We start from the raw sequence: 72089 nt of genomic DNA, 5'->3' as shown, positions 1-72089 counted from the left end.
AACCTGCTACCTTGCTAAAGGAACCTACAGATCTGCACACCCAAAGAATGTGATTAGAGGTACAAATGAGGAGACACAAGTCAATGGTTGATAATCAAATGTCAAAGTCAACTGTCAAAATTCAACATGTTGACCGGAGCAATTGACCAAAGTCAAATAGTTCGACCGGGTCAATTAAGTAAGACTATAATTATAATTTAACAGGTAAATTATAATTAAAAGATTAATTATGGAATTAATATTGACATATAGAAATATTGGATTGGACTTTTAAATATAATTTAAAAGGAAATGGACAAAATAGCCCAAAAGGCTATTGGGCCCAAGGGATAAGTGGCATAAGATGACATGGCCCATGGACCAAATGGAGTCCCAAATACCCACCCAATTGACTTTTGTGTCGTCCTATATAAGCTAAGTGTTGGAGAAAACCTAGTTAGGATTTTTAGTTTCCTACTTTGGTTGATGAGTGATCATCTATGTATCTCATCTTCCATAAACTAAAAATTGGTCCAATCAAGTAGACTAACATCCATGCTTCTTGATTGCCTTCTCTTCATCTCTAAGAGCATTTGGTGTGGTAAGGTAGATGACTCCAATCTTGGAGCCTTAAGGTGAAGGAGTCAAAATCAAGAGAAACAAATAGGCATTTCCAACAAAGGTGTTCATTCTTGAGAAATCAAGAAAATGTCATCAAGAGTAAAGATCTATTCCCTTTTTCTTTTTTCTATTTGTGTTCAAAGAGACTAGGCTAAGATACTTGGTTTAAAATGAAAAAGGTTTAGCTCAACTAGTATAAACAAAATGAATCCACCATTTAGAATGTTTTTGTTGTATAAGTTGTGGCCAAAGTTCATTTCTTAAGCATTAAATGCATGTTTCCTTCAGGTCAGACTTTGGCCCATTATTCTTTGGGCTACCCACTTCGGCCCATGAGCCACATGCCAAATGGTGATCCCTAGATAAGATAAAGACCTTTGCTTTGGTAAATATAAAGAAATTGTTTCAATGTTAATTTAGTTCTAAGTAAATAATATTTTAAAAGAAGTTATAAGTAAAATTAGACAATTTTTTGGTGGGAAAATGAAGTAGTTTCTTTATTTATTATTTTCAAGAATTATTTTTTATACAAGCGATATTAAGAAGGGAATAACCTAAGACCGGAGATGCAGGAATAAATGCTCTTACCTTTTTCAATAACTTTTTAAAGTCCTAACAAAATAGAAATTAACTAATACTTGTTTTCTCTTTTTTGGTAGAAACAAACTGATACTTTTTGCTTAACAATATTTGAAAGTCAGGTCAGTCCACATTTTTCACAAAAATAGCTACCGTTTGTTGGCCTGACTTGTGGATATTGACTTACTTTCCTTACACACCAAGAATTCCTATTATAATTGTAATTGATTTACTTTAATTCCTGATTTCCTACTATAAATAGATTTAGGAATTTATTATTTACTTGCCCATTCAGGTTTCGTTGTATTATAAATATGACCTCCTACAAGGAGAAGAATACACAGAAAATTCCCACAAACAAATATTCTCTCATAATTTTCATATTTTAGCATGGTATCAGAGCGGCGATCTTGGAATTGCTGACTCTAGTTTCAAAACCCCGCCGCCGCTATGAGGGTTGATGATTTTTTCAACCCTCATGGAGGTAGCACCAGCGACTCCTTCTCTCATTCTCAACCAACCATCGTTGAGTTGAGTGTCCAGATGGCTCCGCCCTTACAGATGCAGACTTTGACCCCGAACCCGATCCAGAATCAGGATCCTCTTTTAACGACCCCGACCCCGACCCCGACTATGACGACGACGACCCCGACCCCGACTCCGAAGACGACCCTGACCCGCACTCCGATGATGACCCCAACCCCGAATTTGTCTATGATTCAGACCCCGATCCAGAATCAGGATCCTCTTTTGACGACCCCGACCCCGACTATGACGACGACGACCCTGACCCCGACTCCGAAGATGACCCCGACCCCCACTCCGATGATGACCCCAACCTGGAATTTGTCTATGATTCAGACCCCGATCCCGATTTTGACTCCGACTCCGGCCCCGACTTAGGCTCAGATTCCGATCCAAATTCCTACTCAACCTGTATCCTATGCTTCTTCCGTTGCACAGATTATGACCTCTAGACGAACGACCCCGACACATGGACCAAATTGCGCATATTGTGGTGATCCGAGACACACTTGTGAAACTTGTTTTACATCGCATGGCTACCCTGATTGGTGGGCTACTCTTATAGATCGAGGACAATGCAATATGACCCGTAATGGTCCTGGTTATGGATTCCATACTTCCGATAAGATTGATTCCAAGAGCTGGATAATTGATTCTGGTGCAACTGATCATATGACGTTTGATCCTGATGATTTTCTGAATACTACACAACCTCGACGAACCTATATTGCAAATGCCAATGGTGTTACTTATCCTGTGACAGGGGCTGGCACTGTTGCACTCTCATCCTCTCTCACACTGTCTAATACTTTACTTGTTCCATCTTTATCCACTAAATTGTTGTCAGTTAGTCAGCTTACTGAACAATTGAATTGTTGTGTACTCATTTACCCGAGTTTTTGTTTGCTTCAGGATATTCACACTAAGGAGATTCTTGGTCGTGGTACTAAGAGAAGGGGGCTATATTATGTCGATGACTTCAGTCCCGGCGTGGCTAACAGTGTGACACATCCCTTTGATAGCAAACGAAAGCAAATCTGGTTGTGGCATCGTCGATTGGGACATCCGTCTTTTAGTTATATGAAGCATCTTATACCAGATTTATTCTCAAGTTTCAAAGACTCCGACTTCACATGTGATACTTGTATTTTGGCCAAGAGTCACCGTGTGCCCTACCCGTTGAGTACGAACAAGTGTACTACTCCGTTTACATTAATTCACTCGGATGTCTGGGGACCTTCGCCTATCACTGCTCCTTCTGGTGTTCGATGGTTTGTCACATTCATCGATGATTGTACACGAATGACATGGCTTTATTTGCTGAAGAATAAAAACGAAGTGTTTTCCCGTTTTCAGTCCTTCCACAAACAGATGAAAACTCAATTTAATGCTCAAATTCAGATTCTTCGCTCAGACAATGGTGGAGAATTTGTCAATCATGACTTTCAGACTTACTTCCAACAACATGTAATTATCCATGAGACGACTTGTCCTCAGACACCGCAACAAAATGGTGTTGCTGAACGAAAGAATCGACATCTTCTTGAAACCACCCGAGCACTTCTGATTGGCGCTCATGTTCCTCGCCATCACTGGGATGATGCTATTGTCACTGCAGTTCACCTGATCAACCGCATGCCTTCTGGTGTATTGACCTTTAAAACTCCTTTACAGGTGCTTGCGCAACACAGACCTCTGCCCTCTGTTTTGGTACTCACACCCCGAATCTTTGGATGTGTGGCTTTCGTTCATCTCCACAAAAATCAACGTAGCAAACTTGATCCCTGTGTGCTTCGTTGTGTTTTTGTGGGTTATGCCACTCATCAGAAAGGTTACCGCTGTTATCACCCTCCTACCCAACGAACCTATGTCACTTTGGATGTGACTTTTCTGGAATCTGAGCTGTTCTTCCATGACCCATCATCCAATTCTGCGCTTCAGGGGGAGATACAAAGTGAAGAACAGAATTGGAGCAACTTGGAAAACAAAGAAATTCTCCTATGTACAGAAATGATTGATCATCCCGAGTCTGGAGCACGAGATTACTCTCTGTTGAAAAGTGACCAATCGCCCATTCATAGCGATCAATTGCCTGACCCACCTGATCCATGCGAAGATATTTCTGATCCGAGTCCCACACCTACAGACAATACAGAACAACAAGATGAAGACCCCCCTTCTAACTCAACAGTACCAACAGACCAATCTCCTGAGAATATTCTTGAGGTAACTACTCCTACTAGACTTGTGCATTTAGATGATAAAACTATTGGATATCAATTACCTTTCAGGCAAAATCGTGGGAAGCCACCAAACCGTTATTCACCGGATATTGGCAAGACATCCAAGTATCCAATTGCAAATCATGTATCCACTGAGAAGCTGTCTGAACCACTCAAGGCTTTTGTGCATCAGTTGTCTGCTATCCATATTCCAACCAAGGTCTCTGAAGCATTGAAAGATCCTAAGTGGGTCCAAGCTATAAAAGAGGAGATGAAAGCTCTTGAGAAAAATCAGACTTGGACATTGGAGACTATACCACGAGGAAAAAAGACTATCGGATGTAGATGGGTGTTTACTATAAAACACAATGCAGATAGATCTATCGAGCGATACAAGGCAAGACTTGTGGCAAAAGGGTACACACAGACCTATGGTATAGACTATGAAGAAACTTTTGCACCAGTTGCAAAGTTAAACACCGTCAGAGTCTTATTGTCCCTTGCAGCTAATTTGGATTGGCCACTACACCAGTTTGATGTAATGAATGCTTTTCTACATGGCGAACTCACGGAGAAGGTGTACATGGACATTCCTCCTGGATATAATACTACTCAGACTGGAACAGTTTGCAGGTTACGAAAAGCATTGTATGGATTGAAACAGTCACCACGTGCATGATTTGGACGGTTCACCATGGCAATGAAGAACAATGGTTTCAAACAGTGCAACTCAGATCATACTCTGTTCTTGAAACATAAAAAAGGGAAGGTAACAGCATTAATAATCTATGTTGATGATATGATTATTACTGGGAATGATAAACAGGAAATATCACAGCTACAAGACTATCTGGCTACGGAGTTTGAGATGAAGGATCTAGGTGGACTCAAGTATTTCTTGGGAATTGAGGTGGCTCGATCGCAGCAAGGCATATTTCTCTCTCAAAGGAAATATGTCTTAGACTTGTTGACAGACACAGGAATGCTAGATTGTAAACCTGCGGACACTCCTATTGTTCAGAATCATCATCTTGGAGAATATCCGGATCAAATTCCAACTAATAAAGAAAGATACCAAAGGTTAGTGGGAAGATTGATCTATTTGTCACATACTCGACCAGACATTGCTTATGCGGTGAGCGTTGTCAGTCAATTTATGCACTCTCCAAGTGAAGACCACATGAATGCAGTTCTTCGGATACTTAGATATTTGAAGTCTGCACCTGGAAAAGGACTTATGTTCTCAAAGCATGGTCATCTAAATATTGATGGTTATTCAGATGCAGATTGGGCAGGTAATGTAACAGATAGAAAATCCACATCGGGTTACTTCACATTCGTGGGAGGTAATTTGGTGACATGGAGGAGCAAGAAACAGAATGTAGTAGCTTTATCCAGTGCAGAAGCCGAGTTCAGAGGCATGACTAAAGGGATTTGTGAACTTTTTTGGTTAAGAAAGTTGCTTATTGAACTCGGGTATAAACCTACATCCACAATGAATCTTTTTTGTGACAACAAGGCTGCTATAGCCATTGCATAGAATCCGGTTCAGCATGATCGTACTAAACATGTTGAGGTGGATCGACACTTCATCAAACAGAAGCTTGAGGCTAAAGTGTTTCAGTTTCCTTTTGTGAAATCCGAGGATCAATTGGCGGATATTTTGACAAAGACAATTTCCAGTAAAGCATTCCACAATTCACTAGATCAGTTGGGCATTGGCGACATCTATGCACCAACGTGAGGGGGAGTGTTGGCGTGACTTGTGGATATTGACTTACTTTCCTTACACACCAAGAATTCCTATTATAATTGTAATTGATTTACTTTAATTCCTGATTTCCTACTATAAATGGATTTAGGAATTTATTATTTACTTGCCCATTCAGGTTTCGTTGTATTATAAATATGACCTCCTACAAGGAGAAGAATACACAGAAAATTCCCACAAACAAATATTCTCTCATAATTTTCATATTTTAGCACCGTTCTGGGTTTTCTCACAAATAAAGCTACCATTTTAGTGGTCGAATTTCAGGATTTTGTTAACAAAAAGTGAGAATAAAAAAAAACTAAATAACATTAAAGAAGTGTACAGGTGTCCAGGTTGTACGTGGAATCCAATCTGTCCACGTCATTAAGCTTTTAAGAAGTCATTAGGGACAAAGAGCTAGTTGTAAAAAAATAATTTACACATTTTCAATTACCTGGGAAATCTGGAATTCTTTATTTTCCAACATATTTAAAGAATTTTAGTTTTTTCTTTTCTTACTATTTTATAAATCTCCAAGCATTGCTGGAGTGAAACTGCTTGAATTTGGCTGGACTAGTTAAAAATTGTATCTTAAAATTGTGAAAATCTAAAAAATATAAGTCAAAATTTGCCAATTGAATTTGTATTGAATTACAATTTAACCACCTTAGAACCTAAAAGGTGTTGGTGTGCTCCTTAATTGGATTTTGTTTTACTTCAGTTTGTTTATTTGTGTTTTGTTCCTATGGTTTGTTTGTCTCGGTGCTCTTTTGGTTTTGCCCATTTCATGATGAACAAGTCTTACACTGTACAAAGGACTATGTTTACATAGAAGGCCTTCTTTGACAGAACATGAGAGACGTTGGTGTGCTCTTTCGATGAGGTTTTCTTAGTTTCTGTTTAGTTGGTGGGGTAGATTTGTTTTAGAGGTATATGTATGTGATTCTAATTTTGTCTGGACTCTTTTGTTAGTCTGTTGCATGTGTAGTACTCTTTCCTAACTTGAGATTTCCTGAGAAGGTTTTAATCAAGGAACTATTAACATGCAGGTTCTTTTGTAATGTTCTTTGGATATTAATGGAATTGATCTTCTTCTCAAAGAAAAAGAAAACCACCTTAGTTTGTAACACTAGTCAAGTATGGAGGGAGACAAGGGCGAAACCTGGAATTTTTCAACGGATGTGTTAGCTAAAGTTATTAGTTTAAAATCTACTGACCATTTTTTTTTATATACAATTTATATAATTTTTTCTAGAAATAAAAGTGTACATTAAATCATATAAACCACGTTAGTTGTAAACACAAGAAAAAATAAAATAAAATTATAGTCATATAAACCATATTAGTCGTAAACACAAGAAAAAAGAAAAAGAAATTATAGTCGTATTATTCACGAAAGGGTGAATTTCATTTGGAAAAATATTTTTATTTTTCTAAGACAAATTAATGAAAAAGATTAAAATTGGAGAGTTAGAGCTACAGTCTTTACCGTTACTATGCGTATTGGTGTTGCAACAATCTTTGACACCAAATACAAACGCGGAAGACCTCTGACTATACCTATTGGTGTTAGTAAGGTATCGAATTGTGTATTTATTTTTTTAGGTTAAAATGTTGGGCTCTATAGGTGTATTTTTTTTCTTCCCCAAACCTTCACAATGCTACAACCCACCACTATGCAGTTCCCCAGTGGAGGGAGGATTGCAAAGGGTTTGTACCTCAATAGTCAAAAGAAATTACTCATGCATCTAAGATCTTGTGTTTGAACATCCCTACCTTAGTAAAAAAAAATATGGGGAGAGGATTTAATTTTTTATACAAGCGATATACTCTACATTACAAGGAGGGGAATTCGAACTTTAGGCCGGGCCCACTGCCCTGTCCAACTCGCGTTACCCAAGTCAGCAAGATTTATTATTATGATATGAAACTTATGTGTGAAATGACCAAAATGGAAATGAGAACTACGCAAAATGATGGCACAACATACAACCCAACAGATCATACAACACATGAAAATTAGCCACCAAATTAAAATGCATTTAGGCCCCGTTTGGTTAGTAGAAAATATTCAAAGGGAAATAATTTTTCATGTCTTTTTTCAAATGGATGAGAAATGGAAGACTCATTTCTCATGTTTGGTAATGATGGAAAAGTAACCAGAAATTACCACTTTATTTCCTTTCCCACGTTTGGTTTGCGTAGGAATGTAAACCGAAGTTTGGTTAATTTTCCAATTATATCCATATTAAATCAAATAAAAAAGAACGCATTTACTGCTATATTGTAATTCTAAATTGTTAATGGGAAAAAAATGGTCATGCAAAATGTATATTTAATGATGGTATATTTTCCCATGAAACCAAAAGCATTTAGTGTTTCATTCCCCCACCCCCAAATAATTTGATTTTTCATTCCCAAGTCTCATTTCCCCATGAACCAAACACACTCATATCCCACTTTCTTCCTATCCAAAAGGAACATAAAATAAAAAAACAATAAAAATTAAATAAAATGATCTAGTCACTTTAACAAGGTTATATGTTGTTTCTAGAAGATTAGAATGACCCTATAGTTAAGAATCAAATTAATTAGTAATTACTAAATTAATAAATATATAGGATACGACAGATATAGCTCATACCTGGTCATGAGTGGCGTCAGAGTTGTGAATATTAGTGGTCTCCCCAGCACTCCAAGATGGAGGAGGAGGAGCTACTTGATCATAACCAATGAAGTTGTCGTGCCGCTCTACAGAACCATCATCCATCATCTTTTTGCACCACCAATGAAAATATGATCTCAAATATTTCAAATAACAGACTTGAAGACCCACTTATTTTTGCTGCATAATAAGAGAAGAGAAGAAGATAACAGAGACAGAGAGAGAAAGGAAAGCCACCCTGTAAACAAGAGCAGTTTTGAATTTGAATGAAATAAAATGGGCAAATTGAGCTTTTTAAAAGAAAGAAATTCCCTTTAATGGAATATATGTAATTCCAAAGCTTGCTCTCCCATTTTCTTTTTGGTATGAAGAAGTGTGAAGTTATTTTTTTCAAACAACTTGTTCTTTCGCTTGCATTTGTATTTGCTCCATCGGTGCCCAATTATTGGTGTCTACGTGCGCGGCAATATATTATGGACATATAAGGACAAGGAAAAGTCACAATTATAACGCATGCACCAAACTTGGCAGTTTTTTTTTTCATGATTTTTCTATTTTTTTAATTATTTCTATATAATTAACGGAACATTACCACATTACTATTAATTATAGTTACCAAAGTTTAGTCAAGTGATATCTCTCTTTTCGAGTCTCTTATCAGTGTTGAAAAAGATCTCAAATTTATGTCTATGTTTTCACGTTGATTTAAAACAAAAAGAAAAAGTTATAGGCTTCATTTCAATTTGTCAACTGAACAAAAAGATGAAATTTCTCAATCAAAATTTTATTGCAATTTGGCTCCTATGACTAACTTCATTAGTTTCTTCGTCCAAAGGTTTTGCATGTGCTTCACAGATAATCATTCAAAAAGAGTGTGTATCACTATTTCGAAAGTCAAATATACACGTCAAAAGGGTCACATGCTATATCATCTGCCGCTTTTTGGACAAAAATATGTCAAAGTAATAGACTATAGGTGGCACATTGCAACACAATTCTATTTGAGATGGCAAATTAACATAATTGTCAATATTATTATTTTTAAATTGTAATACTAACTAACAAATAGTCTAGTAATATTTCACTTCCCGAGGTCCCAACCTTATAACTAAACTTTAGTAAGGGGAGTGATTTTCACACTTTCATTTAGACTCCCTTCTACTTACTAATGTTTAAAAAAAAAAAAAAAAAAAAAAAATCTTTGGGTAACTTGGCCTACCAATTTTACAATTTAAGATTCACTTCTATCTTAGATAAAAACAAACTAAAAGATACAAACCCTACCCCGAAGCATGGTGGAGCACCAACTAGACAACCAACGAATCCTCATAAGAAGCATTTGTAGATTATTGGCTCAAACAAGTCAAAAGTGGAAAACATTTTCGGCTGATTGACTTTGCAAATGGGAATGCATTAATTATGGGCAGCTTTATGAGAAAGTTTAATGTATTTTATCAATATGTGTTAACTTCAAACAGATACAGCAGCTTTATACATACAGAGCATGTCTATTCTAAGTAAATACATACTAATTATTTGCTAACTATATTCGAATCTTACAATCTCTCAATCTCAGATTATTGACTGATTGCCAATTATATTCAGATCCTACAATCTCTCAATCTCAGATCATTGACTGATTTTCTTTCCTTTAATACTCCCCCTCAAGTTGGAAGGTGGATATTGATGACACCCAACTTGCCAAGAAGTGAACAGAATGCAGGTGCCCTCAATGGCTTGGTAAACAAGTCTGCTATCTGCTCTCCAGTTTGCACATATACAGTCTTGATCTCACCTCTTTCTATTCTTTCACGAACAGTGTGACAATCAAGCTAAATGTGTTTGGTTCGTTCGTGATACACGGAATTTGCTGCAATATATAGGGCAACTTGATTATCACAAAACAACTTTGCAGGTTCAGCATGAGTAACACGCAGATCATGCAATAGATATCTTAACCAAGTGAGTTCACATGTAGCTGCAGCCATTGAACGATATTCAGCTTCAGCAGATGATCTCGCAATTGTAACTTGCTTCTTGCTTTTCCAGGACAATAGTGCGTTACCAAGAAAGATGCAATATCCTGTGACTGACCGGCGTGTCATTGGGCAACGAGCCCAATCAGCATCGCAATAACCAATTAGGTTCAACTTGTTCTATGTAGAGAATAACAGCCCTTGCCCTGGAGCTCCTTTAAGGTAGTGAAGTAGACGATTTACAGCATCAAGATGTTGACGTTTAGGCTCTTGCATAAACTGACTGAGTGTATTGACTGCATAAGTAATTTCTGGCCTTGTAATTGTGAGATAGATTAGCTTTCCAACTAAGCGTCGATACCTAGTAGGATCTTTGAGCAGTTCACCTGTAGAAGATAATGTGATATCAGGATCTATGGAACCTTGGCTGGTTTAGCTCCAAGTAGTCCAGCTTCTTCCAAAATGTCAAGAGTATACTTGCGTTGACATATAGAAATTCCCGTTTTTTGACTGTGCCACCTCAACACCAATGAAATATTTCAAGGGTCCGAGATCTTTGATTCAGAATTGGCTGCCAAGGAAATGCTTCAATTTACAGATTACCTCCTCATCATTCCCTATGATGATCATGTCATCTACATAGAGCAATATAATAGTTAGGGAACTTCCATGTACCTGTGTGAACAGAGAGTAATCTGCCCTAGATTGCTTGAAACCCATGCCACATATAGTAGATGAAAACTTGCGAAACCAGCTCCGTGGAGCTTGTTTCAGTCCATATAAGGACTTGTGAAGTTGACATACAACCTGCTGCTCCCCCTGTCGACGTGAACCAGGCGGAGGTAACGTGTAAACCTCCTCGTGAAGGTCGCCATGGAGAAACGTGTTCTGAATGTCCATTTGATGAAGAGACCATTGGCGAGCAGCCGCAACCGTGAGTAAGCAGCAGACAGTGATCAACTTCGCAACCGGAGCAAATGTGTCAGTGAAGTCAATACCTTCACGTTGGTTGAACCCCTGGGCAACAAAGCGGGCCTTGTAACGATCAACGGAGCCATCAGAGTGGTATTTAATCCGAAAAATCCACTTGGAACCAATGGGACGATGACCGGGAGGCAGAGGAACCAGCGACCAGGTGTGGTTGTCTTCAAGAGCTTGCAGCTCAGAATTCATTGCAGCAACCCATTGAGGGTCATGACAGGCCTGTTCATATGAAGAAGGCTCTACCAATCGGGATATATTACACACATAATTTCGATAAGCAGGAGAGAGACCAGAGTAAGATACATATCGATGAAGGGGATACCTGGTTCTAGACGTGGAGGAAGAAGCGACTCCAGGCGTGAGCAAGGCGGTGTGATGAGCTTCATAGTCCCGAAGATAGGAAGGAGGACGTGGGACACGCGCAGACCGGCGAGGTAAGGAGGATGAGTCAAGCGGAGGAGGATGAGGCTGTGAAAGTTCAAGGAAGGACGACGGCTGGGCAATTGAAGGAGAGGTGAGGCCGGGGATTGGAGAACCAGAGCCGCCATCGAGAGAAGTGAGAGGCGGCGTGGAGATTGGGGAATTAGGGTCTGGAAGGGCATCGGGTTGGGAGTTTGGCTGATCAGAGTGGGCCGGGTCTAGGGAAGGTAAGCGTGGTGAAGGTAAGCTTGGAGACACCGGGCCTGGCAGAAAAAAAAAGTCTGAAGTGGTAGGAGGAGTAGGCAGAATGGGTTGGTCCGTGGGAGGGTTAGGAGAAGAGGGAGAAAAAGGAAATGAATATTCATGAAAAATGACATCCCGAGACACAAAAAATTTCTTTGTTTCAAGATTAAAGATGCAATAGCCTTTCTGACTAAGAAGGTACCCAAGAAAAAGACAACGACGAGCCCGAGTGTCAAATTTGTGAGTGGGGTTAAGGTGAGTGGCATAGCAAAGGCACCCGAAAACCCGTAGGTGAGAATAAGATGGTGATTTCCCATGTAATCGCTCATAAAGGGTTTTATGAGAGAGTAAGGGGGTGGGGAGTCGATTTATGAGGTAACATGCTGTTTGAAGACTAGCTCCCCAAAATTGCAAGGACAAGTTAGCTTGGAACCGAAGTGCGCGACCAATGTTTAAGAGATGACGATGTTTGCATTCAACGACCCCATTTTGTTGAGGAGTATATGTGCAAGAATGTTGAAAATTAGTACCATGTTCAAGAAAAAATGGACGCATCGATAGGAATTCACTACCATTGTCAGAATGAAGAGTTTTAATGGAGCGATTAAATTGAGTGGTGACCCAAGAAAAAAATGATTTCAAAATGGTTTGAGTATCAGATTTAAAATTCATAAGATGAACCCAAGTGAAACGAGTGAAATCATCAACAATTGTCAAAAAAATAACGTGCCCCAAAATGTGTACGGGTATTATGAGGGTCCCAAATGTCACAATGAATAAGATCAAAAGGTGCAACTGTTTTAATTGTACTAGAAGTAAATGGTAATCTGGTTTGTTTAGCCAAACGGCAAACATAACAAATGTGCTCAGAATGAAACATTATTTCAGGAATGGTCTTGGATAAAAAATGTAAGGGGCAGATGACGGATGTTCGAGTCGTTGATGCCAAAGTGTGGAGGAACGACGAACATGAGTAGCAAGGTGAGGATTTTGGGTAGGTGTGAGGTAGTAAAGCTCATCAAAATGCTTGCCTAGGCCAATCCTCTTCTTCATATCCACGTCCTGCACAACACAAAAATTTGGAAAGAAAATTACAATACATCGAAGAGCTCGCGTTAATTTACTAACAGATAACAAGGTGACACGAAATTTTGGAACATATAGAACTCCATCAAGAGACAAGTCGGGTGATAGATTCATAGATCCAATGTTACATATTGCTGCCTGTTCTCTGTTGGGCAAACTAACAAATTCATGATGTGTGGCAGTTTGATTATGTGCAGGAGCCGAATGAGAAATGTGATCGGTGGCCCCGCTATCCACAATCCAATATAGCGTGGAGTGTGGATCATGTTGTGTAATATTACAAGTGGGTGTAATGATACCTGTTGCATGTGCTAGAGGCTGACTGTTACCCTTCTTATTACGAAGCATAGCCATAAGTTCGTTGTACTCCTCAGTGGTGAAGGTTGGGCCATCAACGGGGGTTGTCTTGGTGATAGCAGTAGGTTGGACTGGTGAATGAATGACTTCAATGTTGTGAGCTGTTAGACCGGAACGCTGGTTTCTGGGCTTAACATTTTTGCCATGCCATTTATGGCCCACAGGGAAACCAATAATAAAGTAGCATCGTTCTTTCAAAAGACCATCTCCATCACAATATGAGCACTTTAGGGATTTGCGAGATTGTGACCAACCTGTGGAGGGAGTGGCGGCCACCGAAGAACGACCGGTTTGCATCACATGTGGAGTAACCAGATTGTCATGCCTGCTGGTAAGTTCTAGCTGGCGCTCTTGTTGGAGAACCAGACCGTGAACTTTGCGTGTGTCAGGTAAGGGATTCATCATGAGAATTGATCCTTGAACCGTAGAGTAGGTGTCGCTCAAACCCATCAAAAATTGCATCAACCTTTCTTTCTCTTCTCTTACAGCAAGATTTTTTAGTCCTTCACAGTCACAGATAAAGGGCTCTTGGTATGAAGCCAACTCATCCCAAAGAGCTTTCAACTTTGTGTAATAGATGGAGATAGTTTGCGGTCCTTGTCTGCACTCGACAATTTCTTGTCGAATCTGATAAATTATGGCGTCATTGCTCTGTGAAAAACAATCTTGAAGATCTGTCCAAACAGCCGCTGCTGTTTTAGCATAAAGGACACTGCTGGCGATGTCCGGATGGAGAGAGTGCAAGATCCATGACAAGACCATGTCATTGCAGCGCTGCCAGATTGAGAATTTCGGGTCATTGGATGAAGGGGCCTTGACTGATCCATCAACCAATCCAAGCTTGTTCTTGGCGCTAAGGTTGAGATGCATAGATCTGCTCCATTGGCCATAATTGTGACCTTCGAGTTTGATGTTAACAAGGGAAAGTCCTGGTGTGTCGGAGTTGTGCAAAGTCAGAGGATCGGAAGAGATAGGAGCCGTCTCTGTAGATTTTGATTCACTCATGATGTTGTGTTTCAATGGTGTTTGCAGTACGTTTGTGGTTGTAGCGGAAGATGTTTGGGCAGAGTCACCAAGATAGGTGCTCTGATACCATGAGAAAGTTTAATGTATTCTATCAATATGTGTTAACTTCAAACAGATACAGCAACTTTATACATACAGAGCATGTCTATTCTAAGTAAATACATACTAATTATTTGCTAACTATATTCGGATCCTACAATCTCTCAATCTCAGATTATTGACTGATTACCAATTATATTCAGATCCTACAATCTCTCAATCTCAGATCATTGACTGATTTTCTTTCCTTTAACAGCTTTAGGCTCTGCCTATATTTTGAGCCGTTGGCTTCATTAATTGGCAAAGATGAGATAGCTGCATGTGGAAGACAAAAGGCATCCATTCATGGCTGACCTTTTGACTTGATTGGAGGCCTTTGGCAGTTGGCTTCTTTGAAGAGCCACTCTTTTTGGCTTTAAAAGGAGCAGCAGCCCAACATTCGATAGGAGAGCAGAGAGAAGTTAGCAGCATAGAAAGTGAGAGAGGAAAAATAATAGTTGGGCAGCAAAACAATTTTGTGGCTGTCGTTGGTTATTTTTCCTTTTCTCCAAATTGTACTCAATTTGTAATCCCTTTATATTCTTAAGTGTGTGAGCTTGGGTACATTTGGAGTTTGGGTTTCTGAGTGTTAAACACTATTGTATCCTCTCATTTGATTATAGTGGATTACTCCGTCGTCTCCAAACTAAACGTAGGCATTGCCGAACCAGTATAAATCTTGGTGTTCTTGTTGGTGTTGTTTTGTTCTTTTTTATCTCTTGCCAATTGTTGTTTTATTTTCACTCACAGTTGGTTGACACTTCTGCACAACAAGTGGTATTGGTGACAACAAGAGTTGGATATGGTTCTGGAGGATATACCCGAAGATATTGATGACAACCAGCGAACCCGAATTAATCTTCATGCTTGTGCTGCTATTCAATCATTCCTTCACAAGGAGTTGAAATACCCATATACGAAGGAAACTTCTGCTAAGGAGTTATGAACGAAATTGGAGAAGTATATGACCAAGAGCGCAGAAAATCGGCTCTTCTTGAAGAAACAACTCTTCCGATTTCAGTATCGTCCAGGTATTTCTATGCACGAACACCTCAATGATTATAATAAAATACTTCCTGATTTAGCAAACCTTGATGTGAAAATTCATGATGAGGATAAGGCACTATGTTTGTTAAATTCATTGCCTGATGATTATGATCATTTGACAACTACCATGTTGGATGGAAAATCCGAGGTGAAACTTGATGAGGTGTCTGCGGCATTGGTGAATCCTGATTGTAGTAAGAAGGAACAGAATACTCACAATTCACAAACCGAGGAACTAGTTGCAAGGGGTCGAATAGAGGAAAGAAAATCTGGGAAGCAGGGAAAATCTCATTCAAAATCGCGAGGGAAGTTTCCGGCTAAAGACGAATGTGCCTGTTGTCAACAAAAGGGTCATTGGAAGAAAGACTACCCTAAATTGAAGAATAAAGAGAAAGAGAAAGCGGGTTCTGAAGCAAATGTTGCAAAATCTGGAGATGATGATTTCGAGTTTGCTTTAGCTAGTTCATCTGCTGATGGTCACTCCAAGGAGTGGATTTTGGATTCAGAGTGCACCTATCACATGTGTCCCATTCGGGAATGGTTTTCTAGCTTCTAGGAGCTGGATGGTGGAGTTGTTTTGATGGGCAATAATAATGCCTTCAAAACACAATGGATAGGCAAAATCTATTTGAAGATGCATGATGGAACAGTGAGAGAATTGAGTGATGTTCGGTATGTCTCGGATATGAAGAAGAATCTTATCTCATTGGGCGCTTTGGAATCCAAGGGTCTCAAGATCACCATGAAGGGTGGAGTTCTTAAAGTTGTGTATGGGGCACTGGTGATGATGAAAGGTACAAGACAAAATCATTTGTATTTCTTGCTGGGGAGTACAGTTATTGGTGGAGCAGCTATCACCGAAGTTGCTGACACATATAGTACAGACACTACGAGGATATGGCATATGCGTCTTGGGCATGCTGGTGAAAAGGGGTTGCAAGGATTGGTGAAGTACGGCTTATTGAAAGGTGAGAAGGCATGCAAATTGGAATTCTGTGAACACTGTGTGCTGGGTAAGCAAACTAGAGTGAAATTTGGTACCGTTATTCAACATACTAAAGGTATTCTAGATTATGTTCACACTAATGTTTGGGGACATTCCAAGAATGCATAGGGAGGTAGCCATTATTTTGTCTCCTTTGTTAATGACTTATCTAGAAGAGTATGGGTGTACACCATGAAACGTAAAGATGAAGTTTTGAAGATATGCCTGAAGTGGAAAAAGATGACTGAAATGCAAAGCGGTCAAAAGATCAAGACTCTCATATCAGACAATAGTGGTGAATATAAGTTTGATCCTTTCTTTAAAGTTTTTCAAGATGAGGGTATTATGAGGCACTTCACGGTTAGGGAGATATCGCAACAGAATGGGGTGGCGGAGTGCATGAACCGTATGTTGTTTAATGTTGGTTTAGGCAAGGCGTTTTGGGCTGAGGTGATTACTTATGCAAGCCATCTCATTAATTGGTTGCTGGCTGCTGCGAATGAAGGCGAAACGCCCATGGAGGTATGGTCTGGTAAACATCGTACTGATTACAAGTATTTACACATATTTGGTTGTCCTGCTTACTATTATGTCAGGGAAAACATGTTGGATCCAAGAACAAAGAAAGCTCTATTTATGGGCTTTAGCATTGGCGTGAAGGGATACCGACTAGTGTCCAGATGAGAAGAAATTTGTTGTAAGCAGAGATGTGACTTTTGATGAGGCTGCTATGGTTAATCAGAACAAGCATGAAGCTGAAGCGACCAAGACTATGATGGAGTTACTGAAAACTCTAGTTGTTCCAATAAGGTCTGATGTTACATACACTAGTCCTACAGTTGATTCTGATGATGATGAGGAGGAGGATGATGAAGATGAGGCACCTACCCAAGAGCCTTCACAACAACAAGATTCTATTGCAACCAGAAAATCAAGAAGGGTAATTCAAAAGCCTGCTCGATTTATTGATATTGTGGCATATGCACTTCCCGTTATTGAAGATGATATTCCATCCGCCTACAAAGAAGCTGTCAGAAGTTCAGAGAACGTGGAGTGGAAGAAATCTATGGATGTGGAGATGAAATCTCTTCATAAAAATGAGACTTGGAAGTTGGTTTTGTTGCCGAAGGTGAAGAAAGCAATTGGTTGCAAATGGGTTTATGCCAAGAAGATGGAATCTTTGGGAAAAGACAATGTAAGATTCAAAGCCAGATTGGTAGCTAAGGGCTATGCTCAGAAGGAAGGCATTGACTACAATGAGGTATTTTCTCTTGTAGTAAAACATTCTTCTATTCGTATTTAGTTGGCTTTGGTTGTGCAGTTTGACCTTGAGTTGGCTCTTCTTGTTGTCAAGACTGCATTCTTACATGGTGATTTTGAGGAAGAAATTTATATGTCTCAGCCGTAAGGTTTTAGGGTTGCTGGCAAGGAAAATTGGGTTTGCAAATTGCGAAAATCATTGTATGGCTTGAAGCAGTCTCCAAGACAATGGTACAAGCGATTTGATCGATTTATGATCAGGAAAAAGTACACAAGAAGTCATTATGACCATTGTGTATACTTTCACAAGCTACAAGATGGAACCTTCATTTATCTTCTTTTATATGTTGATAATATGCTTATAGCATGTAAGAGCGAAGTGGAGATTGAAAGGTTGAAGACTCAATTGAGTAATGAATTTAAGATGAAGGATTTGGGAGAAGCTCGGAAGATACTAGGTATGGAAATTGAAAGAGATAGAGCGAAGGGCAAGATTAGTCTGTGTCAGAAGCAGTATTTGAAGAAGGTACTACAATGTTTCAGGATGAATGAAAATTCAAAATCGGTTAGTACACCTCTTGTCCCTCATTTCAAACTTAGTACTTCTATGTCTCCTAAAACTGATGAAGAGAGTCATTACATGGCTCAAATTTCATATGCAAGTGTTGTTGGTAGTTTGATGTATGCTATGGTGTGTACAAGGCCTGCTATTTCACAAGTTGTTAGTATTGTCAGTAGATATATGCATAATCCAGGAAAAGGGCATTGGCAAACTGTGAAATGGATTCTACAGTATATTATGGGTACTGTGGATGTTGGTTTATTATTTCAGCAGGATAAAGTTGCTGGTCAATGCCACAGTCAAAGTGCTATTTATTGCTAGATATTCTTCTTCAGAAAATTGGGACGGCCAACAATCTGGCAGATATGCTAACAAAGCCAGTTTTGTTGGTCAAGTTTAAGCACTACTTAGACTTGATTGGCATTTGTAAAATTTGTTGATTACCTGGTGGGGGTTTGGGAGACGACTAATGGGAGTTATACTTCGAGGGTTTGAGCCAAGGTGGAGATTGTTAATTATTCGCTCAAACAAGTCAAAAGTGAAAAACACTTTCGGCTAATTGACTTTGCAAATGGGAATGCATTAATTATGGGCAGCTTTAGGCTTTGCCTACATTTTGAGTTGTTGGCTTCATTAATTGGCAGAGATGGGATAGCTGCATATGGGAGACAAAAGGCATTCATTCATGGTTGACCTTTTGACTTGATTGGAGGCCTTTGACTATTGGGTTCTTTGAAGAGCCACTATTTTTGGTTTTAAAAGGAGAAGCAGCCCAACATTCGATAGGAGATAAGAGAGAAGTTGGCAGTAGAGAAAGTGAGAGAGGAAAAATAATAGTTGGGTAGCAAAATAATTTGTGGCTGTCATTGGTTATTTTTCCCTTTCTCTAAATTGTACTCAATTTGTAATCCCTTTGTATTCTTGAGTGTGTGAGCTTGGGTATATTTGGGGTTTGGGTTTCTGAGTGTTAAATACTATTGTATCGTCTCATTTGATTATAGTGGATTACTCCATCGTCTCCAAACATGATGTAGGCATTGCCAAACCAATATAAATCTTAGTGTTCTTGTTGGTGTTGTTTTGTTCTTTTTTTTATCTCTCTTGCTAGTTGTTGTTTTATTTTCACTCACAGTTGGTTGGCGCTAGGGGTGGGCACTCAAACCGGCGAACCGGAAATCCAAACCGAACCACACCGAACCAAACCGGAAAAAAACCGAGTTGACCAAAAAGTCAAAAACCGGTCAAAAACCGAACCGGACCGGTTTGGACTGGTTCCGGATCCGGTTCCATGTCTTCAAAAATCGAACCGGGCCGAACCGAACCGGTGAAACTAAAAAAATGTATAATTTCAATATATATTTATATTTAATGCTATATTTTTAATTTCACTAAAAAAAACCTAATATTTATCCAAGTTCAATGTCAAAATATCTCTCTTTTCTCACTTTAATATTTATTTTTTATATGAAATTGAATAATTTGTTAATTTTCAAGTAAAAAAAATAATATTTCAGTTGAGAATTGTATTAAAAAAATAATTTAAAAAAATAATTTTTATAATCCGGTTCAAAACCGAACCGAAACCGGAACCGGACCGAAACCGGTTCAAACCGAACCGGACAATTTTTGAAATTTTTTTTATTAAAACCGAACCGAACCAAACCGGATGAATAGTATCGGATCGGTTCTAATTTGAGGCAAAAACCGGTCCAAACCGAACCGTGCCCACCCCTAGTTGGCGCTTCTGCACAACAATATTGTCATGTTTACTAATCCATAATTGGAATCAAATTAAGGAGTTGAATTACGATTACAAATGACTCATGTGTTTACTTCACATTGAGGAATGAAAATGCAAGTGGAGTCCACAAACAATCAGAAATTCAACTCCTGATTTTGGAGGAATTAGATTCCAAGGTGGGATGTCATATTCTAATTCCTAAAGAACTAAATCATTATGAATCCATTTTTTTGACCATTATATCCTCACACAATTTTTAAACTTCTAATTTTGTCAGCTACTTTAACCCAACAACAAGGGAATTTTAGTAATTAACTGGTTTGAATTCTGATTCATGATGATTTAGTAAACAACTTATAAGGAATCAGTATCACTCTTACCAGATTTCATATATTTTAGTAAACAATTTCAATGGGAATTCGGATTCTAACTCTCCTCAATCCAACTCCTCCTCAATTCAATTCCTTCTCACCCTATTATAAATTAGTAAACATGTCATAAGTCGAAAGAGTAGAATTCGAAATATAAACAATAAAAATATAGAAATCACATTAAAATAGGGGTGAAAATGACTCCCTTAAAATTGTTGATTTCTCTAGAGATACAAGAATAGTCGTATATTTTATTCCTCTCCCCAAAAAGAGGATTAAATAGTACACAGCCAAGTACAAGTATGGAAAGAAAATAAAGGCTAAAAGTCAACTCCTATGAGGAAGCCTCTAACTATGCTAATCGCTATAATGTACAATTAAGTATGTACAAGTCAACACTCCCCCTCAAGCTGGAGAATAGATATCTTGAATTCCCAGCTTGGCCAAAGAAGACTCAAACGCCTTGCTAGAAACTTTCTTAATAAGAATATCAGCAAGTTGATCATCGATTTTCACATAAGGAGTGCAAATCAATCCTTCTGATGATTTCTCCTTAATTAAGTGTATGTCAATCTCAATTGGTTCTATCATGTTGTACAGGGTTGTGAGCAATACTAATGGCTGCCTTATTGTAACAAAATAATGTCATAGGACCCCAAATAGTAATCCTCAAATCCTGAAATAACCAGCAATTTATTGAGTAAATAGCCTATTTTTCTAAAAATAACATATCTTTTCGGTAAGTTATTGTGTAAAATGTCTATATATCTGAGAATGCAACATCTTACCCTTAATTTGTTGAGTGAATTTCCTATTTTTCTAAACATATCATATATTATCGGTAAGTTATAGTGTAAAATGCCAACATATCTGAAAACGCAACATCTTACCAGTAATTTATTGGGTAAATAGCCTTTTTTTTTTTTTTAAAACCCCCATATCTTACTGGTAAGTTATTGTGTAAAATGCATACATTTTCGAGAATGCAACATCTTACCCGTAATTTATAGAATAAATAGCCTATTTTTCTAAAAACATCATATCTTGCCGGTAAGTTATAGCTTATAATGCCTATATATATTTGACAACGCAACATCTTACCCTTAATCTGTTGAGTGAGTTGCCTATTCTTCTAACAACACCATAACTTACCAGTAAGTTATAGTGCAAAGTGTCTATATATTTGTGAATTTTTCTAAAAACACCATAACTTACCAGTAAGTTATAGTGCAAAGTGTATATATATTCGTGAACGCAACATCTTACCCGTAATTTAATGAGTAAATAGCATATTTTCTAAAAACACCATATCTTACCGGTAAGTTATAGCGTAAAATGCCTATATATCTGAGAACGCAACATCTTACCGGTAATTTATTGAGTAAATAGCCTATTTTTCTAAAAACACCATATCTTACCGGTAAGTTATAGTGTAAAATGCATATATATATCTGAGAACGCAACATCTTACTCGTAATTTACTGAGTGAAAAGACTATTTTTTTTTCTTCTTAAAACAACATATCTTACCGGTCAGTTATTGTATAAAATGCATATATATCTGAGAATGCAACATCTTACCCTTAATTTGTTGAGTGAATTTCCTATTTTTCTAAAAATACCATATCTTACCGGTAAGTTATAATGTAAAATGCCAACATATCTGAAAACGCAACATCTTACCAGTAATTTATTGAGTAAATAGCCTATTTTTTTAAAAAAACATCATATCTTATTTGTAAGTTATTGTGTAAAATGCATACATTTCTGAGAATGCAACATCTTACCCGTAATTTATTGAGTAAATAGCCTATTTTTCTAAAAACACAATATCTTGCCGGTAAGTTATAGCGTAAAATGCCTATATATCTGAAAACACAACATCTTATCCTTAATCTGTTAAGTGAGTTGCCTATTTTTCTAAAAACGCCATATCTTACCGGTATGTTATAGTGTAAAATGCATATATATCTCGTAATTTATTGAGTGAATAGATTATTTTTCTAAAAACACCATACCATATCAGTGTGTTATAGTGTAAAGTGCCTATATATCTGAGAACGCAACATCTTACCCATAATTTAATTAGTAAATAGCCTATTTTTCTAAAAACATCATATCTTACCTATAAGTTATAGTGAAAAATGCCGACATTTCTAAGAACGCAACATCTTACCCGTAATTTATTGAGTAAATAGCCTATTTTTCTAAAAATACCATATCTTACTAGTAAGTTGTAGTGTAAAAAGCATACATATCTAAGAACGAAATATCTAATCGGTAATTTACTGAGAAAATAGCCTAGTTTTCTAAAAACACCATATCTTCCCAGTAAGTTATGGTGTAAAATGCCTACATATCTAAAAACGAACATCTTACCCGTAATTTATTGACTGAAAAGACTACTTTTTCTGAAAATAGCATATTTTACCGGTAAGTTATTGTGTAAAATGTCTATATATCTGAGAATGCAACATCATACCCTTAATTTGTTGAGTGAATTTCCTATTTTCCTAAAAATATCATATCTTACTGGTAAGTTATAGTTATAAAATGCCAACATATCAGAAAACACAACATTTTACCAGTAATTTTTTGAGTAAATAGCTTATTTTTTAAAAACACCATATCTTACTGGTAAATTATTGTGTAAAATGACTACATTTGTGAGAATGCAACATCTTTCCCATAATTCATTGAGTAAATAGACTATTTTTCTAAAAACATCATATCTTGCCGGTAAGTTATAGCGTAAAATGCCTATATCTCTGAGAACGCAACATCTTATCCCTAATCTGTTGAGTGAGTTACCTTTTTTTAAAAACACCTTATCCTACCGGTAAGTTATAGTGTAAAATGCATACATATCTGAGAAAGCAACATCTTACCCGTAATTTATTAAGTAAATAGCCTATTTTTCTAAAAACACCATATCTTACCAGTAAGTTATAGTCTAAAATGCCTACATATCTGAGAACGCCACATCTTACCGTTAATTTATTGACCAAATAGCCTATTTTTCTAAAAACACCATATCTTACTGGTAAGTTATAATGTAAAATGTCTATATATCTGAGAATGCAACGTCTTACCGTTAATTAGCTTATTTTTCTAAAAACACCATATCTTACCTGTAAGTTATAGTGTAAAATGCCTATATATCTGAGAATGCAATGTCTTACCGGTAATTTATTGAGTAAATAGCTTATTTTTCTAAAAACATCATATATTACCAGTAAGTTATAGTGTAAAATGCATATATACCTGAGAATGCAACGTCTTACTGGTAATTTATTGAGTAAATAGCCTATTTTTCTAAAAACATCATATCTTACCGGTAAGTTATAGTGTAAAATGCCTATATATCTGAGAACGGAACATCTTATCCGTAATTTATTGAGTGAATAGATTATTTTTCTAAAAACACCATATCATGCCGGTGTGTTATAGTGTAAAGTGCCTATATATATAAGAATGCAACATCTTACCCGTAATTCATTGAGTAAAGAGCCTATTTTTCTAAAAACATCATATCTTACCGGTAAGTTATTGTGTAAAATGCCTACATTTATGAGAATGCAACATCTTACCCATAATTTATTGACTAAATAGCCTATTCTTCTAAAATCACCATATATTACCGGTAAGTTATAGTGTTAAATGCATATATATCTGAGAATGCAACATCTTACCCTTAATTTATTTAGTAAATAGCCTATTTTTTTGAAAACATCATATCTTACTGGTAAGTTATCGTGTAAAATGTCTATATATCTGAGAACGCAACATCTTACCCATAATTTATTAAGTAAATAGCCTATTTTTTCTAAAAACACCATATCTTACCCGTAAGTTATAGTGTAAAATGCATACATATATGAGAACGCAACATCGCACCGGTAATTTATTAAGTAGATAGCCAATTTTTCTAAAAACACCATATCTTAGAGAATTTATCAAAAATAGCCAAAACTTGACACCTAATTTCAAAAATGTCAGTTTTTGTAAAAAATTTCAAATATGATAGAAAGCTCACCTAAATAGACACAAATACCCTCAAATTTAAAACCCACATAAACCTATATATAAAAAAACCTTATTAAATAAAACTTTGGAATATTTCCTTCAAACACTTTTCCAATCACCTCTCCATTTCTTTTTCATTTCTTTTTTCTTTCTTCTTCCGTTTGTCTCCAGCATCACTCCCTCTCTTTTCCTTTTCTTTTTTTCTTTCTTCTTCTCTCCATCTCTCTTTCCCTTTTCTTCTTCTCCCGTCTGCATATCTCTTTTCTTCTTCTTCTTCTTCTTCTTCTCATATTCTTCTCTCCCAAACTCCCATTTGTCTCCAAATGAGATGTATGTATTTGGCCACAACAACAAAAAAGTATTTAGAACCAAAAATTCAGAAAATAATTGAATCAGTGCACAAGTATAATTTCCTCCTCTCACTCAAAAAAAAAAAATTTTATTTCACATAACTTTAATTCTTCAAAAATTGTCACACATTTAGAGGTAGTCTGTAGAATAAAAAATTCAATAAAACGATCTACATTAAAAATAAAATAAAAAACTTAAATATTCATTCATTACAATTCATAAAGTTAAAAAGAAAAATATAACACCACTTTGTCTATGAGGTAGGATGAAGTGCAACCGGATTCTTGCAAGTTTGTCGATAATGGCCAGTTGAACCACATCGTGAACACTTACGTGTTGATGGTTCTTCTCCTCGTGATGGGGTTCTCTTTTCCTTACGCCTGCCGTGCCTTCTTTGTGTAATTGGTGGTAGCACAATTCTATCTCGTACATCATCAGGCACCACCCAATCTGTTTGATCCCCAACTGACCATATAGGTTCTGCATACACAATTACCAATGAGTTTGTAGTATAATATTTTGAACACTTTGGGTAGCACGAAATTTGTCAATGCCTACATGCAGCACAAGCATGTGCACATGGTAGCTGGTCAAGATCAAATTCTCGACATGTGCAACACTTCCCCTCTAAATTTACAACTTCAACACAACTTCCATCGTATACATGAAATGAGTATGCCTCAATAGGAGAAACCTGTGTATTCAAGAAAAATGAAATACATTATAAATACTCCCCAACCATTTTATTGGAAATCTTTTCAACAAATTTGTTCCTTAAACAAAAGAACAAACGAATTCAATAATTTTTTTTAATTGAATGATATGCCCATTAATATTACTAACTTTTCTTTCTCATTTGGTAGCCTTGCTTGTAGCCAAGGATACCAAGGACAAGTTCCCAGTATGTTTATTTCTTTAAAATTAAATACTTGCAACAACGAAAAAAGAAGAAGATAATGAATTCAAAATACCTGCAATGATAATCCTTTTTGGTAATTTTCTCGCACGAACTTGTCAGCCTATTCCGTTAAATGTGAATCCATTTTGGCTGCCTCAGTTCGACGCTTATGAAACCAATTTTGAAGTATATTCATTCTTAAATACTCCATAAAATTGGTGATAGGCAACTTACGAGCATTTCTCGTGATTGAATTGAGACATTCAGCAATATTTGTTGTCATTAGGTTGTACCGCTTCCCATTAAAGTACGCACGAGTCCAATTTTCACATCCAGCTGCATGAAGATAATTACCCACATGAGGGTCAACATTAAATATTTACACCATATGACGATCAAATTCGGGAATATGATATGCCTTAGCAGCTCTAAAATAAAGCGAATGCGCTCTTTCATGCTTAAAGTGGTTCTTAAGATTTTGGCTTATATGGAATATGCATGCCCCATGATGAGCATAAGGAAATATAGTGGAGATAGCCTTCCGAATGCTTTCATGTCTATCATAAATGAAAACTATATCATCAATATGCCCAATAGCTCCCCGTAATTTTGTCAAAAACCAATCCCATGATGCATCATTCTCTGAATCTCCAACTCCGAATGCTAGAGGGTATATTTGATTATTCACATCCTTGTATGTGGCAACAAACAACGTTCCAAGATATTTACCTTTTAAAAATGTTCCATCAAGTGCTATTACTGGCCTGATAACACTGTGAAATCCCCTGATGCAAGGTCCGAGTGACATAAAAAAATACATAAAATGATTTTTTGTCAATTTCAATATGCGTTATCGTACCAGGATTTTTGGCTTCTAGGATAGCACAATATGGGAGTCTCATGTAAGATTCCTTAACCAACTCCAATGCATGTTCCCTAGCTCTCCAAGCCTTCACATAACTTATACTCACACCCATGTCCTTCCGCATATCCTCCATGATGTCATGGGGTCTATGTACTCATGATACACCCTTGTACTTAGACTTAATGCACTGGCCAATAAGATAACTACTTGCCTGTCGATGATGGCGATGAATAACATCCAATGAGCAAATGTGTTTAGTAACATATTTTCTAACCATGAAATATGAGGATTTTCGTACCTTTGATGCACGCAGTTTCCACACAACCAACTTCAAATCTTTCTTTATTAGATCTCTTCACTTTGAACTCAAAAATTTTCTTCATAGCATCGATACCCAACTTTGTTTTTAAATCCTCTTTAGTCTCATACATGTAACCTACAATTATATCTCCACTTGAATTGCATAGCTCTGTCATGTCTGATCCATGTAGAATGTTTTTATCCTTGTTTGGAGCAGTTGGATTGTTAGAGTTAGGCTCATCACATTGCACGTTGATAGCTGGCACTTTGTCACATCTCATGTTTTCTTCGAAGGTAACATTATCTTGAAAAATATTATCAACCTCTACATGTGGTATATCCTCAAATTGCATGTTCTCGGAACACAACTCATCCACATGTGTTGTATTATTTTCCACTTCATATTCTAAGTCCTCCAATTCTTCGGTTCCCAAGTCATCTTCTGAATCTTTATCTTGCTCATAATCTTCTAAATCACCTTGAGTACCCAAGTTGAGTTCATTGGCATTGGTTCGAACTCAACCAGTGGAGTTTGTTGATTGCTTCCACTTCCAATAGAAAATACATTACGTTTCACTGTAATGCACAATGGAATCTTGTAAGACCTTGAAAGGCTTTCAAAAATAAAAGCTCTTACATCATCATCACCGACTATCTCTGTGCGCCATGCACTTTTCATTGCATTATATATCACTTTCATAGTTACCTCATACTCATTTCGGTCCACATTGGCAATGTCTTACACTTTATTCCGGTGTTCCTCAAATGTAATTTTGTCTGAAACAAGTAGTCCTTTACTTTTGCAATTTTTATACATCGAGTTAGCCCATCTCCCACCATAGTTAATGAAAATTGTCAAACTAGACATTTGCCTGAAAAGGTAAGCCAAAAATATTAATTAAACAATAACCCTACATACCAAAAATTCACAACGAAACCAAAAACATTAACTATGAAACAAAGTAGAAATTAATAAAGCTTTTAAATATCAACTATCTACTTTTATGCAATCTGTAGCATACAAAATCTAGCCTTACCAAACTCGCCATTTAATTGTTGCAAATATTAAGATTTAACACGAAAAAGAAAAGGCAAACACCAACCAAAGATGTTAAATCATAATTGAAGTGGGAGGAAAGTCAATTATTCCTATTATTGATCCATTAATTCTGTTAACCATCCTTGCCTCTTAAGGGGGTACTGAGTTAATCAACTGTTATTACTAAACAGAATGCAATGGTGCCAAAATAATTTATAGTTAGCTGTCAGTCCCAACAACAAATCAACTCTTGGCGAAGCTACGTACTAGATATACTAGCCTCTCTTCCACTTGCATGTAGTCATTTACTCAAAGCATCCCTTTTGGCAGATTAACACATAATTGACTAAAGGACCAACGCATCTCAACAATCATATGCTTTGGCTAAATCACTACAGCATTTCTTTCACTTCCATAACTACAGCTTACATTTTTATCTTCAAGGGCCTGCCAGATTATTCATCTCATATAACACAGATGAACTCACGGGAGACCAAAATTCGTTTACATGCAGATTCTTGAAGGGTAAAAGACAAATTATCTCTATAGCTATGGGAACAGGAAAGCAATTGGTAAGTATCTAATTAAGCACAAATCCCTTTGATGTAGTGCCTCATCGCAATTGAATCATCATATTACCAAACTCAATAATTTTTCATTTTTGAGAATGCAACATCTTACCCTTAATTTATTGAGAAAATAGCCTATTTTTCTAAAAACACCATATCTTACCGGTTATTGTGAGAATGCAACATCTTACCCTTAATTTATTGAGTGAATTTCCTATTTTTCTAAAAACACAATATCTTACGGTAAGTTATAGTGTAAAATACCTACATTTCTGTGAATGCAACATCTTACCCTTAATTTATTGAGTGAATTGCCTATTTTTCTAAAAACACCATATCTTATCGTGAAGTTATAGTGTAAAATACCTACATTTCTGTAAATGCAACATCTTACCCTTAATTTATTGAGTGAATTTTCTATTTTTCTAAAAACATCATATCTTACTAGTAAGTTATAATGTAAAATGCCTACATATTTGAGAACGCAACATCTTACCGGTAATTTATTGAGTAAATTGCCTATTTTTCTAAAAACACCATATCTTACCGGTAAGTTATTGTGTAAAATGCCTACATTTATGAGAATCCTACATCTTACCAGTAATTTATTGAGTAAATAGTCTATTTTTCTAAAAACACTATATCTTACCAGTAAGTCATAGTGTAAAAAGCTTACATTTTTGAGAATGCAACATCTTACCAATAATTTATTGAGTAAATAGCCTATTTTTCTAAAAACACTCAATCTTACCGGTAAGTTATTGTGTAAAACGCCTACATTTCTGGGAATGCAACATCTTACCTGTAATTTATTGAGTAAATATCCTAGTTTTCTAAAAACGCAGTATCTTATCGGTAAGTTATAGTGTATGATCCAGGTGGATCTTCTGTGCGTAATACAATATGATATTGAATCCATATCATATTATGTTACTTAATTATTATTTTGTTAAATTATTATAAACCCATTAAAAGTTTGCGGTTCAAACCTAATGGATTTGAAACTGCCCAAACTTAAAGGTTTATATGAATTAAACTTTTTAAACCATACATGACGTAAGGTTTAAAATCAATTGTTATTTTTAGTTTTTCATTTTTAGAAAACTCATTTTGTATATAAATCGACTGCTAGAATGAATTAATCCATCAGTTTTCATTCGATTCTATTCCTTTCTCCATAGTCAGTGTGTTCCTTATTATTCTTGATTAAGAGTTCCGCAAGAAACCTTTGATCAAGTGGTATCAGAGCGAACAGATTCTTCTGTAGCCTATGGTTTATGGTCTCAACTCGCAAACAAATCGAGGTTTCGGATGAAGAACTTGTTGGACCATGAATTTCAAAAAAAGCTCTTCAACAAAAGAAGAAGAAAACAATGGCAGAAGGAGGAGGAACAGATGCAAAGATTGTGTCGTTGGCGCAACAAATGGAGAAAATAACGCTGATGATGGCAAAGTTGGTGGAGGATCTTGCACGCAAACCGTAAGATGAGATTCCCAAAGATTTCAGGAGGAAGACCTCAAGAACTAAAACATCCAAAGTTAAGAAAATGGTGCAATTTAGTGAAGAGGAAGATTCTGATTAGGAAGAGGAGTCTGCATAGGAGTTTGGTGCAGGTCAAAGCCAAGAGAAGGAATCGGATGCTAATAAAGCTGGTAAGTCCAAAACTTCTATGAGTGGTCTTAAAATTGATGTTAAAATTGATATTCCGGCGTATGATGGTGAGATCAATATCGAGAAGTTGGATAATTGGATTGACCAGTTAGAAACTTATTATACTATTTATGAGTATAATAACCATCAGAGGATCAACTTTGCAACGTTGAAGTTGACCAATCATGCTTTGACATGGTGGAAGGCTTATAACAAACGTCATAGTATAACGACTATGATGTGGCAAAAGTTTAATCAAGCCATAAGAAAGCAGTTTTACCCTGTTGGCTTCGAAAATGATAGATGGTTCAAGTGGCAGCATTTGAGGCAGAGTTTTGGACAGTCGGTACAAGATTATGGAGCCGAGTTTCAAAATCAGGCTATGGTGTTGGACCTAGACTTGGAAGACCATGAACTCTTTATGAAGTTTATTGGGGGCTTGCCAGTGTATATTCGCAAAGAGTTGCGATTGTTCAAGGTTGAAGACTTTGAAGAGGCAATAGCAATGGCAACTGCCATCGAATCAAAGAACAAGAAAGTGGACAAAAAGGAGGACAAGAAGGTTTCAAGGAAATTTGAAGTTAGGAGTAGCAATAGTAAAAATAGGGAGCTAAGTTCTGGAAAGAAGCAGACAAATTGTGAGCATTGCAACAAGCCAAGTCATAGTAAAGAAACATGTTACATTCTTCATCCCGAGCTTAAGGAGAAAGAAAAAGAGAAAAGAAGTAACCGAAAAGATCTTAAAAGAGCATTGAATGCTAACAAGACTGTGGAAATTCCAGAAATGGTGCAACCCGACATGAAGTTGACTCTTATGACCCAAAAGCTTGTTCATCCAGAAGGTCGTGAAGACTTGTTTAATGTTCATATACAGGTAAAGCACGATTTGATAGACATTATAATTGATCCGGGAAGCCAAAAGAATCTCATTTCAGAGCCATTAGTCCGAAAGTTACGGTTAACCACTCCTCATCCTAACCCATACCTGTTGGGATGGATACAGAAAGATGTTGAGTCACAAATTACTCGACAATGTACTTTCAAGTTTGCAATTATTAGAGAATACATTGACGAAGTGACTTGTGAGGTAGTACTATTGGATGTATGCCAAGTAATTATTGGTAGTCCATACTTGTGGGATCGTGATGCAGTGTTCTATCGATGACATCAAAAGTATAGATTTCTGAAGGATAGAGTAGAGTACTTCATTCATGCCAGCAAAGTTTCCTTAAGTAATAGTTTGATAAGTGCTAATCAAGCTAAAAGGATGGTGAATGCTTGTGGGAAGTTCACCTTATTGGTGGTTCGACCACGAGAAAACACCATATCTACATATGTGTTATCTACTATGATGCTTACTCCTAGACAGAAACTTGATATGGAGGAGTTACAATTGCAATTCTCAGACTTGTTTGAGAATGTTGAAGGCTTACCACTGCAGCGCCCAGTAGAGCATGAGACACAACTCGTTGGAGAATCTCCATTGCCTAATTTAGGTATGTATCGTCATTCAGTGCAGGAGAGCGAAGAAATCAAGAGACAAGTCAAAGAGCTTCTAGAGCAAGGAGTATTGAAGCCAAGCTACTCACCTTGTGGATCCTCAGTATTGTTGGTCCCAAAGAAAGATGGCAGTTGGCGTATGTGTATTGATTTTCGAGCGCTCAACAAAATCACTATTAAAAACCAGTATCCATTACCGAGGATAGATGATTTAATGGATCAACTATAATCAGCTCGAAGGTTCACCAAACAAGATTTGAAGTCTGGTTATCATCAAGTCAGAACCAAAGAAGAAGATACAAGGAAAACCATATTCAAAACCAAACAGGGCCTCTTCGAGTGGCTAGTGATGTCATTTGGTTTATACAACGCTCCGGCAACATTTATGCGTCTCATGAATGAGGTACTTCGTTCATACATTGATGATTTTGTCATTGTTTACTTGGACGATATATTGGTGTTTAGTCCTACTTGGGAAGAACATTTGATTCATGTTGAGAAAGTGTTGGGTACATTGAGGCAATATCAGTTATGACTGAATCTGAAGAAATGTGAGTTTGGGAAAAGTTCTCTAGTGTATCTTGGTTTTATAGTTGGTGACGGAGAATTGAAAGTTGATCCGTCCAAGGTGCAAGCTATTACAAATTAGCTTAGACCTTGTACAGTAACTGAAGTACGCAACTTTATGGGCGCTTGTTAGTATTACGTAAGTTTATCCGTCATTTTTCTCAAATTTCTGGGCCATTATTGAATTGACTAAGGCAAGAAGAAAGTTTGAATGGTTAGATAAACATGAAGATACCTTCAGATTGGTTAAAAAGAAGATTTCAAAAGCTTCAGTTTTAGCTTTGCCCAATTTGCAAAGATCATTTGAGGTAGAAACGGATGCGAGTGATTATGCCTTGGGTGGCATTTTGAAGCAAGATGGGAAGCCAGTTGAGTATTATTCTGAGATGTTCAACGCTGCAGTGCGAAATTATCCTACCTACGATAAGGAGTTGTTTGCCTTACACCAATGTGTGAAACATTCGAGGTGCTACCAATTAGGTAAGGAAGTGATAGTGCACTCAGACCACAAGCCTTTATAGTACTTACAGACACAGTCTAAGTTGCAGCAAGCTCGACACATGAAGTGGATGTCCTACTTGTAACAATTCAACATCATTATCAAGTACAAGAAAAGGGTTACAAACAATTTGGCAGATATGTTGTCTAGACCTCTAGGACATTCCGTTTTATTGGTGGCTATGCAACTCCAACCTATGGTACTTTTCGAGTACGTAACAAGTTATGATGGTGATCCAGAATTCAAAATGTTCTTTGATAAGCTACAACGTGGGAAGCCATGCCAATTTGAGATGAAGGATGGCTTAATGTTCAAGGGAAAACAATTATGCATCCCCAACAATGGAGACCGATTGCAATGGATCAGGGAGGCTCATACTTCTAGATGTGCAGGTCACTTCGGAGTTGATAAAACCCTCATCAATCTACAACGTTATGTTTATTGGCCTTGGATGCATGTGGATGTTTCTCATTTTATTCGAGGATGCATGTTATGCAACACCTCAAAACCATCGAGGAAGTTGGGGTTGTATACACCACTTCCGGTACCAAATAGGCCCTGGGAAAGTATCTCAATGGATTTCTTGGGTTTCCCTACAACTACCACTGGGTTTGATTACTTGTTTGTTGTGGTGGACAAATTCAGCAAAATGGTGATCCTAATTCCTTGTAAGAAGACAATTTCAGGAGAAGGTGCCACAAAGTTGTTTTTCCACCATATTTGGAAACATTTCGGGTTACGTATTTCTATCATTTCGGATCAAGATAGCAAATTTCTTGGTCACTTTTGGAAGTCTTTATGAGGATTGATGGACACAAAGCTGAAACATAGTATTGCTTTTCATCCTTAAACAGATGGACAAACATAAGTGGTAAATCGGACCATGGTACATCTATTGAGAGGATATAACTCTAAGCATCCTCGTACTTGGGATGCGAGTTTACCTTATCTACAATTTGCCTTTAATAGGGCAATTCATAGTTCTACTTTGAAGTCACCTTTTGAAGTTTGTTTGGGCTATCTACCTTCGAGTCCATTTGATATGGCCTTCTCAGTTGGTGACAAGCAAAATCGAGAAGAAAATGATGATAGGCTAAAAGCACAACGACTCTTGGAGCGCATTTCAAAGATCCATAAAGAAGTTGAGGAGCAATTACATAAGTCACAACAGCGATACAAAACGCGACATGACAGACATAGGCTCCAGCATGACTTCAAAGCAGGTGATCTGGTTTGGTTAAAACTCAGCAAGGAAAGATTACATGGTGTAGGAAGGAAATTAAAGCCAATTCGATATGGGCCATTCAAGATCTTGGAAAAGATTGGAGAGAATGCATTTCGACTTGAGCTGCCACCTTATATGCAGATGTATTCAGTAATAAATGCCAAGTATTTAAAACCCTTTGAGCCTTCATTATTGGATGATGATGAAGACGTTAAGGATTCTCGACTTCCCCCGCTAGACGATCTATGGTTTGAGAGGGAAGACCCATTGACAGCAGATTGCATTCTTGAGAAGAAGGCCACTACGAATCGGCGTGATCAAATAGAATCCTATCGCATTGGAAGAAAGGGGCAGTTGCCAAACAAGTCAAAATGGTTTCGCAAGGAAAAAGGAATTCAAGAGTTCCCTAATTTGCAGTTTTAGCTTTCGCAGGAGCTTCAGCTTCCCTAAAATGGGGAGCCATGATCCAGGTGGATCTTCCGTACATAATACAATATGATATTAAATCCATATCATATTATATTACTTAATTATTATTTTGTTTAATTATTATAAACCCATTAAAAATTTGTGGTTCAAACCTAATGGATTTGAAACCACTCAAACTTAAAGGTTTATATCAATTAAACTTTTTAATACATGACGTAAAGTTTAAAATCAATTGTTATTTTTAGTTTTTCATTTTAAAAAACTCATTTTGTATATAAATCAACTGTTAGAATGAATTAATCAATCAGTTTTCATTCGATTCTATTCCATTCTCCATAGTCATTGTGTTCCTTATTATTCTTGATTAAGAGTTCCGCAAGAAAACTTTGATCTGTGTAAAATTCCTACAATTCTGAGAATGCAACATCTTACCGGTAATTTATTGAGTAAATAGCATATTTTTCTAAAAATACCTTATCTTCCCAGTAAGTTATCGTGTAAAATGCCTACATTTCTGAGAATGAAACATCTTACCCGTAATTTATTGAGTAAATAGCCTATTTTTCTAAAAACACTACATCTTACCGGTAAGTTATTGTGTAAAATACCTACATTTCTGAGAATACAACATCTTACCTATAATTTATTGAGTAAATACCCTATTTTTCTAAATACATCATATCTTACTGGTAAGTTATAGTGTAAAATGCCTACATTTATGAGAATGCAACATCTTACCCTTAATTTATTGAGTAAATATCTTAAAAACACCATATCTTACCATTAAGTTATAGTGTAAAATGATTACATATCTGAGAACACAACATCTTATCGGTAATTTATTGAGTAAATAGCCTATTTTTCTAAACACATCATATCTTACAGGTAAGTTATAGTATAAAATGCCTATATTTCTGAGAACGCAACATCTTACCGGTAATTTATTGAGTGAATTGCCCATTTTTCTGAAAACACCATATCTTACCGGTAAGTTATGGTGTAAAATGCCTACATTTCTGAGAATGCAACATCTTACCCGTAATTTATTAGAGAAATAGCTTATTTTTCTAAAAACACCATATCTTACGGGTAAGTTACAGTGTAAAATGCATATATATCTGAGAACGCAACATCTTACTCTTGATTTATTGAGTGAATTGCCTATTTTCTGAAATATCATATCTTACCTGTAAGTTATAGTGTAAAATGCCTACATATCTAAGAACGCAACATCTTACCAGTAATTTATTGAGTAAATAGCCTATATTTCTGAAAACAAAATATCTTGCAGGTAAGTTATATCGTAAAATGCCTACATTTGTGAGAATGCAACATCTTACTCTTAATTTATTGGGTAAATAGCCTAGTTTTCTGAAAACACCATATCTTACCGTTTAGTTATAGTGTAAAGTGCATATATATCTGAGAACGCAATATCTTACCCTTGATTTATTGAGTGAATTGCCTATTTTTCTGAAAACATCATAACTTACCGGTAAGTTATTGTATAAAATCCCTACATTTCTGATAACGCAACATCTTACCAGTAATTTATTAAGTAAATAGCCAATTTTTCTAAAAATACTATATCTTGCCGGTAAGTTATTGTGTAAAATGCCTACATTTCTGAGAATGCAACATCTTACCCGTAATTTATTGAGTGAATAGCCTATTTTTCTAAAAACATCATATCTTATCGGTAAGTTATAGCGTAAAACGCCTATATATCTGTGAACGCAACATCTTACCCATAATTTATTGAGTAAATAGCCTATTTTTCTTAAAATACCATATCTTACCGGTAAGTTATAGTGTAAAATGCCTACATTTCTGAGAACACAACATCTTACTAGTAATTTATTAAGTGAATTGCTTAGTTTTCTGAAAACACTATATCTTACTGGTAAGTTATAGTGTAAAATGCCTTCATATCTAAGAACGCAACATCTTACCCTTAAGTTATTGAGTAAATAGCCTATTTTTCTAAAAACATCATATCTTACCTGTAAGTTATTGTGTAAAATGCATATATATCTGAGAACGCAACATCTTACACGTAATTTATTGAGTGAATTGCCTATTTTTCTGAAAACACCATATCTTACTTGTAATTCATAGTGTAAAATGCGTATATATCTGAGAACGCAACATCTTACCCGTAATTTAATTTGTAAATTTTCTATTTTTCTAAAAACACTATATTTTACCGGTAAGTTATTGTGTAAAATACCTACATTTCTGAGAATATAACATCTTACCCATAATTTATTGAGTAAATACCCTATTTTTCTAAAAACAGCATATCTTACTAGTAAGTTATAGTGTAAAATGCCTACATTTATGAGAATGCAACATCTTACCCTTAATTTATGGAGTAAATACCCTATTTTCTAAAAACACCATATCTTACCATTAAGTTATAGTGTAAAATGATTACATATCTGATAACACAACATCTTACCGGTAATTTATTGAGTAAATAGCCTATTTTTCTAAACACATCATATCTTACAGGTAAGTTGTAGTATAAAATGCCTATATTTCTGAGAACGCAACATCTTACCGGTAATTTATTGAGTGAATTGCCTATTTTTCTGAAAACACCATATCTTACCGGTAAGTTATGGTGTAAAATGTCTACATTTCTGATAATGCAACATCTTACCCGTAATTTATTAAGAAAATAGCCTATTTTTCTAAAAACACCATATCTTACGGGTAAGTTATAGTGTAAAATACATATATATCTGAGAACGCAACATCTTACCCTTGATTTATTGAGTGAATTGCCTATTTTTCTGAAAACACCATATCTTACCTGTAGGTTATAGTGTAAAATGCCTACATATCTGAGAACGCAACATCTTACCAGTAATTTATTGAGTAAATAGCCTATATTTCTGAAAACACAATATCTTGCAGGTAAGTTATATCGTAAAATGCCTACATTTCTGAGAATGCAACATCTTACTCTTAATTTATTGGGTAAATAGCCTAGTTTTCTTAAAATATCATATCTTACTGGTAAGTTATAGTGTAAAGTGCTTATATATCTGAACATCTTACCTTTGATTTATTAAGTGAATTGACTATTTTTCTGAAAACACCATATCTTACCGGTAAGTTATTGTGTAAAATCCCTACATTTCTAATAACGCAACATCTTACTAGTAATTTATTGAGTAAATAGCGAATTTTTCTAAAAATACCATTGCCGGTAAGTTATTGTGTAAAATGCCTATATTTCTGAGAATGCAACATCTTACTCGTAATTATTGAGTGAATAGCCTATTTTTCTAAAAACATCATATCTTACCGGTAAGTTATAGTGTAAAACGCCTATATATCTGTGAACGCAACATCTTACCCATAATTTATTGAGTAAATAGCCTAGTTTTCTTAAAATATCATATCTTACCGGTAAGTTATAGTGTAAAATGCCTATATTTCTAAGAACACAACATCTTACTCGTAATTTATTGAGTGAATTGCTTATTTTTCTGAAAACACTATATCTTACCGGTAAGTTATAGTGTAAAATGCCTTCATATCTGAGAACGCAACATCTTACCCTTAAGTTATTGAGTAAATAGCCTATTTTTCTAAAAACATCATATCTTACCTGTAAGTTATTGTGTAAAATGCATATATATCTGAGAACGCAACATCTTACCCGTAATTTATTGAGTGAATTGCCTATTTTTATGAAAACACCATATCTTACTGGTAAGTCATAGTGTAAAATGCCTATATATCTGAGAACGCAACATCTTACCAGTAATTTATTGAGTGAATTGCCTATTTTTTTGAAAACATCATATCTTACCGGTAAGTTATGGTGTAAAGTGCATGTATATCTGAGAACGCAATAATTTACTCCTAATTTATTGAGTGAATTGCCTATTTTTTTGAAAACAATATATCTTACCCGTAAGTTATAGTGTAAAGTATCTATATATATGATAACGCAATATCAATCAGGATTGTGTTCTCCATCACACAAAACATTGCACCCTAAAAAGTTTTTCAAACTCGCATCAAGGGCTATGGAGTCACTTCCACTTTAGTTAGGGCTATTCCTTTGAAACCAAGAGCCACCCTATTGATGTAGTGGAACCGTAAAGCTAGGCTAGCTGAGCTAGTTATTCACTCCAGGGGAAAAGCCCCCTTCTGATGGTTGAGCTGGTAAAGCCCTTATGCTTGAAAAGAGTGAACCGGGTGTCGCATAGTGGCTGCCAAGAGATCTTTAAACCCCTATCTTATACCTGGCAGGAGATGTAAATACTTACTTTCGAGTTATTGGCCTCTAGAACGAACAAAAATCATAGGATAATTGGTAGATTAGAGCTCTTCCGTCTAGCCTCTTTATCTTGATCATTTAAATTCGGAGAACTTGTTTCACAGTGTAGGGGCTTCTCGCATGCGGGGATCAAAAGTTAAACGTTTGAGAGTTTCAGCTTTCAAGGGAAGTACCCAGAATGATAAATCTGGGATATTTGCCCTTCTCTAAATGTTTAGACTTGTAGAATATAAATTTAAAAGAACACTTAACACACAAAATCTTCTACAAAATCTTCTACTTATCTCCTATTGTTCCGATTTTATACCAACTCTATTCCTTTCATATGGTTAAACATCGTATCATTCAAAATGAACTAAATTGTTTCCTCCCCAAGACAGCCTCAAAGGCATTGGATTGGACGACGTTGAGACCCGATCCCTGTCTTGTTTATCAAGCTAGCTTTTCTTACCACTTGTACTCCCAAATTTATTTGTGAGAGCTCGGCTACTTTTTGGACCTTAATTCTCAATAAAAATGATGCACCCAAATTTTATTTTATTTTTTTGTATAATTGTTAATAAAATTATAATGAGAAAAATTAGGTATTAGACATAATTAACTTTCCTAATTAGTATTTGAGACATTTGGTATTTTGGTTTGAGTTTTAATACTTAGGAAAGAATTGTTATTTTAGATTAGGCTAAAGAGGAGGCCCAGATTCGTTGGGCCTGTCTAAATTATAGAGATAAAATACAATTTTACCCTTTTTTCAGGAGCCTTTGCCAAAATCAAATCTATCTCAAGAGTACATGGGACTCCGTTCTCTCTCTCTCTCTCTCTCTCTCTCTCTCTCTCTCTCTCTCTCTCTCTCTCTCTCTCTCTCTCTCTCTCGTCTAGGGGTCGCGACAAAGTGGCTGTGACTTCGTATGGCGCATCGTTGGCAATGGCAAGATCCAGGGAGAAGGGCTAAGACCGAAGAAGATCTAACGGAGGAGGACTAAGATCGGTGAAATTTTATACAGGTTCTGCTTTGTAGTTTTGCAATACCATTTGGAAATGGTTGATGCCATCATTGTCTATTTTTTAGAATAATTTTTGCAAGTCTATGGGAATATTACGACTGTTTATCGACTTAAATGTGCTTTGAACTTAGTTTTAGTACTTTGATCATGGCTTTGCCTTTTGGTTTATATGCAAATATAAGCAAATGTTTTGTCATAAAATGTTCTGTAATTTTCGTTTGTTGCAATTTTTGATAAGAAATTGTAGTGCAGTTTCCTGTTCCATATTTCGATTTTAGAATAATTTTTCCAAGTCTATGGGAATGTTACAACTGCTCATCTACTTATATGTGTTTTGAACTTAGTTTTAATACTTTGATCATGGCTTTGCCTTTTGGTTTCTTTTCACTTTTGGGCACATTTTTTTCATAAACTGCACTGAAGTTTCTGTTTGTTGCATTTTTTTATCAGTTGTAGTTTCTTGTTCCATATTTCAATTTTAGAATAATTTTTCCAAGTCTATAAGAATGCTAGAACTTCTCATTGACTTAAATGTGTTTTGAACTTAGTTTTAGTACTTTGATCATGGCTTTGCCTTTTGGTTTCTTTGCAAATTTGAGCAAATGTTGTCATAAACTGCGTTGCAGTTTCAGTTTGTTGCAGTTTCCGTTTGTTGTAGTTTTTGATCAGAAACTGCAGTGCAATTTCCTGTTCCATTTCCATTTGTTGCATCTTATTATAAGATTATATGACAGTGGAGATATATAACAAATCTTTTCTCAGATTAGGTTGACCACATCATTGTTGTAATCAACAACCTCATCTTCCTCTTCTTCTTCTCCAGCTTCTTTTTTTGGTTTCCTTTCTTTGTTTTCTTCTTTTGTTTTGTGTTGGCCTTTTCTTTCTTTTTGGTTTGTTTGCCACGACAATTTTCTTGTGTAATTCTTCTTCTACGAGGCTTTTGATGGTTTTGTTTTTGTGTTTTGTTTGTAGTTTTGGTTTTTTTTTTTTTACTTTTTTTTTATACAGTTTTTGCATGAATCTGTGTTGAAATAATTTTTTTTAATAAAAATAAATTTAATAGAATAAATTTTATTTTTGCATGATTGTTTATACAAATATTGCATAATTGAATAGATATCACAAAAATAAATTTCGTATAGTGGTTTGTGAGTGAGGCTTCCTCTTTTGAGAGTTAAGGTTCGAGTCCCTTTAATGACACAAATTTTTTTTTTTTTTTTTTTGGTGAATAAAGGGCAATGTAGTTAGTACTCGGTTGGTCGGAGATGGGAGGTGGCAGGTCGGTGGTTGGCTGGTTATGGGCAGTGGCGGCGGCGGTGGCAGCTGGCCGGTTGCAGTTGGCCAGAAAGAGGTTGGCCGGCGGCAGGTGGTGGTGGTTGACTGGCGACGGCGGCAGCTAGCCGGAAGGAAGTTGTCCGGCGGTAGGTGGTGGTGGTTGGCCGACGATGGCAGCGGTGGTTGGCCGGTGACGGAGCGGTAACTGGCCGGCGACGGGGGTAGTAGATGGCCGGCAGTGGTCGTAGCTGACCGGAAAGGAAATTGCCGGAGATGGACATGTGTCATAGTGTGCTTGCTTTTAAAGGAGTGGCATTGTGTGTAATTTTGATGTTTTTTAATTACATTATTGTAAAATTAGTACTACTTTTTGGTCTTTGGCCTTATGCTAATTAGGTGAAATTGTATTCCTATCTTCCAAATTAGTAAACTATATAGTGCCTTAAAATGAAAGCTCCCTACAATGAAGTGTTAAAGGGTTTGTATCCAACTACTTAGTATTTATTTGGTTGAGATGGAGCCATATACAAAACAACGTGATGTCCACTAGAGCTCCCATAAGAGCACTTTCACCCATTTGCTATAGCAAAAGGTATGGGAAGGCAAGGGTAGGTACTATTTATGTGAATAGTACCTGCTATAGCAATTTTTTTTTTTATGCATTCCGACCCATTGCCATAGCAACCCAAAGGTAACCACTATTCACATGAGATATGAGGAGAGGAATTTGTATGAATTTTAGTGTGGAAGTGAAGAACATGGCTAGGATTTATAGAAAAAAAATTTCTGAATTGTTTGGTATTTTTTTTCAAGTGCCCAGACTTGCTCAATCGTCCCAATTTCAAAATTGTGAGTTTCAAGCTGAAAAGTTACCCAATAACTCTAACATCTTGACAATCATACACCTAAAGTTTCATGAATTCTAAGCACGTTAAGACACTTTGCTCATAAAACAAGTTGTTTGATGTGTAAATAATATGTCTAACCACCTTAAGCAATCACCCTTATTTAGAAAACTAGTTTTCATTTTTTAAAAGACAAAGAACGAAAAGTGTTATCAAACATGTTTTCAGTTTTCAAAGAAAGTCAAAGCAAAAACTGAAAACAAAATGGTTATCAAACGAACTCATAACTAGCAAATTTGTCTCTCCAAAATTGTTGTATTCAACAATTTATCTATTTTGCTTATGTCAAATGTTTTTCTACGAAGCACTTGAAAGTCTTATGAAAATTTTAAATATTTTTACAATAAAAGTGTTTTTGCGAGAAGCATTTATAAGCATAAGTGCTGTCTAAAGAATCCTAAATCAGTAAAATTACATTTGAATGACTTGATTGGTACTTAAATAAAATTACAAGATTAAATTGTCACAATTTAAATGACAGTTATCAAAGTGGAAAATGAATGACAAAAAAAATGTAATTTGAAAAAAAAAAACAAAACAAAACAAAACCCAATCAGAGCCGTCCAAATGAGAGGGGCAGGTGTTTTAAAAGCCGAAGGAAACCCTAGTTCACCAGTCAGCCTGCAGGTGCTCTGTTTATAGCCGGTAACGTTCCCTACTTCCATTCTCTCTCTCTTTGATTCCGCAGTTTACTATACTGATCTATGCAGTTGTATCATTGTCCGTTGCGTTTATGAGCAAATGTTATTAAAATTGATTTCTAATGGGTATAGAAGATTTATATCCATTTGATGTCGGTATGATGTAATCTGGTTTACCACGTCAATTAGTTGTGTGGAGCCATTGTCAAATTCCCCTCTGCTTGTTAGTGCAATTGAAGTTTAAGTTTGTCATTGGTGTACTTGATGCCAGATGAAAAACTTATGCTTTTGTATTATATTGATCACTGTTTGAGGATAATAGCTTTTCGAACTTGGATTCTCAAGCACTTCTAGTGTTGCAATTTGGGTTCTGTAACTTCTGTTGTATGCCGGTGCTAAAAACAAGAACAAACTTTTAAATGTGGCAACTTTTTTTGTTGTTGTTTTTGGCAAGTTAGAAAATGTGCAAGCTGAGTTTCTTTGTTGTGAAATCTCAAGCATTTTTATTGATAAAATGCCAAGCTAATAAACAAAAATTGCAGAACCCATTTCCCTTTTAACTCAATTGAAAAACAGTATGGCTATTTATAATTTATTTCCCTTTGTCTCTGACCATGTCCACTAGCTTTTGAATGGGTATGTGTTAATTGCAATTGCTTTCTTAGTTTCTTGTTCATACAACGGCTTGTATTTTATGTTGTTTTTGCCTGCTTTAAAACTGTTTCTCTTAATCTTTGTGCTGTTTCGTACCCTTCTTTGTTACATGTTTGGGATGATATGTAAAAGAACTGAATGTGCATTGCTTTATTTTGAAGTCCCTTGTTCAAATCCCTATTGCAGGTAAGTCATGGTGAAGCACAACAATGTCATTCCTAGCTCGCACTTCAGAAAGCATTGGCAGAATTATGTGAAAACGTGGTTTAATCAGCCAGCGCGTAAAACACGGAGAAGAAAGGGTAAGAAATTAGATATTCAATTGATTATTACCTTACCTCTAATGAAAAAATATTTGATTACCCAATCTTTGTTAATTTTGTGTATTCCTTTCATTGTTTGGGTTAATCAGATATTCTTATTACTTTTTTCTTCTCTATGTTGGTTGATACCATCTCCAGCCCGTCAAGAGAAAGCTGTGAAGATTTTTCCTCGCCCTACATCTGGACCACTGCGGCCTATCGTTCATGGCCAAACGTTAAAATACAATATGAAAGTAAGATCTGGCAGAGGATTTACTCTTGAAGAACTGAAGGTGAGACTATTGTTTTTGATATAATTGTTGCTCATCTCAAAAAGGGAAGGGAAATTTCTAGTGCTTGTCATGTTAATGTTTTGTCTTAGTAGGGTACATGGTTCTGCATATACTAAAGTTTAGTTATAACAATGTTTGTTTCGGTTAGTAATGGATCCTCGAATGAGGTCTAGGGAATCCAATTCCGTCCGTCATATAAGAAACTATTATCAATGTTCGGAAACTTGTGGTTTCAACAGTTTTTTTTTACCCCTTTTGCCTTTAATTTGAATTTTTCTGATAGGATGAATGGAGTTTCCTACAGTTTTTCTGCACATTCTGAATATTACCTATATTCAGGAAAATGTTGGAATTATGGATTGCTCGCTTATCCTTTGCTTTGATGTATTTGTAATCTATTACAGACTGCTGGTATCCCGAAGAAGCTTGCTCCAACCATTGGCATAGCTGTTGATCATCGCCGCAAAAATCGATCTCTAGAAGGTCTTCAAGCAAATGTTCAGAGGTTGAAAACATACAAGGCCAAGTTAGTTGTCTTCCCAAGACGTGCACGGAAGTTGAAGGTAATAATATTCTTTTAATATATTCAACATGTATATAGAGTGTGATATTCTTGTTGTTGCTATCTGTATGCAAGTTGCAACCTTTAATTGCATAAACTTGTTGTGTCTTAGGCTGGCGATTCAAGTCCTGAGGAGCTTGCCAATGCTACCCAAATTCAAGGCCCTTACATGCCCATTGTAAGGGAGAAGCCAACTGTTGAGCTTGTGAAGGTTACAAATGATATGAAGGCATTTAAGGCTTATGACAAGCTACGCGTTGAGCGTATGAATGAACGTCATGTTGGTGCGAGACTGAAGAAGGCTGCCGAGGCAGAGAAGGAAGAAAAGAAATAGGTGGAGTACTGAGTTTATTAGTCTGCCATCGGCAGGTGTTAAATTTTGGTTGGAATGTTGAGAAATTTCTTCTGTCCATCATGCATTTGAGTATTTGGATTTTAACAATTATCTTAAGACTGCTGCTGTTACTATTGGTCCTTGATTGAGTTAGTCTCTTGGGAGTCCGAGTTCATTTCCTTTCGTTATGGTTTTATTGAAGAGAAAACCTCTACTCTTCAAATCGTTCGAGTTCTCCATTCAGTGTCATAAACAAATAAATATATGATTTGGGCCAAAAACTTCAAAAACAATTTTCAGATATGCATACAATCCAAATTTAATCTTGGTTTCAAAACTAGTTTTTGAATCATGAACGGAAGCAAAAGCTAAAAATGATGAAGTGATCGTACTGTTGTTTAAGCTAAAGCACTTATGTTTTGTACTACAACCACCGGATTAGCAATGCTTTGTGGTGTTCGATTTGTTTCTGTTGAAGATTTGGCTGGCAATTTCCAGGTTTTGTAGGAAGCCAATCTAGAGTTCAACAATCCGCATAACAAGCCAACTTGGGAGAGTTAAGAGGGGCTAATCGAAGTGGGTTTGATTCACAATTCTGGTTTAAAAAGTTATGCAGGTCTACATCCAAACCAACAATTGGTCCTGAGATGTATGTCTAACCTATATTTTTTTCAATAGTACAAGTGATAGTCTAAATTTAATCTAATTTACCGGGAGGAAGACTAAAACTTGGATGAAAGGAGGCGGATTCACTGCTCTTACCCAAATAGTCTAACCCACGTCAACCATGTCTGACCCGAGTGTAAAATAGACAAATTAGACAATTTATAGTTTCAATTTTGAGATGTGGGAAAGTTCGAGAGAATTGCAATAATGGAGTTCACAATGGTAGCAGAGAGAGAGAAGTGGATTTCCGGTGTTGGGGGTGTGGAAAGATAATAGTTTGTTTTTGGTCGAAAGGAAAGATAATAGCTTTGCATATACTAAAATTGAATAATCTATATATATAAAGTAAAAGGCAGAGAATGGTGAAACATTCAAAATACCAGAAAATGCCCTTGGTTAATGCAAACATTAAGAATTGAAATTATTAATTAAATGAGGATAATATGGAAAATTCACAATTTTTCGTATTAAAAAAATTAAAATTAAAAGAAAATTCAGATAATGAATCCTATTTTTATGGAACACAAATATCCATTATCTTTTTTAATTCTAAAATAAATTTAAATTTTTTTTTAAAAAAAACCTCTCGCATGCGCTGAAGCGCGTGCAAAGAGACTAGTGATAATAAAATTTGTCGTACAAGCGATGTGATATAATGCATGCAATTTTTTTTTATTTTTTTATTTATAATAAATATATTCAGATATTTCTTTTAGGTAGATAGATCATAGAAGGGCATCAAAAGGTGGTTAGTTGTTACACCTAAAAACGTTAAGACCCATAAAAGCCTACCCACATATGGGACCTCTCTGTTTTATTCTCACCTCTCACTCACACCATCATCTTGAATTAATACCACACGGAATATGCTTTCGTAAGGGGAAGAATAATATATATAAATATTAAAAAAATATTATAACTAGTAACACTACAATCTAATTCCAAATTTTTTTAAGAAATTTTTTTTATAATGTGAGTTCAAATATCAAGAGCTTCTACATTGAGGATTTTAAGTTAACGGCTTTTAATCTCAGGTATTCATTATACGTGTTAGTGAGTTTAATATGCATCGTACATGAGATCAAATAACTGAAATTAGAACCTTACCATAAAATCCTTAACCGAGCATTTCCCTCAAATATCATGTACTATTGTTGTGAAAAAAAGAAAAAAATTTCTTTGTTGGAAAAGACATTTTATTAAAATAATATCATAAGATGTGTATAATGAATAACCAGAATCTATAACCCCAAAAAACGTGACAATCAAGAACAAGAAAAGCACGGCATCCTAATTTTTTTATTTTTTTTATTTTTACAACTTGAGAGAACCAAAAGCCCAACAAAAAAAAAAACAAATCACGCCAAACGTTGCGTGGCTTGTATTAATAATAGACGACGGGACATTAGAATCAGAGACTGCTTATATATCACCACCTCGATTCCACCACCACACACGCATACGGCACTGCGACTCCGTGCGTTGAACCAACAGCAGATTCAATCTCGCAGATCGAGCAAATGGGTTTGAAGGTATTCTCTTAATTCTATTCCGCTTCCATTGTTTTCAATTTTAGTCTGTACTTACTGAGAAAATCAGCGTTTCTGTAGGTTCTGTTTTGGTTAATTTTTCTTCTACTGAAGTGAAATTAGTTCAGATCTGTATGTAATATGTTGGGTTTGAATCTGTTACTCTTTTTGTTTAATTGGTGAAGAATCAGCAAGAATTATAGTTAATTGTAGTGGGTTCTCTTCGTTTTCTCTGTTTTGGACTGTTGATCTTCATTTTGGTTGAAGTTCTTGATCTACATATCATGGATCAGAGCTTCAGTTCAGATCCAGATGGTATTATCAAAATGCAAATCCTATAGTGAGGTTTTTCACTCCTTTTCATTACATTCTGGTTGCTTGTTTTCTTTAACTGAACATAGGGAGAAGAAATGTCGAAGATTTCCACCACCTACCTATCAACTTCCCAATAATTATTTTAAGAAAATGTCATCTAATAAACTTTTCTGCTTATGATATTATGATATTAATTAGGTGAATAAACTTCCCTATAAACTTTGGACTTTGGAACTGCATGTGCATCATCAGTCACTCCTAAACTTTATCGTGTAAAGAAGCTTTGTATGCTCCCAAAGTTATGCATAGCATATGTTAATTTTGGAGTTGTGAGTTAGCGTTCTACACCTTAGCAAGAGTATGGCTTTATGATTTGTGATTTAGCTTGTTATTTACTACCTGTGAAAAGTTGCAAATTTGAACATAGGTCCGAGGCATACCTAGTTAGTAGCTGACAGAATCTTCACTTGCAATGAAGTAAATTTTATTTTTATTTGCCGAATTATTTCGTTGCTCCATTGCTTTTATGAATTACAGATGGTTAGCCTAAGGGGAAATTCAAATGTTTTTGTAGTTCTTGGCATCAATTCTTTTATAGTTTCCTTATAACTTAGGTCTTTATGTTTTTATTTGGAATGATGATGAATAGTTATGTTCTGAATCACATTTGACTGGGATGGGGTCTTGCAGGAGGAGTTTGATGAGTATGCTGAAAAAGCCAAGACTCTTCCAGAGTCAACAACCAATGAGAACAAGCTCATCCTCTATGGGCTGTACAAGCAAGCCACTGTTGGTGCAGTGAACACCAGTAAGTATAATGCTCCCTAAAATTATCATTAGTCCACTATTTTTCATTCTCTCATTGCTTTACAAACTAGAGATAGTTAACTGTCCGGTCCTCTAAATTTTCCCTTCATGTTTGTTCCTTTGTGGCTGACTTGCAGGCCGCCCGGGAATATTCAATATGAGGGACAGAGCAAAGTGGGATGCATGGAAGGCTGTTGAAGGTAATACATCTGAGCAAATTGATTTTTACCGTTTCATGTCAATCTTCTTTTACTCTAGCATAATTCTGAATTTTTTTTAACCTTCGTGGCAGGGAAATCCAAGGAGGAAGCCATGGGAGACTATGTTACAAAGGTGAAGCAGTTGCTGGAAGAGGCTGGAGCTTCTACTTGATGTTTTCCTGTGGTGTTCTTGCCTGATTCAAAATAAACTTTGTAGTTTTTCGCACTGGTACCCTGTTATATCTAAATTTGTGTGTGATTCGTCTATGATTTGCTTTAAGTATATATGATCTTAGTAAATGGTTCCCTAGATTAATTTGCAGAAATACTACCTTACAAATTGCCACCTATAAATGTAGGGGTAGACAACATTTGAACTCTGATCTTGGAGAAAGACTTCTTTGAAACGGGGATAGCACTAGTTGCAACTAAGTGTTTCTCCTGATTCTTGGGGTAGAGGACATTCGAACTCTAATATAGGGTGTAGGGGTGAACTTCCCACCACTAAAGCTACAAGTATCCGCAACTTACGTGACTTGTTTTTAAGGACTCTTGACATATCATAACAAATGACAGCCCAAACCCTCAAAAAGTCCCCACATGCTATTCCATTACCCACTCTGAAAATTGGCAAATGAACAAAATGCATCTCTAACGTAATATATAAATTTTTTTAGTGCTTTAAGTGAAGTCAACGAACTTAAGATAAATTCTCATATGTAAAACCAAAATTTTGTAGAGACCTCAAATCTTAACATGGACAAAGTTGTAAGAGCCCTACGATAATTTTAAGAAACATACAAGATGACTTGCGTTTTGATATGCGTGTCTTTATGAGACTATTTAAGATTAATCAACAGATTTTCAAGCCAAAAAAAGAATGGAAGGAAAAGGAAAATAGACAACATATACAGATGCTACCATAAACAAAGTGGAATGAGGACATCGAACCGCCACCCTTATGGCTTGGATCAGGATACTTACAAAAAGAGTAAACAATTTGGTGGACAGATTTGAATTCAAGTCTAGAGATTTATTGAACAAAAGGATACCTAGAAATATAGTATTCCCTTACGCGAGAAGCACCGTCTCTGGCCAAAATACCTTCAAGATCTCCAATAATTCTGGCCAACCATATCTCCAAATTTCTCTGGATGTCTTTGAAGTTGTTTCTAATGGAATCCAAAGACCGTCGAGTGGTAAGTTTGGCCTGGTTCCCCACCTCACCCCCATAATAACTCTTCCCAATCTCTGTTTGTACTGCCATCAGCTTCTGTGCAGTTTCTGATGCACGTTGCTGAAGTCTAAATGATTCAAGTAAAAATTCTGTTTGTCTTTGCGTACGAAACTCTGGACTGAGTGTGGGTTCAGAGGGATCACTATCCTGCTGTTAAAACAAGACAATTTTGTGAACACAACAAAAAATTAAATCTGTCAACTACCTTTGGAGACAATTGCTAAAAGTTCCAAAAGTAAAAACAGATGCAAGTAACAAAAAAGACAGTTCAGGTATAATTCATGACCAAGAACTGGCACTTGATATGATAAGGGGCAATGAACTACCACAGAAATATTTATATTTTAATTTTTGTGAATTGCTAATTTAATTAATTTCAAATAAGTCATATCTTCTTATTGGTAAAAAAAAGGCTGAGTTTATAATCAAAAGTTAGATTAGGCATGGATAGACTAAATGAAATGTCATTTTTTTGCACATGTTTACAAAGCACTTTCCAAATTACCCCACATTTAGAATTACACAAAAAAGACTATTTTTCTCAAAGAAGTCTACATAGAAAAACTAGAATATCGTAAGAAGAGTTCGTTAATCAGTTGCACATTTGGGAATCAAAAACTCGTTAATTTCACAGGCATTTTGAAATAGAGGTTTATTAGATCTCAAATTTTAACAAAGGATTGTTCGGTGCTAGCAGCAATAACTAAGTACATGACGATTAATTAAGGGTAATGATTTCCCCACTCCAATTTTATCCACTTACACTCCTTTTTTAGTTATAAAATGGAGTGTAAGTGGATAAAATTGGAGTGGGGAAATCACCACTCTTAATTAAAATATGTGTATGCTTAACTAATTGGTGGGCTTGAATTATAGTCAGAGCCACAGGACCTTGTCAACTTGCCAATATAACAGGCATTGACGGCAAATCTCTTGTTGATCCCCCAAAAAAAAGAAAAAAAAATAGACAGCTAATCTCTTGCATACAAAAATCTATTTTGTTTCTAATTTTTTCGGAGTTTTTTTTTTGGGGTACTTTCTTCTGTTAAGAGAAGATTGTAACCTTAATAACTTTTCACTATAGCACACATCAACAGGAATGCTTGCATACTCAGACATATTGTAAGGCAGAAGCTTCATAATAACAAAGCATTTTGCTTCACATATACACAGAACTCTCTTTTCTTTCTTCTCCTTTTGTGTTTACTTCTCTTTCTATTGTACCTTCTTTTGTTAAAATTTGGGTTTTCTAAACGAAATAACAGACCAATAAGATGATAAAATAGCATAAAACAAGTAAAACAAGGGCGATCAAACATTACCATTCTTCTGCACAGATCATCTATCTTCCCTGCAAGAGCTTGATACCTCTTGGCCTGCTTCCTCATCAATGAAGGTACCTTGGAAAGATCACTGTTTCCAATATTTTCCAAATTTAGCAATTCTTGTTCAAGTAATTTTAGTTTAGAGGATACTCTGGTCGATTCACCATCTAGCTTCCAAGGGGACTCCCTTCTAGGCGAGAAAGACATGTTGATCTCTCATTAGCTACAGAGTTTTAATTAAATGCCTCAGAAATTATCAGTATATAGAATGTTAAATATACACCTTGGTACAAAATGCTTCATATGATACAATGGTTCAAGGGACTCATACTGTACATCCTGCAAAAGGATGAAAACGGATCAAACACATTAAATACCTTACCAATTTAATCAATTAGGCAAATGTTTAAATAAAAAAAGTTCAAAAAATGGCCTTAATAAAGAAATCCTATAGAAACAAAGTTAACTTATTTGCCTTTTTTAAAGAAAAATAAGTATGTAAATTTAAATAGTACAAGTGGTATTCACACCAGCAATGTGGTGAAAGAAGATCACATGGAATCGCTTTTTAATAGGTCCCAATTAGATCACATGGAATCACTTTTTAATAGGTCCCAATTAAGTTTGATGGCTCAGATGGTCCAACATGTCTAACCCATTTCTAAGGAACAAAAGAACAATAAATTGTTGCCACTTGCCACATAGAAAAAGGAATGCTATCCGAAAGAAGTTAAAATTTTATCCAAAAAAAAAATTGAAGACACAATAAAGAAAGAAATTTAAGGAAACACAAGGGAAAAGGAGAAGACATAAATTTCTTTTTTCATTTTTCTAAAAGCTACAATAGTTCATCAAATTATTGGCAGAGAATATGGGTGTTGAACTTATTACAGCCATAAGTCACCTATCTCCTACAGAGGCTAAAGACTATATGCCAAGTCACATAATTTTTGGATAACTATTCACTTTACATATGGAAACAACACATGCCTTCCAAAATGCAACTTGTTTGCTAGTTCTGAAGAAGACAATGGACCTGTGTCTTACCAAATGCTTTGACTCGTTTTTAAATAATGTTAAGCTAAGATGCTAATAATGGCTTTCGCTTCACTCAATTGCTGTCTTTGTTCATGTAAACAGCAAATAAGTTTTGGTGATGATTGGTGAGCTAGACACATCAACATCACAATCAAACACACAATGACCAAAGCAAAATATAATGGAAATTTTTTTGAGTCTTAATTGAAACAAAATTTACAAACATTGAAAGCCCAATAAGTGAAAATGGAGGCTAACCTGCCAGAGCTTGGAAGCATCGGCCACCAAGTGGGAGTCAAAGCCAAAGGCAATGGCATTGTCGTACACATTCACATCATCCTTGACTTGATGTTGTTGTTGTGATTGGAGGAGGCCAAAGTGGTCGTCTTCTTCAGCCTCACCGCCTCTGCTGGCCATGAACCCAATCATGTCGTCCCTCTCCCCAACCTCTCTCTCCAAATCTTGAATCCTAGCGCTCGACTCGTCCTGGGTTTTCTCCAACTCCACAATCCTTCCATGGAGGTGAGCAATTTCTTGGTGGGCCGCGTCGATCTGGTTCAGCAGCCGCTTCTCCTCCGCCTGCCAAGCGTTGCGGTGGCTGGCGAAGATCTCCACAACCCTCGCGTTGGCTTTCGAGTCCTCTTTTCTTCTCGATCTCATCTGTCTCACTTGTTCTTCCGCTTGCCATAGCCTCGCAGAGAGCTCGCTCACTTGGTTCTGTAGCTCTTGGAACTTGGTTGGAGCTAAAGCCAAGAAAATGCCCAAGCTCAGACCAAGGTACGAGCTCATAAGCTTCTTCAAATCGTCTTGTTCATCTCCTTCTACTTCTTGTTGTTTGGGTCTGTTTTGAGCCATGACTGGTACGGAGAGAAAAGTACAGAGAGATGGGAAAGGGAACTTTGGGTTTTGCTTGGGAAGTGAGTCGCTTTTGGGTTTGTGTGAGTGTTTGTTTGTGACTCTGAGAGGAAGGTTTTTGGTGGCCTTGGTCTTCTGGGCAGAGAGAGGGAAGAGAGGGAAAAAGGAGAGCTTTTGGGTTTTGGAACTGTGTGAGTTTGGGAAGCGAGTCGCTTTTTGGTGTGTCACTGTTTGTGAATTGGGGAAAGGAACCTTTTTCGCTTTTGGGCAGTATACCCTGCGTTTCTGGGATTGGGTATAGCCGTAGAGGACATGAAATTTGTCTCTATTACGGGTCGGCATTCAAACCGAAAACGAAAACTGGAAAACCCAGCGGAATTGGGCCGGAAAAAATCGAAAAAAATTGGATTGACCAAATACTGGACAGGACTGGACCAGTTTGGTCCAGTTTCAATTTCGGTTTTTGTCCTAAAAACATTGGATCGAATCGAACTAAAGTAGTTTTGTATTTTTAAATTTTTTAATAAAATATTTAAGTCAAATGCTAAATTTATAAGCCCATAAATAATCTTTCCTCTATTCCAACTCCAAATCACATTTTTAGGCCCAATTACCTCAATTTGCATGCAGTTGGGTCATTTGTGAATTTTTAAGCCCAAAAAATAACAATTTTAGTTGGGTTTTGTAAAAAAAAAATTCAAAATAAAAAACAAAATTCCGGTCCAAAGCTGAAATAATTGGAAACAAGCCCGAACATCCAGCATGGCGCTTGGCAATGTCTGAAGAAATCAATGCCTTGCTGCGAAATCAGACTTGGTCTCTTGTTCCTCCATCTCCCACACATACTCCAGTCAGTTGCAAATAGGTCTTCCGCATCAAGCATCACTCTGATGGCACTATTGAACGCTACAAGGCCTACCTAGTGGCTAAGGGATTTCATCAACGCCCTCGCATTGACTACTTTGAGACCTTCAGCCCTGTTGTCAAACCAGTCACAATTTGCACTATTCTCAGTCTTGCTGTTTCCCGCCGATGGTCCTTATGGCAACTTGATGTCAAGAATGCATTCCTTCATGGGTTCCTTCAAGAAGATGTATATATGGTCCAGCCCCCTGGTTTTGTGAACCTTGCTCATCCCACTCATGTCTGTAAACTTCACAAGTCTCTTTATGGCCTCAAACAGGCTCCGCGTGCATAGTTTAATTGTATCAGCACCTTCCTCTTATCTCTTAGTTTTTCAAGAAGTTTGGCAGACTCTTCACTTTTTATCTTTCAGTAGGGATCCCACACCATCTTTCTCCTCCTGTATGTTGACGACATTGTGATTACTGGCAGTGATTCCTCTCTTTTACAAAATTTTATATCTCTTTTGAGCTACCAATTTGACATCAAGAACCTTGGTCCTCTTAGTTACTTCTTGGGTTTACAGGTTGTTTCTCATGATGGTGCTCTTTATCTTAATCAACTCAAGTATGTTCCTGATTTGTTATACAAGAGTAATCTCCTACATGCCAAGCCCGCCCACTCCTCTTGCGGCCAAGTCTGTTCTAACTGCCAGTGATGGTGACTTGCTCGCTTCTCCCGCAAAATACCGTGAACTTGTGGGGAGTCTTCAGTACCTCACCCTTACCCGCCCAAATATTTCCTTTGCGGTCAACACTGTGGCCCAGTTTATGAGCTCTCCTCGCTCTCCTCACATGGTTGTCGTCAAGAGGATTCTCCGTTATGTTAAGGGCACCATTGACTTTGGCCTCCATTTTACACCCTAAAGTCCTTCCACTCGTCTCATCGTTTACTCAGATGCCGATTGGGCTAGGTACCCAGACTCCTGCCATTCGAAAACTGGCTACCTCATCTACTTGGGCTCCAATCTTATTTCCTGGTGCTCCAAAAAGCAGCAAATAGTTTCGCGCTCCAGTATGGAATCTAAGTACCGTGCTCTTGCTCATGCCTGCGCCGAATCTTCTTGGCTCTGTTCTGTGTTACATGAACTGGGCGTTCGACTGCCTTTTCCAGTTCTCATGCATTGTGACAATCTCAACACAACTTATATGGTGGCACACCCGGTATTCCATGCTCATACTCGCCACATTGAACTTGACTACCACTTTGTTCGCGAGAAGGTGGCCCTTGGGAGTCATCAAGTCTGCTTCATCCCCTCTATTGATCAACCTACTGATCTTCTCACTAAACCACTTCACAAGCCACGCCACCATCTCTTATGTTCCAAACTTGTTCGTCCAAGGCCGCTCAGTTTGCAGAGGGGCTATTAAACCACACGCACTCATCAAGGAAGAAGAATTTGAAACGGATTTCTTCTTAATCACAATAGTTGACTTGCTCTCCAAATATTTTGTATTTACTACCATTCAAGGTTTTTACCGTTTATATCTTTATTGTGCAATTATAAATATTGGAATATTTACACAAAGGAATACAATCAGAATTCAAACTTCTACAACAACTGACTACTGCTACAAGAATTATTCACACAATACTTTCGAAAAGACAAGAACGTTAAAGGCTTTTGGGAAATACAGGCATACAAGTGCATGCTTGCGTTGGAGGCAAAAGCGTGCGCGAGGATATCAGAAAGCTTGAGCATGGGGTTCATGTGGTTTGCGGAACTCCTGGTAGAGTCTTTGACATGATCAAGAGGAGAACTCTGCGAACTCGAGCCATTAAATTATTAGTTCCCGTAAGTTTCTCACACCTTCTCTTCTTCTTCCTTAATTAATTTCCCTTTATGTTTTAGGTTCTTAATTTTCTTAACCTTGGTTTGGTTTTTCAGGACGAGTCTGATGAGATGTTAAGTAGAGTATTCAAGGATCAGATTTACGATGTCTACCGATATCTTCCACCTGAGCTCCAGGTTTTCTTTCTCTTCCATTAATCTCTTATTAGTACTAGTCTAGTCCCCTCATTTGCTTTTGTGAGTTTGAGAGATTCCTTTGTTCGTTGACTAATGCCCTATAATATGTCTTCAGTATTATTGACAAAGCATCTCAATACAATAAGAGTTAACCAATTTAAATTCATAGATTTAATAGTGTTTAACCAGTTAACCAATAGCATTCTTTTCTTACTTGTATCAGTTATCTTTGTCTTGTAAAATTTTCTTCTAGTCTAAACATAAACCAGATCACGTCAACGAAGTAGGTTTTTTTCTGTACCTTGTTCCCAGACTTTGTTCGAAACTATACGTATGTTTGTCTGAATTCAGTTGTAATTTATTTTTGCAGGTTTGCTTAGTTTCTGCTACACTTCCTCATGAAATATTGGAGGTGACCAACAAGTTTATGACTGACCCTGTGAGGATACTTGTCAAACGTGATGAATTGACTTTGGAGGGAATCAAGCAATTTTTCGTCTCGATTGAAAGAGAAGAGTGGAAGTTTGATACATTATGTGATCTCTATGAGACTCTTACAATTACACAAGCTGTTATTTTTGTTGAGAGTGTTTGTCCCACATTGAAATGTTAAGGGACCTAGCCTGAGTTTATAAGGAGTTGGGCTACTCCCCCCATTGCCAATTGGTTTTGGGGTGGAACCTCAACTTCCTTCATGGTATCAGAGCGGGTTGCCTACGTGTGAAAGCCCAACGGCCACACGTGCTCCACGTCACCCAAAATGTGTTGTCCACGTGTTAGGCTTGAAAATTCGCCACACGTGCGGGGGCGTGTGAGAATGTGAAGGTAAAGAGTCCCACATTGGAAAGTTGAGAAACCTAGCAAGGGCTTATAAGGAGTTGGGTTACTCCCCCCATTGCCAATTGGTTTTGGGGTGGAACCTCAACTTCCTTCATGGTATCAGAGCAAGGCTTCACGTGTTGGGCCCAACGGCCACACGTGCTCCCACGTCACCCAATATGTGTTGTCCACGTGTTAGGCTTAAAAGTTCACCACACGTGCGGGGGCGTGTTGAGAGTGTTTGTCCCACATTGAAATGTTAAGGGACCTAGCCTGAGTTTATAAGGAGTTGGGCTACTCCCCCCATTGCCAATTGGTTTTGGGGTGGAACCTCAACTTCCTTCAATTTTCTGCAACACAAAACGAAGGCTCTCCGAAAAGTTGAGGAGTAACAACTTTACTGTGTCTTCAATGCATGGAGACATGCCTCAGAAGGAGAGAGATGCTATTACCCAAGAGTTGCACAGTGGCAATTCTCGTGTCCTCATCACAACAGATGTTTGGGCACGAGGCCTTGATTTCAGCAGGTAAGTTAAATTTTTTTTTTTCCTTTCTAATTGTCTAACAACCATCAGATTAATCTTAACTCTCTTCATGACATTGCTTCTAATTTCTCCTTCGTTCTGGTATTAATAGCAATTACCATGTTATACGTAGACAGACACTGATTTTCTAATTATTATTTTGGTGTTATTCCCCCTTTTTCAGGTTTCCTTGGTTATCAATTTTGATCTTCCAAACACTCGAGAGCTGTATATTCATCGGATTGGTCGTTCTGGTCGTTTTGGGCGCCAGGTATGCATGTATTCTGATTCTTATGCAAGTGCATTTGTAAGTATGTTTTGCTGATTATTGTTTATTAGCTTTATGTTTGCAAGTTTTAATCACAATTTGGTATTTTGTAGGGTGTGGCAATAAACTTTGTCAAAAGCGATGATATAAAGATCTTAAGAGACATTGAACAGCACTACAGCACCCAGATTGATGAAATGCCGACGAACGTTGCAGATTTGATATGACATCTCTGTTACTAATTTGTATACTAGCAGAAGCTAGAACTTTTAGAAGTTAAATTTTTGTTTAGGCTAGTGTGACTGAGATTTTAAAAGCAACTTAATGTATTTGGGAATTGGTCGGATTCAAGCTGGTTCCTGCATTCCATTATTGCAACTCTTACAAGTTTTGGTAATGTTGAACCAATGCCATGCAACTGCAGTGCCCTCGATTCATATAATCGGTTGAACTAATTAAATAGGTGAATGCTGTGAACAAATTACAGACTTGATATGAAGTAATTAAAATAATTGCCAATTTGCTCCAGTATTGTAAATTTCCTTGTTTTAGACTTTCTTGTATTTTCCATATTTGCTCCAGGATTTCCATCTAAGAATATAGCAGAGCATAACAGCGATTTACAGAATTTGGAACTTTATCAATCGCATTTTAGAGGCTTTGTCACGAAGGCCTTTGTAATCAGTATTACAATGCAAGACAAGACCGTAATATACAATGCTCCCAAGTAAGACAAGACGATCGAAAGCAGCATTTTAGACGATGTAGACCCGGAGTCCAATCGTAACCTAGTTGCTTTCTAATCAAACAGCGTCCACCAACCCCATGGGGTATGAGTAATTTGGAGGCAACACAATCGTGCTTAGTAGCCCACTCAAATGCACCCTTTACAATTTGAGTGCATATAAAATGCACATTTCAGGATTGAACTTTTTTTAATTTTGCTATTAAGCATATGAAATGCACCCTTTACATTCTTGCAAGTGACAACAAAGATTTAAGCAGTTCAGCTCTAACGTCTATCAACATGAATGTTTCACTAGTTGAAGAACTAATTGGTTGCCTATTGGGCCACGAAGGCATTTGTAATCACTATTGCAATGCAAGACAAGACAAGACGATCGAAAGAAGGATTTTCAACGTTGCAGACCCGGGTCCAATCGTATCCCAGTTGCTTTCTAATCAAACAGCGTCCACCAACCCCATGGGCATTTTAGTAACTAGGATGGTTTTTATTCCGACACAATTCAGCATCACTTTCATTCTAAAATCGAGTCCCGCTAAAGGATGAGAGTTCGCTCTTTGGTTACTCGGTGACGAAGACGACATTTGGGTAACCAGATTTTTCCTTGCCCCTTTTTCACTCTCTCACTACATCCGCCATTCTTCCTCTGCCCCTCTGCCACGATTTCTTTTTCTTTTCTCTCTGCACATAAACCCTAACACCTAAAGACTCAAAACTTAATACCTGAAGACTCAACCCCTAAACCCTAAAGACTCAAACCCTTAACACCTAACGTTCAAGACTGATTATTGTTAGGGTTCTCTTTTTTGTTTTGAGTGAAATCTATTTGTCTTTATTGTATGACAGTATGACTTATACATTGTCTTTTTGTGTTTGATTGATTTTTCAGGCAAGATTTGGAGAAGGCTTTACAAAGAAATCATAGCTTCAAACAGTTGGCAATTCATGTAATTTCTTGCATATAAAAGGTTATTGAGCTATGTAGTAGTAAAGGGAAGAAACGAGATTATTATACTTATATTTACAGGTTTTATTGTGTACTGGGTGTAATTATTGAGATCTCTTGAAAGCTTGACTTGATAGATTTAAGATTTTATTTCTTAACCAAGGTTAAATTATGCATCCTAATTCATGAAAGCAGGTTACGGAGGTACCTATATTGCATAGGGTTTGAAGCATAAAGCATTTTCAATAGTCATTAGCATCCCCCTTAAAAAAAAATTTCCGCACCCAAGTAATATGTAGTATCATATCTCTTTCCCTTGTCATTTATTGTTGGCTGCATTGGATAAATAGATCTTGTTTTTATTTTTATTTTAGAAAATTAGGGTTAGGGTATCTTTCCTTGATCGAGTTTTATTATTTTTCTTCTTAAACGCCCATCAATAAATGTTCATTGAGAGGCAAGGGTCAAAGCGAAACCATTCACCAATAGAAAAGGAGAAACCACTCTCAACCCTATTTGTTTTAGCCATGGCAGGGACATCAGAGAGACAGAGAAGCGGAATGGCATCGGACGAGAAGCTGGGGCGGGTGACGTCGGACGGACTAGAGCCAATTACGAGCTTTGATGAGATGGGGCTCAAGGACGATGTGCTTCGAGGCATCTACCAATACGGCTACGAGAAGCCCTCCGCCATCCAGCAACGGGCGGTCAGGAGCATTATCGGGGGACATGATGTGATAGCGCAAGCGCAGTCGGGTACCGGCAAGACCTCCATGATTGCCCTAAGCGTTTGCCACTTGGTGGACACCTCCTATCGAGACGTTCAAGCGTTGATATTGTGCCCTACGAGGGAATTGGCGGCACAGACTGAGAAGCTGATCTTAGGGGTTGGAAACTTCATAAACATACAAGTGCATGCTTGCGTTGGAGGAAAAAGTGTGGGTGAGGATATCAGAAAGCTTGAGCATGGAGTTCATGTGGTTTGCGGAACTCCTGGTAGAGTCTTTGACATGATCAAGAGGAGAACTCTGCGCACTCGAGCCATGAAATTATTAGTTCTTGTAAGGTTCTCACACCTTCTCTTCTTCCTTAATTAATTTTCCTTTATGTTTTAGTTTCTTAATTTTTTTTAATCTTGGTTTGGTTTTTCAGGACGAGTCTGATGAGATGTTAAGCAGAGGGTTCAAGGATCAGATTTACGATGTCTACCGATATCTTCCACCGGAGCTCCAGGTTTTCTTTCTCTTGGATTAATCTCTTATTAGTACTAGTCTTGTCCCCTCATTTGCTTTTGTGAGTTTGAGAAATTCATTTGTTCTTTGATTAATGCCCTATAGTATGTATTCAGTATTATTGACAATAGCAGCTCGATACAATAAGAGTTACCCAATTTAAATTCATAGAGTGTTTCGTACGTTCTTTTCTCGCGTGTAGCAATCATCTTTGTTTTGTTAAAAGTTTCTTCTAATCTATACATGAACCTGATCGCGTCAAGGAATATATTGGGTTTTTTCTTTACCAATTTCTCAGTCTTTGTTCAAAACTAGAATGTTTGTCTGAATTTAGTTGTAAATTATTTTTGCAGGTTTGCTTAGTTTCTGCTACACTTGCTCATGAAACCTTGGAGATGACCAAGAAGTTTATGACTGACCCTGTGAGGATACCTGCCCAACGTGAGATTTAAAAATAACTTAATGTATTTGGGTATTGGTCGAATTCAAGTTAGTTCCTGCATTCCATTATTGCAACTCTCACAAGTTTTGGTAATGTTGAACTAATGCCATGCAACTGCAGTGCCCTCGATTCATATAATCGGTTGAACTAATTAAATAGGTGAATGCTGTGAACAAATTACAGACTTGATATGAAGTAATTAAAATAATTGCCACATTTGCTCCAGTATTGTAAACTTCCTTGTTTTATACTTTCTTGTATTTGCCATATTTGCTCTAGGATTTCCATCTAAAAATATATATAGTAGAGCATAACAGCGATTTACAGGAGTTGAAACTTTATCAATCGCATTTTAGAGGCCTTGTCACGAAGGCCTTTGTAATCAGTATTGCAATGCGACAAGACCGTAATGACAATGCTCCCAAGTAAGACAAGACGATCGAAAGAAGCATTTTGGACGATGTAGACCCGGAGTCCAATCGTATCCTAATTGCTTTCTAATCAAACAGTGCCACCAACCCCATGGGGTATGAGTAATTTGGAGGCAACACAATCGTGCTTAGTAGCCCACTCAAATGCACCCTTTACAATTTGAGTGCATATAAAATGCACATTTCAGGATTGAACTTTTTTTAATTATGCAATTAAGCATATGAAATGCACCCTTTACATTCTTGCAAGTGACAACAAAGATTTAATCAGTTCAGCTCTAACGTCTATCAACATGAATGTTTCACTAGTTGAAGAACTAATGGGTTGCCTATTGGACTGTGAGCCAGGTCTTTAGATTTTTGGAAAATGGCCAAGTTGTGGAAAATAGCCAGTTCGGATTTTGGGAAAATGATGAAAGTACGGGTACAAATAAATGGAAAAAAAAAATTTGCTTTAAAACGTGTTAAAGATATCGCAAACTTAATTTACAGAAGTTGAACTTTATCAATCGCATTTTAGAGGCTTTGTCACGAAGGCATTTGTAATCGCTATTGCAATGCAAGACAAGACAACACGATCGAAAGAAGGATTTTGAACGTTGCAGACCCGGGTCCAATCGTATCCCAGTTGCTTTCTAATCAAACAGCGTCCACCAGCCCCATGGGGTCTGAGTTATTTGGAGGCAACACAATCCAAGTTCCAGATTCATATTTCAAACGTGTTGAGTATGCCGGAACATACCTGTATGATCAAACACAAGCATTAATTCAAGGTGACTGGTAGTAGAAGTTCTTCTTTTTAAGATATAGTACACCTAAATAGCGGGCATATAAAAGAAAATCTTCTCTTCTTTATGTTTCAGCTATTCGTAACAAAGAAAATGTCTCTAGGTACATACTTAAGGTCTCCAAACAGAAGAAACAAAACAAACAGCTAAAATAGCTTTTAAATAATATGGCCCAGGCAATACTTTAGCCACAAGATTTTAATTCAATGTTGTTCCTTTAGCTAGTCCTTATACAGTGGATTCAAGAAATTGAGACTTCCAGCCACACCACTTTATATTAGGTTATGCCCTTCCATAAGCGAGAACAAAATAACATAATGCATAGAATTAGGAACTGGCAAAAGTAAGGATTTCAACTGTACTGTTACAAACCTTTCTCAGAAAATCCATCAATGAGGATGGAGGTACCCAGGATTTGAAGCATTCGCAGATGAGATTGTAAAGCTTTCAGACTTTGACTGAATCTTGGGCATGTTTTAAAGCATCCAATGTCTCATTTATGGCAGATGAAACCTAAAAAATAACACTTCAGAAAATATAACCATATTGAATGCAAATGCTCTTTGATGATAATAAGGAAGAATGATTCTTTATTTCATCTTCACAAGAGCTTCTTCTACTGAAGGTTTTATAGAGGGCGCATTTTGTATTTGGTTATTTTTGCATCAATGATGAATGCTTGGTGATCCAATGGTGGAGATGGAAATTATTTAAACAATGAATAGAACAAAGTATATATTTATTTCTATTATGATATGATCATGCAGTAAGTATTCAACTTTGTGCCATGTATAGGGGAGGTACTGAATTTTCAGCGTAAAGCATGATTTCGGGAGGGAACTTTTTTTTAATTCTGCAATTAAGCATATGAAATGCACCTTACCACTTGTCCACATAAAAATATGAAACGCAAGTTATCAGGAAGTGGGTAAAAGTTGAAACAGAGGAGGGGCCTTTAGCATGACATATCATAGATGACACAAATAACCGAATTTCTCCCTGAGCAGAAATGGAGGGAGGGGACTGGAAAACTCAAATCCTCTTCTAACTTATGCGTTTGATGATTCTGTGTCTGGACGGTCTTGTAACTTGTAATTTTGTAATGCTAGGATACCACCCACATGAGAAAGTGCATCAACTGCTGCCAGCAATGAAATCAACCCCTAAGAAATGTTCCAAACATAACTGAGTATACTCATTTAGGGAGCGAAAACATTTGAAGGAAATAAGAACAAACTTACAGAAATAGGGGAGTCAGCACCAAAGCCTTTATCACGGGAAAATGAAGCTGAATCCATCGACGCCACCGCGAGTATAATGGGCATGGACTGCTGTGACGATAACAAATTGATTGGGGGAAGCGATGACCAAACACTGCCCCTTCATAATCAAGATGCCCAAATTAAACTTCATGCAAAATTGAGAAATTTAAAGGACAAATAAAGATAGAAATATTCCTTTTATCTATCCAATCGAGGAAAAAAAAAATTAAGTTACACCGTTGACCAGTTTCAAAACCATAAAAGCACAAATGAGAACATTTATGGCCATGGTGCTTGCAAAAGGAGGTAAATCATTTGAAACAAACCTTTCCTAACATAAGCATTGCACTGCAAACTGACTGGATCATAACTTCAGTTGATTCATTATTGCAACATATCACATGAAAACTCACCTGTATCCACCTAAAAGAAGGCAAGTATTTTCCTTTGAACTAATTTAATAGTGAAGATATTAAATTAGTTTAAAGCATCAAACAAGATATAATTCAATTTATACCCTTAGCATTATCATTAGACAATAATTACAAAATAGTTGAGACAGACGCGTCATCAATAGGATGGGCAGGAATATTATATCAGAAAAAACATAAAGAACCAAAATCTGAAGAAAAAGTTTGTAGATATGCATCAACTTCCAGCTACTGACTTAGAAATATTAGGAGTAATTAACTCCCTTGAAGCATTTTCATTGTTTTTACATAATGAAATGTTTACTATTAGAAAAAATTGTCAGAATATTGTTTCACATTATAATAAAATTACTACTAATAAAACAAGCATCCCGAAGATGGGCCAATTTTGTTGATTCTATTACAGGAAATGGATTTGGACCGATATTTGCACATATTAAAGGTATGGATAATACTTTAGCAGATATCTTATCTTGTATTATTCATTAATAGGTATGCAATATTTTGGACCATCATCCTCTGGCAGGAAAAATAGTGGTACACCATCACAAGGTGGTAATCCATTAAGCATAAATAGTCAAGCATGATCAATAGTAAATACTTATTTTTATAATAGAATTTCAATACAAGAAATTAGAAATCCTGCTTTAAAATATTGTACTCAAGCATCATTAACAGATAAACAAAAGTTCTTTTAGACAACTTTTGGAACATTAGAACTAATACTGAAAGCATGATGAGGAGAGGGCATGAAAAACTTATCAGAGCCCTTGAGTAAGAGTTTTTAGCATATAATTATGATTATAAAAGAGCAAAACAACAACTTTCTTTTTTGCAGGAAAAATATGTAGAGCAAAAGAAGGAGTATGACACAATAGTAAAGAATTTTAGAATCATTAATTTAAGATGTCAAATTCTACAAGTAAAAGAGGCTAATGAGCCCAACTTGCTTGAGCATAATAGAGAATTTTCCTTTGAGCAAAAAACTAAAAATCCATATTTTCTTCAAACTCTAGCTAGAGAAAGGTATAGATTTTTACCAAAAGATGTTAAGAGTCATATGATTAGCTTAGAGTATGAGCAAAATACATCTCTTCAACTATACATTCAAGCTTTTCTTTTCAATTTAAAAAATAATCCACACCCTGGTATAAAAATTATTTCCAAAAGCTATTCTCATTATACTATTTACTTAGCTAGTATTAACATGGTTGAATATAGAGAACTGCATTTAGCTAGTATTAACATGGTTGAATATAGAGAACTGCATTTAGTCGTGGCACTGGTGCTACTAATGCCCCGATTGAAAATTCGTTAAGGTGCTTTCACTGGCTCAACATTGCTCGAGCAATGCAAGCCTTGAACCTTCTCCGATCTCTCTAAGCAATTCATTTTTTCTTCATTTTTGCAAGTTGAAACATTTTCAAAGTAATAACACACAAACATTTTCAAAGTAATAGCACACTCTTTTTTCACTTGCTCATGAACTTTTTTACGACGTTGTATACCATGATGACAACGAGCCAACTGATGATAGTCTGGAAATTACCCCGTTGCATCTTTGATCACAAAATGAGCATCTTAAGTATTTTCCGCTTCTATTTCTTCTGCATGCTTCCAAGCTAGATCTTTCCGACTCATGACTGCAAACACAACACCATTAACACAAGTCAAATATGTTCATGTTTATTTTTCCTTGCAATTTTTTCCGACTCATTGATGTATATGCTATTGTTATATTGCAAGACTAGAAACCATTCATGTATTGAGTGTTGAATTAACACAGTTGCACCAATTATAGAACAATATGTGGTTCATTGTGTTCCTAATAAGAGCAAGCCTAATAATAAGAGACAAAAAAAACATGATAATGAGACATCAAACATAATTTAAATATTTCTAGAGGTTCAAGCATGAAGCATACATGTAGAATCTCTACTATCATATAAATTAATGGGATAAGCAATAGATTAAAAAATAAATAAATAAATTATGGCAATATAATTGATAAAAAAGTGAGAGACACATATTGAGGGAGGGATCTCGAGCCTTTGCATTTATCATCCATGCATTTACACGCATTTTAGATAATGTTAGCCATTAGATTAATCTAATCTAATGAACTTTAATAAGTCCACATCATCATAATTGTATTAAACCAAAAATAACCATTTGCACCTTATTATATTTATGGAAAATTAGTTAAATACCCATTCCTAGACATAGTTCTATAAAAAAACCCTATATACCATTCAAGGTATATCAACACACCCAAAATTAACCCAAAAATTAACAGCTTATGATTTCTTAAATTCAACATCTATGTTTGATTACCGTTTTGCCCTTTTTCTTTGTCTATTAATCAACTCAATCTTCATCAACGAGCATCTCAAACTTTCTTCTTCTTCAACAATGGTGAGGTTCATCGAGCTCTGTTTCTAGCTTTTCTCCTATTCCAATTCTCTATTGTATCTTTGTCGTCTCCACCATAGCCCTCGCCGACTCCATTGCCGCAACTCGCCGCCGATTCACCTTCGCCCAAAATTCCATCTCTGATTTCCCTTCCTTCATCTCCGTCGGACGCTCCAGTTAAAGCACCACATCCTTCTTCACCTCTGACGCCACCACAATCATCTCTATCTTAATCTCCGTCGACCGACGACATGCCTCCAATTCCTTCTCTAGCACCATCGAATTCAAGCAACGTCAACCACAACAATCTCAGATGGAGACAGAGCTAAGAACTCCTCTTATTACTGTTCTTGGATTTAGATTCTCAGTGATCTAGGTTATTTGTGGAGAAGTGGCTGCAGCTTCTTCCTAAAGTTACTGAAGAGGTATATCCAACATGATGTGCTCTTTCTTGAACAGATAGTGTAATATGATTTGGGGTTCAGTAATGTTGTTTGTTTGGTATATAGAGATAAACAAAAGCATCTTGTTTAACTTTTTTTGTTGTTGCTGATTTATGACTTCGAACCTTTTTATATGCTTATGATTAACATTGAATGAAAGCCTTTGTAGATATAGTTTATTTCAACGGCTAAACTTATAATGGACTCCGTTATGATCTCTTGTTTTCAGCTTTATGAGAGGTTGATATGCATTTGGAAGAACTCCGAGAAATAGTTGTTCAAAAGTGCAGGTTGTTCAGTAACATTGTATCTTAGTTTAATATTTTGACATCTACATGTTGATGTAATGAAATAAAAATTTATTTGTAAAATATGTATTATTGATGTGTGTATGCATGCTATGGCCATGTGTGAGTGCATGTGGATAGAAAGAGCGACTCTGTGTGTTTTTGTGCAAGAACAGAGTTGCATATGAATGCTTCTCCAACAACCATATCTTATCTTGAGAACATTGTTTCAGAAAAATGTCGACTGAAGAGGAGAAAACTTGGGTTACCCCTTACCAGATTGACGCATGAGGATCTCAGGCTACTGCTGATGAGGTGGACAAAATAATCCGGGTTTCCAGGCTACTGCTGATGAGGTGGACTATGACATTGATGCTCAGGTAATCATTTTCATTATTGATCAATTGAGACTGATACACACCAATGCCAGGTAATCATTTACATTATGCGCAAAATATTGTTTAGTGTTTACTTGGTTTTGATGTTTGGTACTGTTTGGATTTTTTTATCGTACCTATTATGCAAATGAAATGATGTAGTTGTTAATTTCCAGTAAGTGGTATGAATAGTTGTTATATTGTTCATACCTTGCAACTGAGTTGACTTCTATGACATAGTATTAATAGTGTACTTCTGTGACATAGTATTAACATATTTTCAGTAACAAAGCATGCTCTATATTTTGCTCTATATATAGCTGTGCATTTAAAGTTTATGATATGCATAATGTGATTTTTACTAAGAAGATAGTTCTATGACATAGTATTAACAATGTAATTTTTTTTCTTCTTGTAGAGATATTTCTTTATGCCTTTGAGATTGTTTCTGGTGAAACTGTGGACAATTGGATGTAGTTTCTGCCAAGGATATCGGATGTCTTGCTGGGCTTTTTTGAGTTTTTTTATTTTATGAAATAGTATTAACAATGTACTTCTATGACATGGTATTAACAATGTACTTCTATGATATGGTATTAACAATGTACTTCGGGCTTCCTGGGCTTATTTTGAGTTTTTTTTATGAGTTTTTTGTATTGGGCTTTGTTTAAGTTTATCAATGACAGTTATGTAATTTATAGGAACTTCAACACTCATTTTTTATTTAGTAAATGAATTTTGAGTGTGTTTCTAAAGTGCATTTCATGTGGAGTTTTTTTATAATTTCAGACCTTATTTTGGGTATATTAGTGAAGCTCCCTTATATTTATCCAATAACTCTATTTAAAAAAAAAAAAAAAAGGTATCCCAGCAAGCAGCAAACATCTTCCCCTTAGGAAAAAAAAAAGCATCTACCCCGACCCAGCCTCCTATCCTCACTGCCATCCATGGCAGCCGCCCCTCATTCTCTTTTCCTCACACACAGACCTTTTTTTTACTAGGTTCTATAGTTGGCAGGCACATATAAGATTTTCATATGCAGTATTTGTGGCCAATTAATTTTCAGTTATGAATTTGCATATTTAATTGCAGTATTCTGTTAAAAAGATCTGGATTTTATAAAATCTCTTCCTAGGCCTTGTTGAGAGTCAGTAATCCCAAATCGAGGGAGGGAGAGAGAGAGAGAGAGAGAGAGAGAGAGAGAGGCAGCCAACTATGGCTACCACCACCCAATATAATTGTTGTCTCAGCCTTAGGGAGAAGGATCCACTATGAATGAATGTGAAGATTGGAGCAGCCTCATCCTAAGCCCTTTTGCCAAAGAAGTCATAGTCCCTTCCCCCCACCTATGGTGGCAACGACATGTTTTTATATTTTATTTACTTAGTTTTTTTTAATGATAAAATAATTGTTAATTTTAAAACAATTTTCTGATAAAAAGAAAAAGAAAAAGAAATAAATGTTGATGTGTCATGTCATAAACGGTAGATTATAAAAATGGTTCAGATATTGTGAAATGCGGATAAATACTTGAAGACTAAATGTAGATATTTGGGATCCATCTGTGATGGAGGGTGATTGGGTTGGGCAAGAAAAGGTGGATTGGATTGGGTGGTGGTGTTGCCATTGGGCGAGAGAGAGAGAGAGAGAGAGAGAGAGAGAGAGAGAGAGATTTTTTAATTACAACTATTTTATACTATTTAAGATAATTTGAAATGTAACCCTAATTTTTAAAGAAAATTTAGGTTTAATTTTGGGCTTCATCAAGTGGATTTATACGTTATGAGTCAACGAGTAAGCCCGTGTGATATAGGCATGTTTAATATAGGAGTCACATTTACGTATATGCAATTGAGAGGACTTGAAATTAGAAAATTAGAAAATAGATGTTAACTAAAATAATAAAATTACTATTAATTTTCCATCTCTCTTTTTTATTGTTATTTAGTTTTCATTTTAATTTTTAATTTTTTTTTTCTTGTTTCTTTGTTTTCTTAGCAATTGATTTATTATCATAACTAACGTATCAATTAATTTCCCGTCAACTAGGGACTGTCTTGAGTCAACTACCGTTGGATTATATCCAATGGTGAACATCAGTGTGAACAATAAACCTAATTAATGCAATTTGTTTTGGGTAAATAATTTTTAAAAGAGAAACTACCAGTATGCTATTTTTTTTTTCTCTAGCAAGAGTTGGTGGATCCTTAAAAATCTCTTATCCAATGCTTGTAGTTCTCTCCCATTTTCAAACTTGGCAACAAAAAAAGAAAAGAGGGAAAAATCATCATCAATTTGCTTTTAGGATTGCCTTTAGCTAATTTGGTTGTTATTAATTATCAAACTTTTTTCGACCAACAAAAGAATCATCTCACTCTTTTATTAATTGCATTTCCATTTCAGTATTTGATTTTTTACTATGCTAGGAGGTATCAAAACGTGTGATAATGTATTGGGATGGATCCCGAGTTTCTACATTTAACATCGGTGCATTTATATGTATTTAAAGGAATTTTAACCATGTGATTAATCTTATAGCTACGATTTTACCACATCAACATAATTATATTAAAACCTTATGCACTGTATCAACTACCCGCATTTGTATCCTCCATTGTCTTCATCATTTGGAAAACTCTCCTTTCCAATGCCATTGCTTCCGCCGTTGCCTCACCCCATCCTCTCCTCCCTCATTACCCACTTACCTTCCCCTCATCATCTTCCATTGTCTCCCAACCACACCCCACGCCCCACGCCCCCAAGCAGATCTGAACATAGCAAAAAAAACCAAACTATATGAACTAAAATCTTGAATGGATTGAATGGCATTTGTTTGTGGGTCTCTAAAAGCATCTATAATGGTTGTTCAACAATTCATTTCTTTTGGGGGTCCCTAAACCCTTTGAAAAGAGACCAATTTTGAATATATATATATATATATATATATATATAAATTAATAAAAAAAATTTCTTTGGTTGGTGATAATATTATATTAACATTTTATTTTCTAAAGAATTGGAAGTTGAGATTAAATGAGAACACATCAGAGCACCTATTTTTCAGGTTATTGCATAACAAAATTGAATATGAAGAAGCCATTTGTGTATTTATAGGTAAGTAACTAGTCGTTTGAAAGGGAACTAGCCATTTGTATTTTTGAAAACTGAAATAAATTAGCAATGGCTAGTATATATAATTAGCTATCCTTTTTTTATTTTTTTTATTTTATAAAAAAGTGAAACAAATCAGTAATGGCTAGTATATATTAACTAATGTTTTTTTTTAATTTTAAAAATAGTGAAATAAATCAGAAACGAAAGTAACTGATAGTTTACACTAATTAAATGTAATGGAAAAATTAAAAAGTAATGTTGTCCATACGTCAATAAGAGAGAGGCCGTATAGTTATTATGATGTGACAACTTATTGAAATGAATTTTATTTTAGAGTTCATTTATTGACTTCTGAAATGAACTATTGATCCACAAAATGAAATATTGATCTCTGAAATGAACTGAACTTTACCACAAGAAGTCAAAAGTTCAATTTATTAAAATAAAATTGAAATGATCTTCACCATTGCATATACTTTCATCTTTTGTCTCTAAACCTCATTTGCACGCGAATTTGAATTAACTGTTCTTCAACCCAACAATGAAGAATTTATTGGAGAAAGTTAGAAGAAAATTTAAATATTCAATTGGATATTGGGAAGAATTTATCTAAGCAACCATTCATGATTATAACATCATTCTCATATCACATCTTAAAGGGAGAATTGGGTACATGCCAATTGGATCATTCAAATCTTTGGGGAAAAACAAGTAACAGTTGAGGAGCAAGCATCTACAAATCCTCCATTGTCGATTGTTCAATTATCAATGGTCAAGTTGCTGTTGTTTCAAATAATTTGGATGATTGATATAGTACATAAGGTGAGTTTTTAATTTCATGTAATTCTGCTGACGTAGTCAAATTTTAGTTATTAATCAAATAATTAAAATTTCTTTTGAATACGTATAAATGCACCGATATTAAATTCAAAGGCTTAGTGGGTTGGGATTGGGAAGTGTACTGGTAGTGCTGAAGTCATATCAGTTTTCTTTCCAAAAATTTTAAAGTTATTTACCCACAATAAATTGCATTAATTAGGTTTGCTACTCAAAACGTGTGTTCCAACTTAAATGAAAATAGAAAGCCGAGCAAATAATACGACGTCGTCTTATAAAGAAAACCTCAAAAAGGGCAAAAAAAAAAAAAAAAAAACACGCGTGCTCTCTTCTTCTTCCACCGAAATTCAAACATTTTTTTATTATAAAATAGCTAAAAACTAGAAAGTGGCTTTGGAGATTTTTTTTAATTTAAAATTTTGAAATTCAAGGCGAGAAAAAAGAGTTCAAAATTGAAATTGAAGGTGTAATGGTTCTCCAAGACTCAAACTACGAGGCACGAAGGGACTTTCCATAGCCCGTCGATACCTGCCAGAATTTCCACTTTCCGTTTAGTCTCTCAGGTTCGTGTCAAGCCTTCATGTAACTCGTTAGTTTTCACGCCTGCCGTTTTGTTTTGATCCGGGTTAAAGCTCACACTCTGTTTGGTTGCCGAGAAAACTGAAAGGAAATGCTGAGGAACTGAAAGGAAATGATGAAATTTAGGTCTAATGGGGTTTTACAATTGGAATAAGATTAACTTGATTAAGGGAGTTGCTTGAGTTAATGCTGCCGAGGCCCAAATAGTGTGAGTTTTGAAAGTGTCAGTGATCACCTTTTTCTGTTGAATTTTATATTTTCAGGTTTAGCTCATTGGCAAAATCCTACGCTCAATTCAGTTCAGTTGGTAAAATTCAAGAAAGAGAGGAAAATGACGCTTCTAAGTAGATTCTTTTACAAAAGACCCCCAGATGGGTTGCTTGAATTTGTAGAGAGAGTATATGGTAACATTCTTTTCTTCATCCTTTAATCTAGTGTTGCTATTATTTTTTTGCATTAAATCATATGTTTTCATAACTTGTTTTTTTTCTTATTTTTGTTTCATGATATTAAATATGGGCCAGTGTTTGATTCGTGTTTTTCCACCGAGGTCTTGCCTGAGGAAATGTACCAAATATACCTAGATGAAATTATTACTGAGTTACATGAAGAATTCCCGGACTCATCCTTCCTTGCATTC

General features: G+C 36.3%; 5 protein-coding genes and 1 pseudogene across 7 annotated transcripts in view; 5 read left to right on the top strand and 1 right to left on the bottom strand.

Moving 5' to 3' along the window:
- On the top strand, positions 42339-44907 carry LOC18776631 (60S ribosomal protein L13-1). The gene is made up of 5 exons (XM_007209543.2): positions 42339-42527; positions 43364-43479; positions 43639-43772; positions 44177-44335; positions 44447-44907. Exons 2-5 carry the CDS (start codon positions 43371-43373, stop codon positions 44666-44668), a joined length of 624 nt encoding a protein of 207 aa, XP_007209605.1. The 5' UTR covers positions 42339-42527; positions 43364-43370; the 3' UTR covers positions 44669-44907.
- LOC18776133 (acyl-CoA-binding protein) lies at positions 46594-48495 on the top strand. Its single transcript, XM_007209740.2, has 4 exons — positions 46594-46866; positions 47869-47986; positions 48123-48185; positions 48278-48495. The coding sequence occupies exons 1-4, from the start codon at positions 46855-46857 to the stop codon at positions 48355-48357; spliced, it is 273 nt and encodes a 90-aa protein (XP_007209802.1). The 5' UTR covers positions 46594-46854; the 3' UTR covers positions 48358-48495.
- LOC18777867 lies at positions 48889-52993 on the bottom strand. Of its 3 annotated transcripts, none has more exons than XM_020564177.1 (4): positions 52044-52993; positions 51031-51086; positions 50745-50937; positions 48889-49569 (listed from the first exon to the last, which is right to left on the bottom strand). In XM_020564177.1, the coding sequence occupies exons 1-4, from the start codon at positions 52980-52982 to the stop codon at positions 49219-49221; spliced, it is 1539 nt and encodes a 512-aa protein (XP_020419766.1). In that variant the 5' UTR covers positions 52983-52993; the 3' UTR covers positions 48889-49218. The 3 variants fall into 3 exon arrangements, with proteins under 3 accessions (XP_020419766.1, XP_020419764.1, XP_020419765.1); XM_020564175.1 differs by having other exon boundaries at positions 48889-49572; positions 52044-52987; XM_020564176.1 differs by having other exon boundaries at positions 48889-49572; positions 50745-50934; positions 52044-52987.
- LOC18776890 lies at positions 54560-57376 on the top strand (annotated as a pseudogene).
- On the top strand, positions 59341-60562 carry LOC18777284 (DEAD-box ATP-dependent RNA helicase 2). The gene is made up of 3 exons (XM_007210005.2): positions 59341-59875; positions 59967-60047; positions 60400-60562. The coding sequence occupies exons 1-3, from the start codon at positions 59342-59344 to the stop codon at positions 60496-60498; spliced, it is 714 nt and encodes a 237-aa protein (XP_007210067.1). The 5' UTR covers position 59341; the 3' UTR covers positions 60499-60562.
- Positions 70929-72089, top strand: part of LOC18777143 (formin-like protein 14) — a 10702-nt gene continuing 9541 nt past the window's right edge. The window contains 3 exon segments of the mRNA XM_007210404.2: positions 70929-71433; positions 71713-71853; positions 71974-72089. The exon segment at positions 71974-72089 is cut by the window's right edge and continues 585 nt beyond it. Of these exon segments, the coding sequence (XP_007210466.2) occupies positions 71781-71853; positions 71974-72089 (189 nt within the window). The 5' untranslated portion in view covers positions 70929-71433; positions 71713-71780.

Source organism: Prunus persica, chromosome G5 (assembly GCF_000346465.2).
Source record: "Prunus persica cultivar Lovell chromosome G5, Prunus_persica_NCBIv2, whole genome shotgun sequence".
NCBI classification, from domain to species: Eukaryota; Viridiplantae; Streptophyta; class Magnoliopsida; order Rosales; family Rosaceae; genus Prunus; species Prunus persica.
This window is presented reverse-complemented; position numbering and strand designations above follow the sequence as displayed.

Bases quoted from the DNA above. Each gene is read 5' to 3' on its own strand.
- LOC18777284 (XM_007210005.2), top strand. From the start codon at position 59,342: ATGGCAGGGACATCAGAGAGACAGAGAAGCGGAATGGCATCGGACGAG. The intron at 59,876-59,966 runs GTAAGGTTCTCA...TTGGTTTTTCAG, and splicing joins CCATGAAATTATTAGTTCTT to GACGAGTCTGATGAGATGTT. The intron at 60,048-60,399 runs GTTTTCTTTCTC...TTATTTTTGCAG, and splicing joins ATCTTCCACCGGAGCTCCAG to GTTTGCTTAGTTTCTGCTAC.
- LOC18777867 (XM_020564175.1), bottom strand. From the start codon at position 52,982: ATGCCGACCCGTAATAGAGACAAATTTCATGTCCTCTACGGCTATACC. The intron at 51,087-52,043 runs GTTAGCCTCCAT...ATCCTTTTGCAG, and splicing joins ATGCTTCCAAGCTCTGGCAG to GATGTACAGTATGAGTCCCT. The intron at 49,573-50,744 runs GTAATGTTTGAT...TTGTTTTAACAG, and splicing joins ATGATCTGTGCAGAAGAATG to CAGGATAGTGATCCCTCTGA.
- LOC18776631 (XM_007209543.2), top strand. From the start codon at position 43,371: ATGGTGAAGCACAACAATGTCATTCCTAGCTCGCACTTCAGAAAGCAT. The intron at 43,480-43,638 runs GTAAGAAATTAG...TACCATCTCCAG, and splicing joins TAAAACACGGAGAAGAAAGG to CCCGTCAAGAGAAAGCTGTG. The intron at 44,336-44,446 runs GTAATAATATTC...GTTGTGTCTTAG, and splicing joins GACGTGCACGGAAGTTGAAG to GCTGGCGATTCAAGTCCTGA.
- LOC18776133 (XM_007209740.2), top strand. The intron at 47,987-48,122 runs GTAAGTATAATG...GCTGACTTGCAG, and splicing joins TGTTGGTGCAGTGAACACCA to GCCGCCCGGGAATATTCAAT. The intron at 48,186-48,277 runs GTAATACATCTG...CCTTCGTGGCAG, and splicing joins TGCATGGAAGGCTGTTGAAG to GGAAATCCAAGGAGGAAGCC.